This window comes from Amblyomma americanum, chromosome 5 (assembly GCF_052857255.1).
Source record: "Amblyomma americanum isolate KBUSLIRL-KWMA chromosome 5, ASM5285725v1, whole genome shotgun sequence".
Classification (NCBI taxonomy): domain Eukaryota; kingdom Metazoa; phylum Arthropoda; class Arachnida; order Ixodida; family Ixodidae; genus Amblyomma; species Amblyomma americanum.
In genome coordinates, this window is record NC_135501.1 from 91,546,394 (window position 1) to 91,618,482 (window position 72,089).

The following is a 72,089-nucleotide window of genomic DNA, read 5'->3' on the forward strand; positions in this document are numbered from 1 at the left end:
ACACACGGTATGGGCGCTTGCAGAATGGTCCCTTAGTCTTATTAGTGATGATACGGTGCTTGGCGAGTGGAGTTCGGGCAACCTTCGGGCACGTAGCGAAACAGGCCGCAAAGTCTGCCCAGATGCCGACAGAAGATCCTTCTGAACCGATGGCAGGGCCGGATTTATTTTGACTGACAGACGAAAGCTGTGTGGACCAGCTTTACCTGGAGTGGGTCCTCCCAAGGTGCACAAACCTGGCTCCTCAGCAACGTTGTGGAGGAATCCAATAGCCGTGTCCTTGAAGAGGTGCTGATATTCGTTGGTAAAGTTGGTCAGGAGGACGTGGGTACTGCCGTCTCATAGCTGAACGAGACGTCCTGCTAAGACAAGTCCTCGCTCAAGCAGAAATGAAGTATGGGCGTGCACCAAATCCTCTTAGTCGTGATATACGTCGTTCTTCACGAGCACCAGGACACTGCATCACGGCGTCATCGTGACGTCATTCTCGACAATGCCCAGAGCATTGCTGCAGAGATCTCGGGAGTTACAGCGGGCCACAGCCTGTTTGGTCGAGAACGCGGCACGCGCGTCCTGGAAGTCAATCAGAGCGCCGTTCGCCTGCAGGAAGTCAATCCTCAAAATAAAGTCCTTGGAACGCACGGGGAACACGAGAAATTCACCAACGTACGTAAAACCACGAACACCTACTCTAGCCGTGCGCTTGCCCACAGGGGAAATTAAATGGCCACCAGAGGTGTGAATGTGGGTCCTCGTCCGCGGTACCAGAAGCTTTTTAAGTTCTCCAGCAAAGGCACGGCTCTTAACGGAATAATCAGCACTGGTATCGACAAGCGCGATAATCTCAGTGCCATAAATTTTCACACGCGAATCAGGTACAGAGTATCGTATACAGTCGCTGCCTCTCTGTCCAGGTATCGTCGACTCGAGGGTTTTGCGATGAAGGATCTTGACACGCCCCTACGTAAGCGTCATTTTCCCCAGAGGTCGCTTGTGTCTCTGCGGACTCTGCGAGCGACGGCCAGCAGAGCTACTCTGGCGGCCGAGGCTGGAAGCGCGATAGCGAGGCGAAGGCGAATAGGACTCACGCCTTCCAGAGCAGACAGGATTCTGGCGTGCCCAAATATGGTCCACAATCTCGTGCTGTCGTTCGCCATTCCGATGACAAGGTGCATTGGGATGGAAACCGCGAAGAGCCACTTTGTGCTGCGGACATGCTCGGTAGAAATGACCTAGCTGGCTTCCCACAGTGGTTGCAGAGACGCGTACTGTGCGATGTACGCCACAAATACGCCTTCCGAGGGTGTAGGCCAGCTGTAGCAGCTGTGTATGCATAATATGCGCCGAGGCTACTCACGGGAGAATTTGTGGTAATACAGTAGCCTGGTGCGGTTGCGTGACTTGTTCCGAAGTTGCTCACGGCATGCGTCGGAGTAATGGGGCCGTAGCCAGCCGTGTGACGTACAACGGCTGCGCACATGGGTCTGTCATCCAACCGGGAGGACGCTTCAGGGACAGGAGGAGCCTGCGCAACCTGCCGCACATCATCCCTGACGACTTCGGTCAGCGCTGCCAGCGGCGCAGGTGCAACCTGGGCCAGACGGATCCGCTGGAGTAACTCCCGGACAACTGAGCGAATCAGTTCACGCAACGTGTCTGCACTTCAATAGAGACACGACGAAAAGGATTCGGGCACCATGCTGTTGATGTCTTGATTGTACTGGCAGGCCTGTTGTTGAAGCGTCGTCTTCATGGTGGTCGCCTCCGCAAGAAATCCCGCTACATTACGAGGAGGGCTGTGCACGAGGCCCTCCAACCGCTCCTGCTTAACCCCTCGCATGAGATGGCGAAGCTTCTTCTCCGTCATGTTGGGGTCAGCGCGCTTGAAAAGGCGTGACATGTCTTCTATATGCATGCGCACACTTTCATTCGTGCTCTTATTTCGGGAGTGCCGCGCAGCTTTAGCCTTCTTCCTGCGGTCGGTGTTCTGGAATGTGACCAGGGGATTCCAGCTAAGCAACTCCCAGGGGGCAACGGTAGTCTCGAAGTTTTCAAGTCACGTCCAGGCAAACTCTTCTAGAGTAAAGTATACATTCTTGAGCTTCCGCTCGGCGCTCAAGTCGTTGTAGAGGGCGACCCGCTCGAAGGTCTCAAGAAATTCTCAGCGTTTCGAACACGCCGCCGTGAAAAAATGGCGGTGTCCGCCGTGGTTGGAAAGGATTGGCGCCGGGGGCCGCGTGTCAGTGACCATGGCAGCTTGAGTCGATGGGCTAGGCTCGATCGGCGCTGGAGGTTTGGTGTCAGTGGCCATGTCAGTTGGACTAGGCGGCCTAGGCTGCGTCTTTCTTGTGGCGGGTGAAGGGTCCCAATTTCAGGCGACTCTCCACTGATCCGGCGGCTGGGTCGCTGAAGAACAGGTGTGAGGTCCGTAGTGTGAATGTACGGAGTGCTCAGGTCGGAAGCGTACCCAGCATTGCTCCATCAAACTAACGTGCAACGCGAAGAACCTCCGGAGCAGAGAGTGAAAAATGTCGCGGTCCCTAAGTGGTCCAAGCATGCGAGCGAGAGAGAACCAACTTATTCTTCTACGAATGCAGGCGCTACTTCTGCCTCTACAATGGCATGCGCCAATACGTAAGCGATGCTTGCCATTCCAAATAGCTTGGAGTACCTCATGCGTTTTTTATTTTACATTCAGTTCGTGGTGAAAAGCCAGGGACCCAGTTTTAAAAGCTATATCAAATCGCCTACTGGGATTCAAGATAATATGCACATTCCTGATAATTTAGAATTATAATCCAGCAGAGTTGTCATCAAAAGCTACGAACCAACTTGGGTGGGTTATTTCTTAAGAACCTTGGCTTGACGATCCCCTACCTAGCCCCGAAGTTCAAAAAGGCAAGACGAGGAATTTTTGATCGCTTCACTGACAAATGAACTGTACAAATGAACTGTAGAACACCTAACTTTGACTGGATGGAGCTACTTGAATTTAAGAGGTGGTAGTTGCTATCTCACATTCTTTGTCGGCTTACCAGATGCGACAAACTGTCGAATTGCACCTCTGGAATGGTTAATTCTATCAGCGAAACGCACTGCGCTTTATTAACTGAGACAGCGTTGACCTTGTAAGTCTTTAACGGACGGTAGCATGGTTAAATAGGTGTTAATAGCGTTTCTCTGTATATAAGCGTATATTACAAATCTTTAAGATGCCGCAGCGGTCTCGTCGCCCTGCAGTATGTCGGTTTAGACGGCCTTCGAACCACGTAAATGCCGCGAATGCTTAGGGGCCGTAATTCTTAGTAAAGGCTACATTTTGCACATATAATGTCTCTTTTTGTGGTAACCACGGTTTCGCTTTGAGCTTGTTGCTTAGCTTGTGGGCCGTGATGGTGGCAGAATAAACCGGACCAGCCGTGCATCATGCTGGAATTTTTTTATAGAGTCTTCTCAAGACTCTATGTCTTGCCAAGTGTTGTCAAGAGCAAGACGTTAAAATTCGACCACTTCAAATTACAGGAAAATGATATATCGTTTAGTGTCAGCCGTGCGACAAATGACACCAAATGATGTCAAGCCCTGCGCACTATGATCTATTTACCAGCTACATTGATGTTCTCACAATTGCTGTACAGCTAAGCGGCGATTTTTCAGCTGCATGAGGTTGCTGTAACATCAGGGGTGCATCAGGTATCCGTCCTGGGCCGCTTACGGTTCATAATTTACAAGAATGACATCTTTTCAGGCATATCTTTACAAGGGGATCTTTTTGAGGACGATTGTGTATTGTATAGAATTACTGACGATCAGAACGACTGCGATGAATTGCAAGATGACTTGCGTAGAGTAGCCCAGTGATGTCAAAAATTATGGAATACTTGTTTTTTGCAAAAATCTGCGCATACATGTTTCACTAACAGTAAGGTTCCTCGCAATTTCATTTATAATAATAATAACAGTAGACTGCTTTCAGTAATGGTATTTAAATAACGGTGTATATTTAACCTGTGCAGTGTCTTAGCGCCATCAGGTAGATTTTGTTACTGCCGAAGCCTGCCATATTTCGGGCCAGCTGCGATGTAAAGCAACACTCTACTCTTTAATGAAAAAAGAACTGCTGTATAATACAAATTTTAAAAGCATACTTGAGTATGCGTGCACAGTCTAGGACCCAAAAACCTTTTGTTTACATTGAAAAGCTAGAACAAGTTCAGAATTTGGCAGTTCGTTTTGTTTTTATAAATGTGGTCGCAATTTTATTGCAGTGATCGAGAAAAAGTTCTCGGTTGGGACACACTTCAAAAACATAGAAAAGTTCCTCGTTTAAAATTATTCATCATATATTTCATTCAAGAACTGCAATATACAGAACCAAATATACTAGCAACGCTGATTATGTCTTTACTGACAGATCATTCACTTCAAGTTAAAGAATACAGATGCCGGACTGACGTTTTTAAAACGTCTTTTTTCCGCAAAACAATTTCGGAATGGAACAAGGTGCCCGAGGAATTAGTGTCCATATTATCATTGATTCATTTTTCTCAATGCTGTGACATTTATTTTATGTGTAATAAATCTGTGTTTATGTACCTTAATGTTAGCTTTTTTGGTAACCACCTGCAGGCGGTGGTATCTGTGCGATTTATTTATTCAACCCCCCCCCCCCCCCCCCCCTCTCTCGGCATGCTACACTTTGGCTCTGTGGGTATGATGTCAAAAAAATAAATAAAATTATCGCATAAAGGAGTGTCGAAAAGTTTAAAGACGCAATATTATTCAAAATTAATCAGTGACTGCTCCATAGGTGTGTGTTAAAAGTGTGCGTTTAAATTGTAGTAGTATTTTTCTCATGCATATGATCCATGAGGCAATTTGAGTTCCAGTGCTGACTAAAGGCAGAATAAATTTTCGTGAGCAAACTCAATGTGTCCTTTCATATCGAGCTATCTGTAAGAAAGTAGACGCAGAACAAAACTACCTCAGAATATTTTCCATCGCTGGAAATCCTGTTTAGTACATTGATTATTTTGTGACCATTTTTAAAATTCTTATCTTGACCTGTACCGATTGACTAGCGTCTGGAATAACAGGAGTGCAACGACACTTAAATATTAACGATAATCTCGAAGAGGCTGATTTAATTTTTTATGCCTTCGACATAATGAAGGGAACCTCTAATCGTGGACCCGAATGTCTTTTGTACTCTTAGAAGGCTTGCAGATAGAGGGGAAAAGGCAGCGTCTGAAACATCGAACATTTAGTGTATTTTGCAGGGCAGACTTGTAATGGTTTGAAATGTCTTCTAAAAGCACAAGCAGTGACATCTTGCTACAAGCGCTGCAAACTTCAACACTATTTTCAGGACCTCAGTTGGGCGACATGCCTGGTAAGTACCAGGAGCCTTTGGGATGAGAGTTTCTGCAATTATAGTTGCCGCCTTCATGAAAAGGAAGCGTTATTGATTCCTTTTGAGAAAACAATTAGTGGAGCGCGGGTAACTACCACCATTTCAAAAAAAAATATTCCAGTGTGCGAATTTCAAATGGTGCCCGTGCTTGCAAAAAAAATGCCAGTGATAAAGAATCGACGACTTTTGTTCTCAAAAGTTCTTAAAAGAGGCCATTACAAAGCAGAGTTTGAATGTTAAAGTACTTTCGTCATACCTTTACGCCTAAAGTGTCTGTACAGAACGTTAGGAAACAAGGGATTCCATACGACATACATATAATGAAAGCCAACAGTTACCGAAAACTAGAGACACCTTGGGGAATTCGGTCTTTTTTTTTTCGTAACCCTGAATATTTAGAAATTAATGCTGTGATCATTTCTCCTTGAATAATAACGGATTGGAAACTCCAAACAGCCTCATATCTTTCCATTGGAATACAAGCCCCCGACTTACATTGCATATATTGGTCTATCAATTCAGCTATGGCAATGGCTGTCCTAATTTATTTTTAATTTGAAAGCAATATTGGGCTCAGTTGTGTCCGCAAAACTTGTCTGCAAAATGTGTCCACACGACGAGGTCACTCCAAATGAATGAATGTGTAAAATATCAGTGATAATTAGTAGTAAATTAATGATGTTATACACCGTGAAATGAATGATGTCGTCACAGTGTGTAAAAGCAATTAAGAAATAATTGAGTGCATTAAAAATAGATAATTTTTATGTTGAACATAAATAGAAAAACGATCATGTCATCAATGATGATGGAAAGAGACGCGCGGGGCAACACGGAAGAGGTGACACAGGTTTAAGCGACAGATATCGCAGATACAGACGAAATCCCAGCGACGTTATCACTGGTTGACCTCAATATTGTGGTAGTATTCAAGAGTACAAAGGTTTTGTTGCACGCAGTGCGAATACGCTGGAAAGTAGAAGGGAAGGCAGTCGCCGGGATAGTCAGTAAATAGAGCTCGGTATGTGGTGTACGAACAGCATGTTGTGCTGGGTCCGAGTGGTACCAACAGTTGCAAGACACCAGGCTTCTTTTATATCCACTTTTTTTCGGAAGCCTTTTTTCAGCTCCACCACTCCTCACTGTTTCCTGCTGTTTTCACATAGTGCTTGTTATGAGAGTCTTCATTTTGTTATTCCAGAAGGCCAGGACCGGTAAGTGAAACTGTGATACGCAGGAAACTTGGTAAGCTTGATATTGTGAATTTTGATGAGCACTGTGATAAGTATTGAAAAGCTTTGGCAGATATCGTAATTTTACTGCGCCCCCTGCTATTTAAGCCATGATCTCATTGCGAAGTTATATTTATCTAGACCTGTAGCTCTGCCACGAAAATGGCTGCTTTATTGGTTACGCCGCTTTACTGCACCTCAACAAAGCAGAGAAGGCCGCATCTGCCTTCAAACTAAAGAAGTAGCGAAACACATGAAAAATTCCGATAGACGGGCAGTCTGGGTACCCAAAGTTCTGAGCACGAAACTGGTATCAATCAGAGATACAAGGAGAGAGTTATGTAAAGTAGGCCAAGTGCATTTTCACTGCGTTGGTTCGACACCTGCTAGCCAACTCTTGTCGCTTCCTTTCCATGTGTTCTACAAAGCCCGCTCGAGCTTATAAGAGGCGCTCATGATCGGCTAGCTATTTCTTTTGAGGTAGATACGAGACAGAACGCCGCTCATATGTGCGCACGACTGGGGCGTGTCATTTGAGGTATGCTTCATATTAGTCCATACAAGAAGCATTTGCGTTGCGTATAATCTCTTGTGGAGCACGAGTGTGATTTTGTATGCGGCTGATTAGAATTCACACGAGACACATTTTTGAGGCGTATGAAGTTGTATGAACCATATGAGTTCATACCAAGCACATCAATTCTTTATCTTTTTTCTTTTTTCCCTTCTTTATTCGAGCCAATTTGCTGCAATTCTCTCAGGAGGCATAACAAAAGGTCCGAAAAGAGTTTGACCTCGCTATGCCACCCTGACAGCACACGAAGCAAACGCAGTTTCTATAATACCCTTTGTGATTGTTCCACCAAAACGCAATACATAAAGACAAAGACAGCAAAAACAAAGTGTGCTTACCTACAATGTCCAGTTTTTAGAAGGGCAGGCAATAGAACAACGGTGGAATAAAATAGTAAAAAAATAGCTAATACACAAGTATCTCAATTTTTGAGTCAAACATACATTCGCTGCATGACCATAATCATATACAAGCACACTGCACAAGACTGACTTCAGGACGCAGGCTCAAGCAGTAATTTCTAAACTTAAAACACACTTAGCTCATGGGCTGCACATATCAGTTAATAGAAGACACTTGTGACGCATTTGAACTCGCTTGAAGCGTATATCTGCTCATACGAAGCACATTCCTTGACACATATGTCTGATATGCTGCCAATTAGAGCTCGCGCAAGACATATTTGTGATACTTATAGCTCGTATCTTACACATATGAATTCATACGAAATACAATGATTTCAGGTGAGCTTTTCGGTAGGGAAGTTATGTATCGCTGCTTTGAGGATAATGTCGCTAAGCAAGTTTCTTCGCAGATGTATGAATGTCCCTGGCGTTCAGCGTTCAGGTGATGTATACTCAATGCAGTTTTTTCTCAATACACATTTATTCAATCCCATTAGGGGCCCCATTCTTGAGAAAACCGGCATCAGTTCATTCTTAGCACGTGAAAAGTGACCGACAATTTAGCGTGGCTAGGCCAAATGCCAGTTAATAAGGCTAGCAGACCTATTTCCACTTCGGTGTCGGTTGGAGCTTGGGGAGGTCGAGTAGACTTCAGGCAATGTTAGCGAGACCGGTAAAAGGGGCTTTAGTGCTAGCCCACTAAAATTGGAAGGGTGATTTAATCTACGCCTTAAAGGTATGACGCAGTGGCATTAATGCGTTATTCAGATGTATGCGGAAATGGTTACTCTATACTTTATATTTTGGATCGCTAGCATTTCTCAAACCATTTCTAGCGTGTGGTGCAGACGTTAAGTGATCAGGTAGTGCCGAGAATGACTGGTGCTGCCACAGGCGGGCGTATGAGTACCAGGCTGCTCTTTCCAGTATCCTCTCAAGACCAATATTTCCTCTCAAGACCAATATTTAACTGAACTGCCACATAACAAAGAGGCCACCTTGCTCATAATTCGTTGGGTAGTTTTTATGACGTGGCAAGGTCGCGTGACCTACGTTGCACAGCTGCCACCCAGTAAGAAGCACCTAGAGAGACAGAGTGTGGCCAAAATAGTACCCGTGTCGTCAAACAGACAGCGGAAAAATCGGTGCATGGGATTTAGCGCTAGCCCACTAGGATACAGCCCATCGCTCCACAGAAATGCAGCCTCCCGAAGAACTATCTGTTTATAAATGAGCCTTAAGGGAGCTTAAAGAAGGCATCCTCGGTCTCAGAAGCTCTAGAGTTGAGCCGCCTACTCTGGACAGACATGCGGACGGACGGACGGACGAACGGATGGATGGATGGATGGATGGATGGATGGATGGATGGATGGATGGATGGATGGATGGATGGATGGATGGATGGATGGATGGATGGATGGATGGACGGACGGACGGACGGACGGACGGACGGATGGACGGATGGACGGATGGATGGATGGATGGATGGATGGATGGATGGATGGATGGATGGATGGATGGATGGATGGATGGATGGATGGATGGATGGATGGATGGATGGATGGATGGATGGATGGACGGACGGACGGACGGACGGTCGGTCGGACTGAGCGTCTCCTTTGTAATGAGATTGTGGCAGTTGCACTATGCTCGGCTTTTTCCCCTTTATATTTCTTTAACAGCGTTGTAAGTTGTTATTAGCCCTTTTTAAGACATCTTCCTACACTTGTAGCCTTATGTCACTTCTTCGCTTTTGAACCAAAAATCTTGCAATCGTTTTTTGCTATTTCCGCCGGTAATTTATTTCCCTGACTGTGGTTCTCTCTAATTCATGGAACCTTAGGAAGAGTGACTGTGCCTGCATCAACATTGGAATGAATATCATCAAATTTGAGTATGAGGTCTTCTGTTGTTTCTGCAAATTTCCTACACACAGCACACGTGTGCTCTATAAATTTCTTGTTATAGCTGCGCGTTCTTGGACACCCTGACCTAGCTCCAAGCAGTAAAGCACTGCATCTTGAGTTATCATAAAACGCTGCCTTCCTGATCAGCCTTTTCCAGTATCGGTATTGTTCTACACTGTGCTTCTTTTCTATTGAATTTATTTAATTTGTACCTTGCGCGTTTTTAACCTGTCGTTCAATGATGTCTCTTTCTCCATCGTCGTGTCTGGCATAATTACTGGTTAGCTTCCAAGTTCTTTTCCGCCAGTGTAAGTCAACGCTCTTTCTGTATAGGTATTCAAATACCTTACCTTCCCATCTGTTATCGTCCAACTTCCTCAGGCGTTCCTCGTATAGTGTTTTACTCGGAGTTTCCTGTACTTCTAACGCTACGCAGCCCATATCCCCCAGCACTGCCTAGTTTGTGGTTTTCCAGTGGGAACCTACTGCTAATCTTCCAACAGCTCTCTGATTTACTTGTAATCTCGACTGAAATTCTGCCTTTCAGCACAGAAGCGCATTCCCGAATATAAGCTCCTGCTTTATTATTTATTTCCAAATATCTGTCAGTACATCATATTTGATGTACCCCGATAGTGCGGTATGTTTCTTTATCCCGGCATCACTTCGTTTCTGTGAGAGACTGTCCGTCCTTTTCCGTGTACATCTGCCCTTGGTTTGCACATGCTCTGAGATGTTTGTATTCGGCCACTAGGAGTAGTAATCCATGGCCTTGAATTATAAGCACTTGATCAATTGTGTCGTTCAAAATCTTCACTCCTGAGTTAGGTGCGTTAAAGTGAAACCTAGAGTGTCTCCTTTGTCTGCACAGCAATTAACCCGGGTTTGCAAATCAGCCTTGCTATCTGCTAGCAGTACCATATCGTCCGCATAGAATAAACCTGGTAGTCGTTGCTCCATAACTTTTCCGCCTAATCTGTACTACAGATTATAACCTATATTGTTCTCTCCTAGCCTTCTTCCCATATTTTTCATATAAAACATGAACAACAGCAACGACAGAGGACAATCTCGCCTTACTCCTTTGTGTACCTCAACGTTTGTCATACTCTTAATCCTATCCCATTTTATTTCAACTTTTATCTATAGTTTGTATTGAATATCAATTACCTCGTGACCGATACTTTCATCTTTTAATATGTTCCACAGGAGTTCCCTCTTCACGTTGTCGTATGTACCGCTTATGTCCAGGAATGCTAAATACAGATTTCTGTTTTCCGCCTGAGCAGTTTCTATGCACTGGGTAAGAAAGAACAGGATATCACCTAAGTGCCTACTCCTTCTGAACACGTTCTGATGTTCTCCGAGTGTTCTATTACTTACTACCCAACACTGCATTTTTATTTTACCGCCTGCTTCACCAGGCTGTATATAATTGATGTCTTCGTAATCGTTCGGCAGAATTTTATGTTTACCTTATCGCCTTTTCCTTTATAAATCAAATTCAAGTCACTCTGTTTCCAGTTGTGCGGAACTTGCTTATTTGAAAGGACTGGATCTATGCTTTTTATCAGCGTTTCCCTGCCTCTTGGGCCAAGTTCATTAACCAGCTTGATTATTATTCTTGTCTATCGCTGCGGATGTGCATTCTGGAATATTTTCTCTCGCCTTTTTCTAGTTAAGACTGGTCAGTTCTAAACTGTTTTCTATTCTGCTGTCCTGTGTTGCTCCCTCGAGTTGGGAGGTTATCCTATCGCCGTTCCTAAATGACTCAGCTATGACTGATGCAATGTACTTCACAGCGTCGTCGTCTTCTGAAAATTTTCTCTCGGCATCTTTAATCTCTTGCTGTTTCTTTGATTCGTTTTACCAGGCTACCTTGTATGGTTCCAGAAATTTCTTCGCCCTCCTTTAGTTGCATCGTGAACTTCTGCGAGGCAGCGATCAGAGGACTGCTTTATTTTGGCATGGAGGAGGACCTGCACTTGCTGTTTTTTTGTCGATAGGATTTCAATTATTGGCCTATTTCCTGTTAAGATAACTGCACCCTCTCTGCTTCTCTGTGTTGTCTTGAAGCCAACCGTCTTTTTCGATGGCCTAATTTCCGTATTCCATAAACTTCGTAGCTTCCTCTATCCTCTCTAGCGGTTTAGTTTGTTTACTTGTTTCTTTTTACTAATCAATTTCTCTAACTGATTATAATTCCACATTTCCAAGGGATGTTTCTCTACTGATTCCTCCATGCTGGCCGCTTTTAGCGCTATTTGTTCGTCATTTAATTTTACGTCCTGTTTCTGACTTCTCTGCGTTTCTCTTTTGATTGGGGCTCCCATCTGTAGACTAATACGCTTATGATCACTTCCCGGGCTGTACTTCTCTCCTTGTCTGTTTCCATTCTTAAGAGCTTCCTGTACATTTCCTGCGACGGTCAGCAATAGTCAATGGTCTCGGCCTGTTACTGGATTCTAAGGTGATTTGTCCCTCACACTTACTTTCTCTATTCACAATAACTAGGTTTTGTCGCTCACCAAAGTATAGCATTAACTTCCCGTTACAATCTGTGTATCCATCGAGATCCTCAATGCGGCCATTCTTGTCACCCAGCAGAATAATATGGGCACCGTCTCCAAATCTGCTTTATATTGTCATTGAGACACTGAAATAGGTTATTGTTTTCATGCGTGCATTTGTCCCCTGCCCCTAAATAAACTACGCCTAGCCATGCCCTTTTACCGGCAATTGTACCTTATACCCAGCCATGTCCTTGGCTGGTTTACTTTATTCGTTGACAATTTGTTCCTTGATGTGTCAGCATACCTACCCCTCCTACCTTCTCCGATGTTGTTCTGTTGCTCTCTTCGCATACGAAGCCATCAATAAACGGTTGATCTTCTAGATCCCTGAGATGTGCTTTGCATAGCGCGCACATACCTACTTCTTCGTTATTTAACTTCTGTTCCATTCCTAATCATTTCGCTGTCCTTATACCGCCTTGGATGTTTATGTATCTGATCGTGATGTTAAATTTATTTTTAGTATTTTTCTTCCTGGACCTGATAGTGGTCATTTTGTTGGGCTCAGCCGTCATTGTTACACTTTCTACTTCGATTCAAGTTGTCCCTGCGCTTTAACTCCCTGTGGACCCCTAAATATCTACTGCCCGGCATGCCAGGCGCCAGCCGATCTCTGCTCCTAGCCTTCCACTAACATGAATGCTTCTCGTGTAAAGCATCTGTCAAAGCCTGCTCTATGCACTTCCCAGTTTATGCCTGCCGCTTCAAAGTCTTTCTCTTGGCCTCCCTTCCTAATCTCTAAATTAACAGCCACAACGTCCTTGGCAACCTCTCCGTCCCATCCTTGCACCTCCGGCACTGTGCGCACTATGATCTGCACTTGCTGTGCTATCGCCCTTATATCGACAACTCCATTCGCAAATATGTCCATTAATTGTGCAGGTTCCCCATGCAGGGCATCATTTAGCCCTGCTGCTGCCACCACCAAATTGTGCTCTGCAACACTCAGAAACTTCGCTTTTAAGAATGCTAGCTCTTACTCTTGACGTTTCGAGGATTCGTGGGGCCCGCAACCACCGTTAAATTCACTGGAATAGGAAAAGTACCGCAACCATCGCCGGAGGCGCCGACCCGCCGCCAAATTTGGTCCAGCGCCGTCGAAGCGACGGCCGCGCGCTGTGCATTTTACACAGAATGAATTAGGCTTTGCGAATTGTGCGTGCTTTTACAGCAGTGAATGAAGAATACCGTTGTTCACGTGGTAATTAGGCGAAAAAAGGCTGTCATTATTAAGGCGGATGCTTTTGCAGCCTCGTGGAATGAAAATATGTGTCACGTGTACATTAGAAGGCATGTAAGGAGAGAAATTTGACCTTGGCCGATATAGGCCAAAACCGATGTCCAACCTGATTTCACAACAAACACAATGGCGACATCCAAATTTGGCTTGGGCCACTCCCAAATTTGGCCCTCATCTCTCAAAATATGGCTTCAGCTGACGTGGGCCACAATTGATGTCCAAAATAATACAACAGCGAATCCAAATATGGCCTGGGCCGCTTAGAAAAATCTCAAACAACGCATAAGAAGGCACAAATGCTGCACTGAAAAGCGCAGCACCCAGGCACTCTTCGATGCCTTTATGCAGGCATCTAATGCACAAGCGTCAATACGCGACTGGAAATGCTGCGCACGCGTGTCACCGCCAAGTGACACATAAATCAAGTGCTACATAAAGCTCCGAAGGATCTGTGCGTCGGCGGCCGCGAGAAAAATGCGAGCGGACCATTTATGGGGGGAATGATCACGTGACCGCGGAGAACGAATCGGGAGTGCGCGCGGCCTGGCGCGCCGGCCCGGCGGCGAGAGAAATTGATTGTGGTACTTATCCCGTTCCAGTGACTTTAACCACCTTGAGATCACAGCACCATCTGTGACAGAAAGTAGAAAACCGCGCATCTCGCATCGAGACTTATAACGCCGTCTACAATAGCATTGTAGAAACAGCCACCTGCCGTGTGCCAAAGTCGACGTTACGGTCCAATATTGGGGGTATAGGCGGAAATATGTGGGTATGACATCAGGGGATGAAATTGCGGCATAGTTTCGGTTCCTCGAACGAAGATGTCAGCCATTAAAATCTGTTTGTGCCCTCCCATCCATTTCGCCCCTCCCCCCAAAAATGTTCCATAACGGGATGAAAACTCCTGTTACGTGACCGCCTTAGGTGTGTAGATTCGTTCCGCTATATATACTCCGACAACAAGGGGCACAAATCCGGGGACAGTTGTGTACCAAATTTGGTAGGCAAATAGAGCCCTAGAGGTTATCGTATAAGAATAACAACACGAATAAGTAATAGGTAAGCATTGTACACATGCAGTTACTAATTGAAGCGTTACCATATCGCACCACAAGCCGAATTCTAGGACCACCTTGAACCCCAAACGAAGCAAATTTCTTCGGAGACGTACCATGAGGGGGGGGGGGTGAAACTCGACTACGTTCGCGTTCTTCGCTTTGTTAGTCTAGTAAACCAAACAGCTAACGCTCGTTACTTCAACGTCTCTCAGACGGTGGCGGCCTTTTTTCTCTCTCTCAGTAGTGCTTCAATTTTCCTGCCTGGGAATGCCTGAATGGTACCCGCTTTTCACCCATTACGTGCTCCATTATAGTCCTTTTGCACCTGCTCATGTGTGAGTCACCAGCGATAAGCATTAGGGTATTCTCTCTCTCCCTCCTAACTTCTGCATTTTTCGGCCTCTTCTCAGTGGCTATGACCTCCTTCCTTGTAGATAGCTTGTTCCCTTTTTCTCCATTGCCTTCAGACGTCCTTGCAGCCACGTCTGCGTAGCTGTTCGTGTCTCCTGCCTGACTTGCTCCCCTTTTGCAGTCCTTGCCAGAGCAGTCCCCATCCATGTGGCTGGCGCTGGTATGTCTGTAAATGCAGCTTCGCATGACAGTGTCAGCCATTTTTGCGTCCAACAATTGACTAAGCTGTTCTTGAAGCTTGCTCTTCTCTGCCCTCTCTACCTGTAGCTCTCTTTCTAGAGCATCCCTACGTAACGTTAGGTTGTCGTTCGCTCGCTCAGCCTTGACCAGGAGTGCACTTCATACGCAGCATCTGCTCATAAAATCCGCGCTTTCGGCCTCCTGTACAAATTCGAATCGAGTTTCCTGCAATTTCACCGATGGCTCATTCTCTTTGCACTTAACCTTTAGTGGCTTGATCATTTTAATTGCACTCCATTATTGCTGCCACAAAATGCTAGAAAATATACAGGCTAAAAAAAGCCACTTGCCAGCACGTGCTGAAATAAAACTCTGCCTACCGAAAAAGCCGATCACCTAGAAAAGGAATAACTACTGTCTAAACTAGTTACATCATAAATGAGCGCTCTAAATCAATAGCTGCCGCCCTGAAAAGACACGGCCGTTAGGTCACTGACCTGCTCTTTCGCGAGCACTTCACTTGACTATCCTAAATCTAATCGTTCAAAGTATTAAAGGGAAGAACTCATCAATCTGACGTTGACACGGCACTCTTGGTGTCATCAGTCCGTCCAGCCCTGGTCATGACACGCAATCTTAAGAGCACCGAAACACGCGTCCGCACCGCACGGCTGTCAAAAGCAAAAGCAGGTGTCCCCAAGAGCAGCCTGCCAGAGCAGTGGCGCATCGCCTATCTACAGGAGCACTGCGCCAGTATTGCTATGAGGACTGCCCCTGATCCATTCCTCATGAAAGGGAATGAGCACTTGCACGGAGGCAACCCTATAGTCGGTTTCATACGTAGCAGACAACGCCGTCAAAGCCATTGCGCCTGTTCACACAGCCGAAATCAGCGCCAAAAAGTACTTCGCCATAAAACCAGAGTGATCACAAGCATATTTCGTTGAGACAAAACTTATAAGGAGCCGTGAATGGCCCCTCCTTGACTTAGCTTTTCTTACCGACACATTTTAACAGCATGGCTCATCGAGACTTCGAGAAGCAAGAATTACATGTTGCAGTATGATACGCGCTTGGTAGGGCAAAGCGCTTCTACTCAATCCGCGCCAGAAAGTACCTCACATAAAGTGAAATATACAGCCTGACATAAAATGAAATTTACTTGAAAACTGTGCGCCTCACAGCTTCGACCATGATTTTCATTGCTAATATAGCGTTTTCAAATTCGTCTTTGTTTCCGTGCATACAGTTACCAGAGTTTCCAAAAGGATAAATGATATGCGGAAAAATATTATACTTCGCGGAAGAATTACTTGCGCAGCCTCCGTAGCGTTGCCTGCTATATTTGAAACAGAGTATATAGCTGTGGCTATGTACTCTTAAGGAGAGATTAAGCTATTTCCCAGCTATTTCTTTTATTGACGCCAGTTGTATGCAACTTAAAAATATATAAGAAGCCCATTTTAAGAAATCCCCTTAAAATGCTGTAAATTGGTGGCGAACTAAATAAGTAAATTTGAGCGGTAAATTATTCTGCATGCAACACATATGAGCGATATTGGCCTATGGCTGCAGGATTAGAGATAGCTTCACGATATGCTTACTCTCGTGGTATTGTTTTATTTACGCTAGCCTAGAAAAAAATGAATTTATCTCCGACAATGTACTCTACACAAGTTTTTGAATGAACTTCATTCATGCCATTTCGCAAGCAGATTGCATATCAATAGCTATGTGGTGCATTTTATCGCTTCGAAGTACGGTAATGCAGGTTACATTCACTGTCTTTAGTAGGTTGAGGACTTGAGAGCTAACTTAAATGCCTTATGCTGAACACAAAAAAATTGCGAATATAATCTTAGGTGTACAAGCACAAAGATCTTCTTGTACTGCGTCTCCATTTCAACTTAAAGGAACTCACAGCGATGCTCCATACCTCTCGCGATCGACGCCGTGGGCGTCGGTGTAGTGAGCGAAAATTCCCCGGAGAAGCGACCTAGTTAAGCCTGCGAAGTCACACACGACCTTGTGGCGCCATCGCAACATGCCAACATGATTACGAAAATGCTGATCACAGTGGAAGTTGTCACTCTAATTAATTATTGGTCGCGAGAAGTTGTTTGGAAAGAAGAACCTGGGTCGCACAATTCTCATCGGTGGAAACACTTGACATAGACGGGATAGCGGGGCATTGCTTTACGGCTGTACCACTGCAACAGGAGTTCTCTTAGCACTCCCATGGATGTATGAATGTGAGGAATAAGCAGTTTTCGATATATCGGCATTAGCCCGTTAACGTTTTCGTGTCATACCGTTAAGGCGGAGTTAAAATGTCTACTCCAATCTTTTAGTTAGTGGAGTGTTCCGTTATTTCATGACTTATCTGTCCGTCAGCGTTTGGCTTTTTTATCACAAAGCGAGTCCAATGCGCAGAATAGTTCGTATTGTTAAAATGTACTTTCGCTTTCTGTGCGGCCTCATTTTTTGGTAGCAGGTCCTCAGGTACCGAGTATTCTAGACAGAGTGAAAGTCTAAAAGCTGCGAGTCAGCCTCGACTTTTCTGCGTTGGTGCTGGGAGGGACCTTTTTTACTCGTTGGTTTCTTGGACTGCCACTACGATGAATGGTTCGTTGTTATTTCTGTGCAAAATGCTCTGAGACAAATCAGCGGGCTGACAAAGTCCATTCAAAACATCCAGGTCGTCTGACATGACGAAGGTCATGGTCGTGGTCCTGTCTGCAGTGCTATTCTTCGCATTTGTTGCGGTGCTCGCCGTTCTCTTTATCGGATCACATGGTGAGTAACAGCATGCCTCTATCACCATTGACAACGTGGTAGACAGCATTAGTCAAAGAAATACGCTTATAATCACCGCAAGCGTTTTATGGTGTCGAGGTGATAGAAATTTATTTTAAGGAGCAAAGGGAAATCATGTGAGTAATGAGAGGCACTCCTTATGATAATTAGAGGGAGATAATGCTTCAGCGTTACGTTAATTTTTGTGGTAGCAGCTACATGATATTTATCATCTTTCATCTGATATCACCGGGTGTTCTGGCATTTATTTTTTGCTGCTGATCATTCTGAAGATTGTTTGACCGGCACTGTGCCTTTGTCTTGTGCGTCTCTCTCAATGCATATCATTGGTTACATAAACGAGTGCACTCTTGTCAGCCATTCTCCGGGCCATTACGGTGATCAGTCTTCAGCGTTTGTTCTTCGTAGGACTGTATTTCATTGCCCCAAAGAATGGGAAACAGGCAAGTCAAGCAACATATGCTACGATTAAGTTTTATTAAGGTTATTTTAGAGATAGTATAGCGTAGGCTGCTGTCATACTTATTTTTCAACTCCTCTCGAAAGACGATGAAAACTTCTCCGTCAAGGCGAAATCTCGATCGTTCCGTACAACTTTTGCATCAGCTGCGTTTTACTGCAGCCTCGGATTCGGACGACAACGTGAAAGGCAACGGTGGTGATATTGCCGGTGATGCTGCTAAGGGAGGCATGCCGGCAACCCCTGTCAGCGTGCAAGTCCCGCCGGGACCGCGAAGGGAGACACCGGTGGAGACAGTTACACCAGATCACGGTTCGTTTTGACTCTTCCAACCACTGATACCATAAAACAAGATGTAAACTCACTGTCGTCAGCCCATCATTTCGTGTATATTCTCCTACATGCAGTTTGGTTGGTCCAAGCCTTAGAGTGTGTGAGCATTATAAGGTTCGCTGAGGACGACTTCAGCAATTTTTGTTATTAGTAAAAACTTATTTCTATACCTCTTTCTCCCATGTCAATATCTTTTCGACAGAATGAGACGCATTGGGTCTGGAAAAAGAGTAATTTCAAAATGAAAATTTTTATCACTGCCGCTAAATTCAAGCTTGTGACACGAGGTGCAAAATTAATCCGTGCTCAGCCAATGAAAGTTAATGACACTGTGCCATGGCAGAAAGAGACCGCTAGAAAATCTGTCTGTGCATCAGTGTGTTTGTGTTTTCTAGCTTATATTATATCAGTTTTTATGTTTATTTCTATTGCTATATTTATTTCGTTCGACTATCCAAGTTTATTAATATAGTCGAAGTTACTGTTTTTCCTTACTGTCCTTTTATTGCGCTGAAGAGCTTTGTAACGCCCGAATTGAGAAACCATAGGGAAGATCGCGGAATATGCTCTAAAAACGGGCCAATGAAAGCAGAAAGGGATCAGAGTATGTTGAAAAAATATGGTCATAGAAAGATTGCAGAGGGCTGGGGGGGGGGGGGGGGACTACTTGCCGAAAAATTACGATGGTTAAAATTAGTGCGCTGCTTTCAAATTTACAGGACACGTGTAATGATAAGGACGGAGTGCACACAACGAAGCGGAACTAGCAACTGTCTGCTCACCTACTGCGCCACTGGCAGCAAAAGGGCACACGTGGCAATCTAGGAAAATACGCGCAAACGTGCGATAACTGCATACGAAGTATTATCAGTCAATTACCTTTAGTTCGGATCGTGCTTGTTTTTCAGACCGAGTGTAGTTTCTAAGCTGGTTTTGTCTTTTGAATTTTACAGCAGCGCACGATCTTCTTTACCGAAGAAGTAAAACGCCGGAGAGGTTCCACGCAATTTCACATGAATGCGATTTCTTCAACCGTTGCAATTTTTGTAAAGTTTGATTTTCTCTAAACTGAGCACGCCTTAGGGCTGTGGCGATCCGGATTTTTGGCGACCGCGGAACAGGCCCGCTAGTATAGCCGCTGAGTTGTTCAATCTTTTTAGCACAGAAGGTCACCCAAGAACTGCTATCGACATCGACGCGTCTTCCTTCTTTCTTTGCTTCCTTGCATCAAAGCTGCAAGAAGGCAACGCACAAAGCACTAACCTGGCAACTTTCAATTTAGATCACCTATTCACGCCAGTCAGAGCAGAAAAAACCCAACAGATGCCACACGCGCTCCAAACTTTTCAAAATAACCATAAAGATGTCATTCCTTGTAGTGACGCAGAAAAAGAAATTTGCATTTTATTGGGGAAACAGAAGAGTTCACGACAAAAGAAAATAAAGAAAATTCGTACTGTGCTTTGTATACCCTACTTATTGAATAAATGCATACAGTGCAGCGCGTTTTCTTTTCGTTTTAACCTCGTGATTCCTTTCTTGCTTTCGCTGCCCGTCTGTTGTCCAAGCTGTCGCCAGTCGCGTATGGTGCGATTGCGCTCGCGGCGATCGGCCGATGTCGAAGACAATTACTCCTCCGTGCCGGACTACTAGACGGTCTGCGAATGGCTCTTACCATTGACCCTTACGGCATGAGCAACCGCCCGACCGAAAACAAGCATGGTAGGCCGCACGATGTTTTAATGCCTCTGAGCGTGCCTAGTACGTAAAAGAGGGGGATGGCGGTGCATAATGCAGATGCTGAAGCGCGACCAACTCAACAGTATCCTGTATAATAATAATAATAATAATTGGTTTTTCGGGAAAGGAAATGGCGCAGTATCTGTCTCATATATCTTTGGACACCTGAACCGCGCCGTAAGGGAAGGGATAAAGGAGGGAGTAAAAGAAGAAAGGAAGAATAGGTGCCGTAGTGGAGGGCTCCGGAATAATTTCGACCACCTGGGGATCTTTAACGTGCACTGACATCGCACAGCACACGGGCGCCTTAGCGTTTTTCCTCCATAAAAACGCAGCCACCGCGGTCGGGTTCGAATATCCTACATTGTCGATTTCAAAATGCGCGTATGTTGAAATACTCTCACAGAGGACCCGGCATCTTACTGACTTTTTTTTTCATTGACTACCTAAATGATATAATTAATTATAGGTGTTCTGCATTTCTCATAGCGCAGCTGAGATTCGTTCGACGTGCTGTAGACGTTGATGACTAAAAAGAGAACGAGCAAAAGCTGAGACGGCCGACAGTTTAAATGCCACACTAATGTGTGTTTTTGTTTTTGCATACAAAAACAGCTGGTTGATTGCAACTAAACGACAGAATTTCATCTTTGGTGTTTTTCTCTGTACAATTAAATTTATTTATGTCCTTCTTCGCACTCCACGTTGGTCTCAGTATTCTTAACCGCGTCTCTCTCACAGTGCCACAAACTCGAACGCCGCGGCCTCTGTCACCTACACACCCTCCGGGAGTCCAGAGCTGTAAGTTGGCGCTCTTGTATTCAGGTCGCGCGCGCCGGCAAACATGCCACTTCTGTCGCTTTTCTAGGCTTTCAGCCCCGTGCGCAGAACAAATTACCTCACTACACGTGCAGCTTTCTGCTACGTTCCCATACAAAAATGTCCTATGGCCGGCTATAGAATTTTGGCCCATATAGCTATAGACCTTTCCTATTTCTGTCTATAGCTGTCTATACAGGCTGATATATTTTTCTATAGCGATCTTAAGACAATTGTATGGTTCCAAAGCTATAGCTTTAGTGGCATAGATTTTTCAATAGCTGGCAATAAGCACCTCTATGGGTGCTTATAGACGTTCATAAAAGGCCATAGACGGACATAGCTTTTTCCATAGACGCCCATTAGACTTTTTTGCATGGGTTGGTAGCGTATATTTTTTAAGCAGTGTAATGGTTTTTTTGTTTGGTATCGGTTTTTCTTTGGCAATATTTATAATTGCTCTAGCGCCTCTTTGTACATGGTTTCGCTTGCTGTTTACATAAATAATAATTATTACCACAGTAAAGTCAATACTTTCTTGATGGGCCGTCGTAACCAAGTTCGAGGAAACTGCGAGCGGAGTAAGCAAACCGACCTAACGGACACCAGGATGAAAACGCGCGATTTACAAGTAGGCACCATTGCCCAAATACCTTGGCTTTTCTTGCCTACTCGAGATCAATGTTTTTGTATAGTGGTGAGACACTTTAATTGTTTTCTTGCCGAGAGTCCTTTATACGGCTTCTATATTTTAGAAAATTTCATTTAAAAGCAACCCTGCATAATATACTTCCTTTTCGTGCTTAATGAAGGTTTTTTTTTTTTTTTGTCGCCACTACTATTGGACTCGTCGATACGTGCACTTTGTGTAAGCCGAACGCACAGTTTTCGATACTTACTCTCCTGCGCGAATAAAAATAGCAGCGTCATTATTACCGCTCATATGAAAGTTTGCCAGTGGTTCTGAGATTTGATTTCCTAGATAGAACATGGTGTTTAGAAATTATAAATCTAACAGTAACTCATTTTGTTAGCTGCAGTCAGGGGATCCAAGAGCCTTGCTGTATGGGGGATCATAGATTGAAGATTGGAGAAGTTATTCCGTCAAAATACTAAAGTAATGTAATCAGTTGTGAATGGCGCATACAAGAAGTCTGACATTCTAGAATACTACCCATGGGATGTTAGAAATGGGGATTGGCAGCCCGATGGCATGATCAGTGCCGCTTAAACAAAGAATGAAAGACTTTTTCTGCAATTCACAAAGAGGGTCCAATTCGCGGTATGTTTAAATATAATGATGCCTCGATTTATGTTTCATGTATTCTCTGAATGTTTTATATGGTGGTGCACATTTAAATGCCTCAATTGAGGTGATTAAATAAGTAGCAGCTCTGATATAACTCATGTAGCACATCAGTATTCGTCTTGATTAGGTTCAGAACTTATCAAATCTTAATGGCACGTGGATAAATAATTTTAGCATTATTTAAACTTCTACGGAGACCGCTTTGATTGAAGAAATTTTACATGTTGGTAAAAAGTACGTATTACTCATATCAGTATTCACGAAACACACTCGTTTTAGCATCATATGGAACCTTCTGGCGCCCAAGTCTGGAGCTTCGCTTTCAAATTCCGCAGGTAGCTCCCACGTTGTCTTTGTGGCCAAAATTTTCTGAATATATTCGGTAAGGAATGCAGAAAAAACACTGCTCGGGCGAACGTCTTGCTTTCTAACGCTGCCGTTCTCGCTTGTGAACAGGCCCCGTTGACGGATACCACGGGAAACGCATCGGGCAGATGTACGGCTACAGCAATGACCTCAGTGGATTCTTGTACGCCGCCAGCGACAACATCGTTATCATCACAGGACTGAACTACGATGGAAAAGAACCTGGTGCGGTCACATTTGTTTCTTTTTAAGGTGATGCATCCTGTTTTGTTAGACCCCCCCGCATTACCATGCTTTTAAATAAGTTTCGTGCCCGATCTAAATTCGCTGATTGACGTAAACCCCATCCACAGTTAGCCACCACTAAGTTTATCGGTGTCGGCTATGTTTTTTTTTATGCGTAGCCGGTAACCGCGACTACGCTTCCAGCTATATCACACTACCGAACCAACATTTTTTGGTATGCCATTGGTTCCCTGTTTTAGTTTTGTAACCATTACGTCCTAAAATGAACTACAATGTTCAAACGCGTATGCACGTCTCTGAATGTCGCGGAACGACTCAAGTTGTCATCCGGTGTCGAAAACACTTTCCTCTGTGTGTCTGATTTGGTCCTAAACTAACGACATCACCTGGGCTTAAGTTCCCTTGCCGCATTTAGCGTCTGTATGTTCCAAGCAGACGTTCTTCTGCACGGGATTGAGTGTGCTGATTTTTCTTTTTTGATTGCATAAACCCGACGTTATCTCACCAATCGATGTCAGGGCGGTGAACTACCCTCAACATACCAGGAGCATGAAAATCATTTGGTTCTCATATCAAAATGTCTTCAGGACACTTTTTCATTCGTTTTCAGTCATGCTATAACTGCTACTCTATCTTTAGAAACAACGTCTGCGTCTCGTTTTGCAGGATGCAAGCTGACCTGTTCAACGCTTTGGGTTGATTTTATTGGTTTCAATGAACTATTACGCCGAACAGAGTATAGAGGTGACAAGTATGTGGTTGCAATTACCTGCAGGATAAGTCTCAGAGAATATTTCGTGAAGCCCGCAGTAAGTCGGCTAATCATGATTTAGTGCAGAGGAGTGCGGCGCCAGCTGTAGCCTTTAGGAGTAAGCTCAGGTAAGTTCGGAGAAGAGTCGCGCCAGCTGTAGCCAATAGGAGGAGGGCGTCTCGCCAGCTGCCGCCGAGTGGAGCGACGATGTGACGATGAAAAGAAATGCGGTTGTGTGCACCTGCAGATGCCACAAAAAAAAAAGAATAAAAATGCTCGGTTTAATTATGTTAAAATCCTACCGCTGTTTTTTGAACGCACGTATCCAGTGCTTCATCCAGTAGAAGCCAAGAAAGGTTAACAACATGCAGAGAACGTTTCGCCTGACTCGGTGTCTTGTAGAAGGGAGCGCCAATAACTGCGTGTTTTACGAAACCGTTTCAGCCAATGAAGAAGAACGCGATTCGCTTTTGCCGAGCGAAATGTTTTCGATGTTTATGGCTTCTTCCATTGTTGTTGGCATCCTTCGGACTCAAGCAACTTCTTTCATTTCGGCTCAATTTTGGTGCTTGGTGGTTAACCTGGGTATGGCGTTAACTCTTCTGTATATGTGCACGTTGACTCTCCCTTTATACTGATGCCGCGCTGCTTGTCCAGGTCTTTTGTGCTCTACAGCGGCTGCTCAACCAGTTTTTCAACGTGTCGCGCTTGCTACTTTTGCTTTCCCGAAGAGAAATTATGTCGCATTGTCTGGGCTCACCTAAAATCAAACCAAGAGGACTGCTGCTTAGGAACCCATCTTCTTTGTTGCACACATACCACAGAAAGTTCCTCAATTCTCAAGCGCTGATGATGGTACTGGAGAGGCTTTTGGGACGCTGGCTAGAAAGGGGACATAAACAGAAGAAACTTAGAAACTCTTCCCCTTCAAGGCCAGAACCTATTTATGCATGAGAAGTTATTACGGCGAAAGCCTTCAATGGCTCATGCTTGCGTTCGTCCGGCCTCCCTTCCGTTGCGATCTTCAAGTCGATATACAAAAAAAAACCTTGCACACGATGGGACTCAAACTACAATCTTTCCGTTCCACAGCCGAGCGTGCTCACGACTAGGCTAATTCCTGCCAACGTATACATAGTTATTCTTCTCTAGGACGCTGGAGAGTTTGCAGAAAGGCGTCGATTCAGACGGATGCAACCAAAACGCCCTCCAGTGTCTCTAGCGTTTAAGATTCACAAACAGTTGCGTACTTATTTACCATCTTAACCACACATCAGTGATACGCAAAATCGCGCTAAATTAAGCTTTCGCCTCACCGCACTTTAGGTCAACAAAGTGTCCTCCCCCTCACTCTGAATTTTTAAAGCGGCATTATGTGGTAGTTGCTATAGCATTTTTGCAATCGAAGTGCTAACTCTGACAAATTGACACAGAGAAGACGAACAGTTAGTCGTTCTGTTCATCCTATCTGTGCTTATTTGTCGGAGCTAGTGCTTCTTTAGCAAAAAAAGTTATTCAGTTTGAAAAGTTTTTTTTTTTCAAGTTTACTTTGGCATGTGAAATGATAGCCAAACTAATTTCTACTGGAGAGCAATAAGGCCGCTTGTTCATGTCTGCCTTCCCGAGCCTGTGTGAAACTTAACAGCTCCAGGAATATAACATTCATCATATTGAACGTCCAAACTTTTGCGCGATACATCGCAGTGAGCCACGAATTGAACCAAATGACATGTTTTTTTTTTGGCAATAAAATATTTCGACATTGCTTATTCCTCGTTTATCTATTAGATCCATTTTCTTTGCGCAAGGAAACACTGATTGTTTTTAACTCAATTTTGATTTTTTATTCTGAATTTCCACCTTTCCAATAATCGGCCTAAGCGGTCAGGGAATAGGCTACGTTTATGCCTCAAGGGCGATTTGGGGAGGTGGCACATACAAGATTGCATGGCGAGTACAAGCCTGCAGTTACTGTGTCAAAGCCACAGCGTCCCAGTAAGAATGTTTGGAACCCAATGAAAAAGTCCATGCATCGATTTCGGGTGTTAAAACGCAGTATATCACAGCATATTTTCTGACTTCTCGTGTGTGTCTCAGTTATGTTAGGATTGATCAATTTGTTATTGATGGTGTCTTAATATTCTTCGAAGTTCTAGTGTTTTGTTATGTTCCAGTTCTTGCTTTCCTGAGGTTTATCTTCGCTTTCTCTTTTATTCTCAGAAACATGTTCTCCTGGCGCCCCACATGTAATCTCTGACAGCTTAAGTATAAAAATGGATTACATGAAATAAGCGTTGTGCTGTTCGTGTTTGCTTAGTGGTGTTTTATAGTTCGGTAAAGTCAGACTTAAAGGGCGAAACGTGGACATGATACGTTATGACTGCGGCACTGCATTATTTCTTCGCCCACAGCTGCACACTTCTGGGCCCAATACAGTCAGGTGCCGGTCAACGAGATGGTGGGTGACGAGCTGCCGGACGAGAATGGCAGGTTTGTAACGGCGTCTTGCAAGGCCCTTTCCTGGAGGCCGCCTTGGGTTCAATCATATTTTTACGCCTACTCAAGTAAAAAAAGCATGCAGTTTCAAACAGGGTGCAGTATTCTATGAAATACTATAAAGCTTTTGAGAAGTTCTTTTCGCATTACTGACAAACTGCACGGTCTGCATATTATTCTCTTCAGCAAGGCAAAACATCGGCCTTCGTATAAACGTTCTGATAGCGCGAAGCTCCTCTGCTGTTGTCGGCTGCTAATCTACTAGGACAGATAATTCCCTGTTAAGGTATGCGAACAAAAAAACCTTTTCACTGCTGCATATTTAAGCACGTAGAACATATAATGTTCGGAAGAATCCCTTCTGCAGGTGCCGTAAGACAGCGGAAAAAGGTGGTAATTTACAGGGAGTTCTATGCACTTGCAGGCTATGCATTTAAGACCAATACGTTGAAGACAAATAAGGAAGCCTTGAGACTTTCAGCAGTTACTAGCACGAAAACGCAGCAGCTAGTATAATTAATTATCATCTTAATGTTAGTGTTCTTCCTAAGTTAAATGTGCGCATGCTAAAACTTTCTATAAATTGGACAGAAACTACAGTGCTAGGTAGGGACTGCTATAATCTTAATTATGACTCTGCACAATCGGCTGAGGAGGGAAAGAAATTTCAGTCTCGGCGATATTGTCTGAAGCTAATTTGGTTCCCTGCTAGTGCTGCACATCATTTGTCGAAAAGGTGCGACGAGAGTTAAGCGAGGCTACATAGGCTGGCACCGGCACTTTGTAGCACGACTGTCATTCTAGGCCAGAGTACCAGCCAGTCGGAAGAGTCAACCCTGTGCCCACTGGCACCCTTTTTACCTCGCAGCAACGGCGTCCTGCCGGCGTACAAGAATGCCACGGTCCAGCTGAAGTTGCCAAAAGTGATCACAGCCTATCAATCTCTGGGAATCTTCAGCACGCAGCAAAACGTAAGGCGCACATTTTCCAGGCTAGCGAATTTTTTTATAAATATTCCTGGCATAAATTTCACCCAAAAGCAAAATCATACAAATTTCGCTTAGCCATCTCTTTTCGGTTAAGTATTCTAAACAACTCAAGAACACAGAAATAGGATGATATCCACTGAAGAAGTTTTTCACCAAGGCAGATTTAGAAAAACTATTATTTTCAAATTAAAACCCTAATGTATTTCTACCAGTATCCAGCCGTTATCAATCAAATGTGAAATGAAACATACAAATCTGTACGCACACCCCATACTTTGGTCACGTGTTTTCGTTTAGATGCTTTGTTAGACATTATTGTATCGTGATAACCAGGAAGAATTCGCTGACTCATGCTAAATTATGGACTTGGGTAATATGGACTTGAATTATTTCAATGATACTGTTTCTATTGCAATTTTTACGACCGAAAGGTGTTTGAAACTGGCTGTGAGATCATGTATGGCTTCAGGTCACCTCATAACAAATTTTGATACAGTAGCTCATTCAGAACTTTGATTCGCTGCGAGTCTAATACCAGCCTGTCGATGAAAAGTCAGCAGACAGCCCACGAAGGAAGAGAAATTCGATTCCACTTTTTATGGCTCACGTTTCATGAAGTTCATGTCGAGATTACAGCCGTCATGCGGCTTTTAAAACAAACTGACAGCATTAGGGAAAAGGTTGTTTCAAAGATACTTTTATCCGGAGTGCACGATTTCCACAGGGCCGAATCCACGCCCCGTAAAGTAGTGCTAATGCACCGCCGCGTGGCTTGGTGGTTATGGTGGTCGCCTGCTCGCACATAAGGTGCGGAATCTATCCCGGCCGTGGCGGTCGCACGTCGAGGGAGCTGAAGTGAAAGATGCCCGTGTACTGTGCGATGTCAGTGCTTGTTAAAAGACTCTAGACAAAATAAATTATCAGGGGCCCTCCACTGCGGCGTCCCTCAATGTCTGAGTCGTTTTCGGACGTTAAACATCAAAGAATGAATAAACAGTAGTGCTATGCATGTCTTATATGTTTTTGAGCTGAAGTTCTCACTTTTCAATGAAAAAGATGATTCAATGTATCCTGCATTGACTAGATTTGCAAGCCCCTTTTGATATACTCGCGTACTCCTTTACGACACGCGTTTCTCAATTCCAAGTTCTGAACAACGAGAGCATACCCACGAAGTTCGGTTTGGATGCCAGAAAATATACTTGCTATAGAAATAAAAGTTGCAGGACACATAAGCTTAGCAGCTTTGGGTGAAAAACTGTCCTCACTTACCGGGCATAAGTCTACGAACTGTTGTGCAGGACAGACAGGGCAGAGGAGGTAATGTGAGCAAAGTGCACTTCATACCGTCACATACGGCAGATGGCTCAACCGCGCCTTCAGAAAGAGAATGAAGGGTATGGCACAAGTGGTGGGCTGTGTGCTCAAATAGGTTCAACGCGTGATGTAAAGAGTGTTGGCTATGTACAAATAAATTTCACAGCAACAAGAACAAACTATTGCATAACGAGAGCCAAAATTGCTCTCCTGCCGCCGTTATTCAACTCAATTCAGCTCTTAACATTTAAGAAGATTTGTCTATAATTAGCATAGATTAGCCCAGTGACTAACGAGTAGGTTAAATACTACTTGCCGTACTTTGCCCAGCAGTACAGACCTGCTCCACAGCCAAGCTATGGCAAGCGTCCTGAAAGGCAACAAATTTTAATCAAGCCTTCGACACCAGTCTGTATCTTAGCTTCTCAGTGCTGGGCATGCGTAGATCAAATCTCGGATTAGCTGTATAAAGTTTGGGTTACGGTTCACGTCTGAAACCGACTCGGGCTATGAGGAACGCCGTATTGAAGGGCTCCTGAAATTTTGACCTCCTGGGGTTCTTTACTGTGCACTAACATCGCACAGTACATGAGCCTCTAGAATTTCGCCTCCGTCGAAATTCGGCCACCGTGGCCGAGATCGAATTTCCTTCCTTCGGGTGAGCAGCCGAGCGCCATAATAACTGAGCCACCGTGGCGACAGCTGTATGAAGTGAACAAGTCCTTAAAATGTCGTGGTCAGTGAGCATTTAAGCGGCAAACTATAACAGAGTGGGTCTCTCTCAAGTAAAATTCTCTTATCTTGTTTTAAGGCCCGGTTATCTCGTTCTTCCTCGCTCTCACAATGAATGGCGCCAAGATGTTCCCAGCTATTTGCACAAACGTGAGAAAAAGACTAGAGCTAAGATTTACGGAATTGCAAAGGATTGTCAATTCTTGTGGATACATTAAAATAAGAGTTTACCGGAGAATTATTTTTTTTTTGTAAACCTAAATGTTACATGGAGTCTTTTGGTTGCATATAGACAGGTAATATCATGTAAGCTGGTATTGGAAAGTAAGTGGTCGGTTTTATCCTGGTATGTTTACGGAGGCCAGCATGACTTATTTTTTAAAACATCATTGGACTAATTGGTGCTTTCTGAATCTAAGAAAAAAAGCAGCGCTAAAGCATGCAACCACCGAAGAAAAAATGACAACAGACAAGCGCTGACTCCAGACTTCCCATCTTCCAAAGAGAAATTTACTATTCTGGCTGTGTTATGTTCAAATAGGAAGCTTTTGCCGCTGCAGATGTGAAATCATGCCGCGCAGCGACAACAGCCAAATTAATTTTTGTTCTGAAATTTTGGTTACAATATTGGAACTAGAAGCACCCGAAACTGAATTTGAGTACGCAGCGTGCCTATTTATTTCAGATTAGAAGAGGTTTTGCTGTTTTCTCAAATTGAAATTGATCGCCGTGTTTAGGCAATTCCAATACAATGTTCGTGAACAGTAGCCTCAAGCTGTCGGGCTAACGGCAAGGTTTGTTCAATATGTGCAGTACTACTAATTTAGACTTTTCTGTCTTGACTGTGTGTTTTCCTCAGAAATACTTCGGCTACGCGTGGATTCCCCGCAACTACGAGCTTCCGAAACAGCAGGCCTTGGAGAATCCGATCTCTAGATTTGGAAACGTAAATGCAAGTGAAATAGTTCTCACCGACAGCACGACAATGAGGATAAAGAATTTCGTGAACCATGGCCATTGCCCACGTGAGTAAAGCACTACGAAGCGGGGAATTTCAAAAGAATGTGGAAAGCCTATTTTATGGGTTGAATACTACAAACAGTTTTTGTGTGGTAGCGCTTAGTGATGCTGAAATGCGAGTCTCTTTTCTTCCGTTTCGCTTCAAATATACGCTCTTGCTTCAGTACTTGAGAGAAGCCAGATGGCTTGCCTGTTGCAGCATATGTCACCGTATTCAGCTATTTATTTGCCAAGTAAATGCCAAAACCTGTCGTGATGATAGCGAAAGGTTTAAAGAAAGGTTTCTAATTTATGAAGCCATCTTCTTCAAATATAAAAAGCCGCCCTAAACCATAAGCTGTACCTACAAATAATCATTATGAACTTGCACATTCCAGGTCGGAACAAGATCGCGGAGGTTACACGCAGCGCTTTATTTTCATTTTCGTGAACTTGAAGAAAGCGTGTCTGCATATACTCCACGTTACCGAAAGCAAAATTAACAGCCATTTTGCACTTTCGTAAGCGAACTTCATTCATGACTTTTTTTTTTGTAAAACGTGCACACTGTGGCAAATCTCTCTCTGTAGTCGCATAAAACTCAAGGACGAAGCGGCTTTTGCACCTCAAAGGATTACTCCGGGCCAACAGGGTCGCCGCAAAGTGATGACATTGAAACGAATGCTCGCGGGACAACCAAAAATTCAAACAAATAAAAAATATATTATAGGGCCACTTCGAGTGCTTTCGTGTTTTGAATGCGAAAGCATTGTCTCAGCGTGTTCTCTGTGGCGAGGTTCATTAAATTTTTCTTCCTTTCTAATGACGCACTAATTCATTCGTAGAGAAGCGTAAAGAAACGTATACCTTACGTTCAGCTTTAGACGAGAAGACGAAACGCGGTTATGTAGACGATTGTTCAATAAAGGAAAAAAAAAGTTATTTAAAGCGGAAAGTTGGGATAGTCGCTGATCTTTAATTTCAAGGCACATGATAACTAGCGCTAGTTAACATGTGCCTTGAAAAAAGGGTATTTACCACGTGCTGAGCAAGAAGGTTATGTGGACGATTGACTGCGTGCTCGCCTAGCATTGTGAAGGTCCCTGGTTCAATTCTCAGCACCTTGCAATGGGAATACGTTTTTTTTAGAAATTGAAGACTTTTTTCATCCTTTCTGCAAACGTCACTATGTTCCAATTCTGACGCCGTGCACGAGCATAGTGACGTCAGTGTGAAAATTCGTGTCATGGACGCCGACAGATGCTTGTTATCGTTGTAATGGGGCATATAATGCTTTCGTATTATAAGGCGTTCCTCCGCTCTAACGGCGTTCACTGACTTTTACCGAAACTTCGTCTCCTCCGGTGTCACAAAAATGCGCAATTTTAGAGGGCCACCGCTGAGCGGATGGAATCTCGCCCATGCGTACCGTTGACGGTTCAAGGATCGCTGAGAAAATTTCACCCATTTACGACCGAAATCACGCAATCTTGAGCTTGCGCGGTGATGTGCCCTCCACTTTGCACACGCGTGGTGGCGCCGGGTCTAAGGGAGGTATTAGAACCATCTAGAAAACTCTTTCCTTTCCTGAACAATAGCGATGCGTGCCTCGACGGGAGGGCGAGAAAGAGTTGTGCAGTTAATACTGTTTGTATATACGTGCATGTCTTGGCGCAAAGTTACTTGTGGGAATGACGTGACATTTAGTGCTGTCAGTAAGGCCGTGCCGCCGTTGGAACATATAAGGACACGCCCTGCTGAAAGGTCAGGGATAAAATACAAGAAAAAAATCAAGGTGAATACAGCCTAGTCAACCAGGAATAAACTAAACGAGCACGGCATCAAGGTGAACAAAACGAAAGAAAGAAAGGAGACTGAGCATTGATATGATGTATGGAACCATAAAACTTGTACTGCAGGCTAATTGGGGTCCTAAAATTCTGGAAGTAATCCAAAAGCGTTGGTCATGTATTATGCACCAAAACCAGTGTATGGAAGCGAAAAGTGCTTTGTTGCTTTGCTACTTTTGGTGCTGTCGGCCTTTTCTCTTTCATTCGCCATAATTAGTGACTCCTTGAATTGTGAACCAGCAGACATTGCTGGCATGTGCACCATTTCCAGAATACAGCTTATGAGCCAAAATTTGGCATTTAAGGCCGGGCGCTCATGATGTTCGACACTTTCACCTATCCTCATAACTGTGTCAGAAATCATGCTTTCAAGCTGAATACTGTACTGAAAACCAAAAATAAGCACCGCAGAATTTTTTGGTCCTCACTGTTTCGCAAGAAGTTATTGTTCGCATGGCCAGCTGCTAAAACATACGCATTGAAAGCAGATTGTCCTATTTATTACCGAGATCCTCACTGAACGTCATGTGGAATACTAAATGCGTGTATGTGAACAGTGCATAACAGCATTCTTCACAACTCAGTCAGAAGCAGACACGTGCACACACATTCAGCGTAAAACTGGGAGCAATGTGCTACCCGTCGAGAGCGTGGCTAAGCTTCTATAACTTCACTACATCTAGAACTGCTACACCATTCTGTCAAAAGCCTTGTCAATCAAAGAGATCTCATCAATGAAGTTATGAATTCAATCTAAGAAAGAAGTATTTTATGAAGCTTCATGAGCACATTTGACACCTTACCTGTAAAATTACAAAGTGTAGTATATGCTAGTTAAACATAAAGCCCAGTGCTGGTATCTTTGCGCGAAAAGCTTCCAGTGTAGCCTTGCATGACTTTTCAGGAGATTAACACACTTTATATTACAATGCACTAGAGCAGAACAGTCGGTTGAGAAGCATCATGAAATATAAAGCATGATCTAAGATATCCACCTAAGGGCTGCGAAATTATGCAAAGCTCAGTCTAAGCAGTAAAATTGCTGCGGCGGAACGATGTGCACCAGATAACAGCTTATGTCAGAACATAAAGAGAGAACCTAAGACAACGCGCTCTTCAATGCATATGATAGATTTCGTCTTTTTTTTGTATGCAACGAATTGTCAGCAGCTGTCTTTCTATACACAAGGTCAAGGAACTTAGTTTTGAGTGTTCTGTGTCCGCTCGGCGTCGCTTGTTTCGACAGTGTGCGCCTGTTATATTCTGTTTAATTTACGAAGCACTCTGAACTTGCATTTTCTATGAAAGCTCATTCACATTCTTCTGTCCGTTCTTCTAAATTGCCAATTGAGCTGCACACATCAAGTGATTCAAATCTCTCTTCGGAAGTAAACGTGGCTACCATAGATAATTTGCATGTGTAACTTAGACATTAGAGATTGCTGTCTGCATTGTTTAGATAAGGACTCTGGATTCTGTGCTACAGAAATCAATAACGCTGTGGCGTTTTCCTGCCCTCGCATGGCATCAGTGGCATTACTCGTCACGTCCATGGAATATTAAGCAGAGCCCAATATTCTCCTCTTCCCATTACCTGTAGAGGTTTATCATCCTGAAGTAGAAAACTATGGCGGTGAGAGGTGGTGTATGATTGACATCACCGTCCCCAGATCTTTGCTATGCACAAATGTAACATGGTACTAGGAATATTTTGCATTCTATTGCGAGTGAAATATGGTTGCAATGACTGGGATCAGATATGCAACTCATATTAAGTTGCCGAATGTCCTGGGCACTGGGTCTGCACGGGCAGAGACTAAACAATAATAAAAATTAAACGAGACAGAGTGAACATATACCTTTGCAAAGATAGCACATCTCTAACCTTTTGCATTCTATTTCTCAGGTACTCCTTTGTTTCCCTCAAGGTCACACATAAACTTCCTAGATCATGGGGTTTATTCTTACCTTGAGCTGCATTAACACATTCTTAATTTTTACAGAAGTATTAAGTTTTCTGCTGTCAACAGAGTGCAGGTCGGCCCCATTGATGTACAGTCGTGGTCAAAAAATCTTCGGCCACAATGTCTGCTTTTGAATCTGATGCTGAGCGCTCACTGGCAAAAAGCTCGTCTTACTCAAGACCAAAAGGGCGTCGAAAGTCTGGGAGGCTGGAACAACTGTTCTTCTTGTCCTACAGAAGTTTACAGCTACACAGATGCCTTCAGTGTTGGACGGCATGGTTTAAAGAAAACCCTCTGCACTAAAGGTTCGATTAGGCGAGCACATATTTCAGGCTAGATTGTGCATGGACATCAAGCGATGAGCATTCACAATTGCCACTATGCTATCGTGGACATTTGTGCTGGACACAGCTTGGTATGCATGCTGCCAATAATTATTCACAAACTGTCACCATCACCGTTACTGTCTCTATGGACCGCAGCGGTGGCCGAGTGGATGAGCATCCGCCGCGCATGTTGGAGGTGCGGGGTTCGATTTTAAGTGCCGCCGGGTATTCACCGGTGATACAATAGGTACAAGCTTTCCCCTGGCCTGGTGTTTGGCTAGTAAAGGGTGAAATGTTTGGAAATTGGGTCTTTGACCTCACCTTGAGTAATCAAAAAATACCTTGTGTCATGGCGCCCTTTGGCCATAGTCGCTCTTGCGCCATAAAATCTATAATTATCATCACTTTCTCTATGGGTTCAGTTGCTGTGTATTGGTTGGTCGAGAGAGCCTAAAAATTACAGAATTTACCAGTACATTGCCGCTGCACCACTGTGACCGTTATAGAAGTCGAACGATCAACGTGATTTATAAAAGAGGACTGTTTCTCGTACAATTTTAAGTGAGAATATGGAGGTCAGTGAAAAGAACTTCAAGGGTTTTAACCAAAAAAAAGTATGCTCAAAATACGTCCACCTGTGACAGGCCTCCACGAATACCATCTTCCATCTTATGCTCAGCAGGAGTATCCTGAGCCGTTCCTTCCAGCACAAGGCTGCGAAACAGCTTCAAAACTTGCGCTTGCGAATTGTACTGTTAGGTTTAAACTGAAACTTAGATTAAGCGCCATCGACGTCGTTCCCGGGTATGCTTTCGTTAGACACTCTCGGTGCAATTCAGTGATGTGCTGCACAAAAAAAATACCATGTTAGAAAACTTGGCCCAAGAACTTTAGGAGTAACCCCCGGGAGAAAAGCTGAGATGGGTGCAAGCACATTTCGTGAAGTAACATGTTACGAGCGCGGACCCAGGAGGTCTTAATTTATAATTAAACAAATTTGCGGCATTTTTTCTGAAAATATTCGTCGTTCTTATGACACAAATCAAGCTCTCGCTATTAAGTTAACGTCGCTATAGAAACAATGTGCCGAATTTCCTTGTCCCTTAATGCAAAGTATAGCACAAGCCCAGCGGAATTGCAAGCGGCAGCATATAATTTATTGTAATATACAGCCTAATTATAAACATGAGTAGCTTATGGTATCGAAACTTGAGCACGAAAATCGATATCTACTTGAATCAAAACCGGTTGAGCATCGGTATATTATGCAGCTTACATCGCCGACACATTGACGTGCAAAAAACTGATACATTACTGGTCATTAACAGCGGCCGAAGTGAGTGGCAGAGAACTGCAGTGAAGATACTATTTGAAGAACTCCGTTCGGCGCATATCTTTCCCGAAACTGGCACGCAGTGGGGTAGCTTCATGACGCAGAGGAAAACGATATTCCAAAGGCGCACTCCTTGAAGCAGTTTCTTAATCTTTTCGGTTTTTGTGTGTGCTGTTGGATGCCAATAACTCCACGCTATAAATGAACGAAACTTGACAACTTTACCAGAAATATAATGTGTCGTTTTTACTGTGCCATGGCTTGCAGCTGCTCACTTTTGGTGAAGAGCCCTCAACATCACGTATTCGTTCACAGTTGTATTGCTTTTTCTTTCTTAATTTTGTTAAAATTAGGTTAGCCAGTTTTGTCTTGCTCTCTACGTCACATAAAGTGGACACAGGCATGTTATTTGTGCTATAAGTTGCAGTGTGTTTACAATTAGGAACTATTGTCGCGAGCGCCTTGACTTGGAACCGACACTTTCGAAATGTTTCACGTAAATTCAATGAGGCCGATCGCGACATCATGGCAGGAAGCCAACGAAATTGGTTGAAAGGGCGTCCTTTGAGGGGAATTCGCCGCTTCATGCCTGACTTGTATCCGATATAGCACCTTATATCTGCACATCAAACAACTGGTTGCAGACAATTACTCTAAAGATACTTGACTCCATTTTCCGATGTGACGTACCGTAGCGTTGACCCACTAGTGTGTGCACCCCCCTGCGATTGCGTGGCTGCCTCTCATTGGGTTGTTCTCACAGTCTCCATATTGCTCCTCGTTATTGCGTACCTGTGGTGGACGGGACGATGTCGGCGCAGGGCACCACCAACACCACCCTCCCAGTGCTTGCTGGTGTTCACATAGAGCCATAGTGATAGGCGCAGTGCACTTGCATACGCGCAAAGTCTGGAACGCGCTATCTACAGTTGAAGTAGACACCCTTTCCCATTCGAGAAGAGCAGCGCTACTGCCCAAGCTATGCTGAGGAAGGGGGAGCAAATGCGCAGCCCTCTCTCCTGTTTCTGTTATTACCGGGTCCATGAAAAGCCGGCGCTTGTCTCATGGCACGGCTAATAGCAGGCGCAGACGCTCACATGCCAACGACTTTCTCTCAGGGGCCGGCCGGAAACATTAGATTCCCAAATATTGAAGCCTCAATCAGGTTTCACGCTTGTCGTTTTTAGTCGCGCGTTTTCTGCCACACTTACTCCTGCCTTCTCCTCTGTGGAGAACAACGTCGACCTCGGCGACCACGTTCCCTGTAGTGTATGCACTGAGTGCTGCCTCTGCAAATTCGATAATGCATACAATAAATCATTGGTACAGAAGACTGTTGCCCATTCATAACCCTGCTCTTTAACACATGACCGCGAAGGGAAGGGCAAGAACCACGCCTTTTTGCTGACGATATTAAAGCGGACAGAGTTGTATTTATTTAAACGTCTCTTGATGAAATCCGAACAGCATCCATTTGCGACTGCAGCGACACCAGCGTGGCTGGCGACGTTACGTACCCGTTCAACTTGCGCTGAAAAACTGTTCAGCCGTCGCAGTCAACTGGCATGAAAAAAATAATTCGTTAACTGCGCTGTGCTCGGCCCATTTTGTTAGGCATTTTGAGATTTCAACCAAATCTTTAGCGTGTATGCACACTGTCGTTTGCCGTGCCACGAGATTCACTTTCTATTCTGAGCGCATTCTAATGAATGCATAGCTGAGGATATTACACTGCTGAAAGCTTTTGGTGCCCAAGTCAATTAGATTCCTCCAATTTAATAAAAATGACTGTCAAAATACCATCTTCTTAAAACCGTCGTCTTTTAAGCAACCTGCTTTGCCAAAAGCGCGGCAATGATTTTATTACATGTCTTATTACAAAAACATTTGGATACACTGAAGTTCCGGATTTTAGGGTGTGACGCGATAGCATTAGTGGGTAACGGCAGTTGCTCCGTTTCCCTGGCAGGCAAAGACGTTGTTTACTGATTATGTGAAAGACCACTCGACCCCTATATGAAGCTCCACTTTAACCAAGCGGAATGAAGCTGCATGTGTGGTCAACGGTTAGGCAGTCTGACACGCAAATTTAGCATGAGGGGTTGGTGTCCCGACTAATTACTTCAATTTTAGCGTACTTTATTTACTATGTATACCTACATGCAATAATAACTTTAGAGTGATATTGTGGCCTTCTAATCAGAACATGCACATTTCAAATCAGCGTGACATAGCCGTGTTTTCGGCCTATCCGGAGTTCTCGCTCCGACTACAACGCCAATGGATATTCTGCAGAACAGAGTCCTCCATGCTATTGCTCTAAAACAACTCCTGTTTTCTGTGCCAAGAATGTAAAAGAGCTTCAATGTTCAATGCAGATACCTACTTCGTGGCGGCGCCGACAAACGTGCCCAATCCGGAGGAGCTCACTTACCTTATCTACGATGGAAATAAGTAAGTAACGCCGTGAATTCCGCGAATATTTTTCTCGCTGTATCTTACTCCCCCTGCAATTGGTGTGGGTTCCGTTCCCGTAGTTTCGAAGAGGAATTATCAGTGATAGAAGAAAAAAAAAGAGGTAAAGAGTGCAATTACTTTCAACTCAGGTAAATTTATTTATTTCATCATTTCTGATTATTGCCACCAACAACGTACTGCTGTTTTGTCAAGATTTTGGTTTACCATTTCAAGTTTATGCAGCATGGTAAGAAATTTGTTTAAGCGTGTGACCTGGCTGTCTCTAAGAAAACATTTAGTGTTATATACGAGGCTAAGTTTGGTGTAAAACATAGGCTGTGCTTAACCATTGTTTAAAAATGCCTTACCTGTGCCATCAGCGGTGATCATATTCACGAAAACTTTCCAAACTGCCATTCCCATCTCACTCTACTCTGCCCAAACCAACTCCCCAATATTGCTCTCTTCTGCGACATTGCTAACAAAGAATAAAATTCACTATGGTATCATTCTGTGGCACCAACGTTGCACCTCTCTTATTAGTAATATAACTCGCAGCGCTAATAATACTACTGTACTACATTTGCAGCCTGACCTTTGAACCCTCATGTTACTTTAAGGAGCGATATTGTTGTTATGCAGCCAGCGCTTATGATATTCGTGTAATCACGAAATCGGATCATAAGATTGGCGCCAGAATGCACTATTCGTCGGGTTTTGTTCTGCTCACGTGCGCATGTCCAGGGAAAATTATTGTGGTGGAACCCGAATGAGCACTTACGTGACAATTGAGAAGCATGTCGCTCTTATTTGGAGTTTAAAACGACGCTTTGTGGTGTTTCCGCTCTTGTACGTTTTCGCCTCTGCGCCGTGTGAATGAAAGCATGAAATATCAACTCGCCCGGCACTTATCTTTAAAAACATTAGACTAATTTCAAGTATTCTAACCAGACAATAAGAGAGAATATTGGACTCAGTCAAATGAAAGGTTTGAAGCAAAACTTTTAAGTGCTTGTTGTAGTACGCTTCAATGACAGCGTAATTTTTTTTGTGCAAGCTGGCGACCATGAAAAGCAAAGGAAACAAAATGACAGCCGTTTTTGTAATGGTAACAAGAACAACGGCTGTGAGTACTGCTTGTGAAAACGTGATCTCCGCGACACATGAACGGGAATCAAGATAACTGTGAGATAACGCCAACACTACTAATAATAACGCTATTATTACGTGAATCAAGATAACGCTTATAGTGTCTATCGCTGATCAAGAGCCTATCCTAGTGCTATTTAAGTCGTAGTGTGCTGCATTGATGGGTGACTTAATGACCAGATTGGCAACAAGTAGTCTTGATACCAGCTAGAGGGTGACTGAGGGATTGCCTCTAGGAAATGAATCATTGTTGTTTGCAGCGCTTAAAAACACGGAAAGAAGAGAGGGACATGAAAGACGACGTCACAGGGTGCTGAACTCCACGCTTATTCTGGAAGGATATGCTCCATGAATGTCGATAGCTTCGCGAACGCATTTCAGGAGGTCATTTTGAGGGATAGAATAAAATAAATCCTTAACATCTATAGAAAGTCCGCGGAAGACTTAACCTGTATTTCCATTCAAAAACCCAATGACTTTTTCAGTGTTCTTCAACAGCTATGGATCATCAATAGAAAGCAAATTTAGTTTATCCTGCAAAGACTTTCCAAGGTAAACTGAATTTGCATTCTATTAATGATCCCTATCTGGTGAAGCACACGGAACAAATTATTGGGTTTGCGAATGAGAGTAGAGGCAAAGTCTTGCGAAAGTTTTCTATTGATGTTAGGGATTTATTTTATTCCGTCCCCAAAAATAACCTCATCATTTCTCTGTCTTTGGTCCTTGTTTTTAAACGCTGTCAACACTAATGGATCAGCACCAACTAGCCGGACAACTTGTCTTACTTAAGAAAATCATCGTGAGTTACTTGCAGAGTTTACAGAAATTATGAATATAAAAAAATTTGAAAAATGTACGCATCATAATTTGCTTATTCAGCCAACGGGAGAACAAGACTTGTACGTCGAAGAGCCAGCCCTATTGGCGAGAGCAAGCTGAAATAGACTTTATGCTGAGCGCTCTCTCTCACTAATGTCAATATGTAGAAGTCGTCGGAGAGTTGCGATGTAACAGCCATAGAATAGTAACACCCCGAATTAGCTGAAACGTGAAGTGGGAACGAAAGAAACCAGTAAGGCCCATAAACGAGTTAACGCTGAGCAGCAAAATAGGAAAATGCAGCATCTTTTGTTTTGGAACAGGTATTTGGCCTCTATCCAGGATGACGACCAAAATATTAAAACAATCAACGTTGTTACCACAAGTATCAGGAAAGGGTCCCCATAGAAGTAGGCTGCAGGATTGTTTGACAGGATACCGGTAAGCTCTTCCAGGATACGAAAGATTTGAATTAGAAACGTCCAAGAATAAAACGCTCTAACCACACATACCGAATAGAACTGTCAGAGCAACCGATGCTAATCAGTAAGCGCTACCTAATCCAAATAAGGAGTGTGTTATTGAGAGATTCACGCACAACCTTAATAATAGAGGTAGCCTGGAAGGGGAGAAGAAAAAACTTGACGTAGGCAAAATTATATGTGGTAAGAAAGAAAAAAGCAATGGCACTATGCTTGGTACAAATGACAAAAGCCCACACCAACGAAACCAAGGAGCATAGAAGATGTCTTTTTTGTAGTTTTTATCAATAGCTGATCAGTAAAAACAGAAGAAAACCAACTATATGCCGTCGTTGGCATCCCCACTCACGACCTACGCCTTTCGCGGCCGGTTCTCTGCGAACTGAGCTACGGCGACGGCTGTCCAATGTTCAGCTTTCGGTAGTACTTATGTGTAATCTAATCGACTCTCGATAGTGTTACCAGCGCCACCCTCGCCCATAGTTCGGAGGCGGTACGTCCTCTATTACCTCCAATGCTGCGTATTCCCGCGAAATTCGGAGGTCGTACGTTCGGATCCCACCTGTGGCATGTAGTTATTTTTTCTTCTGGTTTTAATAATACCTCATTGATAAAAGCTACAAAAACCGAGATCCGCTATACACCTTGGTTTCGTTGATTGCTGGCTTCCACATTTCTGTCATAACGAGCACCTCTTTCCATTCCCTTGCATTCTTGGTGCAGCTACATAATGATCCCACGCGAGCGCACGCTAAGCCTCTCGTTCGTCCTTCAGATAGCCGACACTGCTGCCAGAACTTTCTCGGAGAAGCAGGCGAATACAAGTTTTTCATCCCTCACCTCATTTTCTGGCTCCGCACTCCTCCTAAGATGGAAGCCGTTTTCCCATCAAAGACACAAGGCGCAGACACCTACGTGCACGCTGTGCGAACATTGCAGCCGCCGTAAACCATGATTCGCGTAAACCTATCTGGTTTTCACCGTCCCTCACCCATTCCGTCCTGTTATATTTTATGCGTATGGGAATGGCGGCCTATACAACCCTGCATGATCTCAGGAGTGCGGGTGAAAGGGGCTGCAGCGTTAAAATCTTGTTTGGAGGCCACCTGCGCTAAATGTATAATTGTTTCTTATCGTGTTCCGCAGTAATGCAATATGCATTTAGTGTATTTTCTCCTTCACGTCCAGTTGTATAAAAAACACGCTTCAAGGCCTCAAAGCACTTCAAAGCGAAAGACCGCTGACCATTTTAACCATGAATTTTCTGTAGATCCCGTTGTCGGCGTGCCGTGGGCACCCTGGCACCAGATTCGAGGGAGAACACAGAGGGGAACCTAAATGAACTTTTTATAAACTTTCAGTACACCAGGTCTCTGGTGCTACGTGCTGCGCTTCCGCCGGAGCAGCGCACGTGTAAACAACACCGTCCTCGTTGTCTCGTTGTGGGAAAAGCTAACGCGAGACGGGAAGGAGCAAAATTTCTGCCCTGCAGGCCGAGAGGCGCTCGCGCAGTCCTAGTGGCAATTGATAAGCAAGGCTGCAGCGCTGCCTGAGTTGCCGCGATCTGCACCAACTCTAGAACGCAGGTACTGCGGCGCCATGCGTCAGAGCAGCCTGTAACTAAGTCTAAATTTTCTTCGGTGTGTCGGTGGGCGAGCGTGATGACAGCAGCGTCTGACCGCGGCGAATGTCCGAGCGTTCGGTGTAGCACGTGTTGGCACCATCCGCTTTACTTCGGCACGTGGCGAGTGGCATACATATGTAGTGACAATGAAAGCCGGGAGAGAAAAGCTGCGAAGAAAAGGTTAGGAAAGATAAGTGGCTGAGCGACAGTCCCTAAGACTCATGTGCATCTACCAGTATCTATGAGCCGCCCTAGAATAAGATTCACTTTTCCTGCAGTGTATTTTATGCTTACGTAAACTGTCAACGACATGATAGTCTGATTTTTGTTTATTGAACCAGCGGCTTCTTACAGTTTTTTCAAATTTTTCGTTGATCGCTGGCTCTAAATTGCTTATTTTCGTCACATTTTTCTTTGCATCCCATCCTAAGAATGAATCAAACGAATTTGATTGGACTGAGAACATGTCGACGGCGAACATTGTATCGAACCTCCTTGTAGTTGTGAATACACCTTGTGCGAACAGTACAGTCGGAATTGCCGACGCTTTGCGGTAAATGTTCCCTTTAGTGTGCTGGGTTCAACAAGCCAGTGGCATATGGGCTCTCACGGACGCCATAGCAGAGAGCTCTGAATCAATTTCAGCCACCTGGTGTTCATTAACGTGCTTTGGAATCGCACAGTTGAAGGAAATCTTGCATTTCGCCTGCATTGAAACGCGGTGGTCGCGCCCTGGATTGTATTCGCGTCCATGGGCTGAGCAGCCTATAGGTCCCAACTCAACTAGCCTCCGCGAAGGGTGCCGGTCGCCAGCACGTTTTTGTTTGTTTGGCTGGTATGGAGCAACGCAAAAGAATTAATATAACAAGTGTGATGGCTATAGCAACAGAACGCAAGTCGGTGGTACCCTCGGCCGGAGAAAAAAGGTGCGCTACTGACTGAGCCAACAACGCCAAGAGAGCAATCTTTGATGAAGTATAGAAGCATTGCTGCATTTGGCTTCCGAATCCAGATTCACTTCATGCGCCGGAGTTTCATGTTACCAATCAGCTACGCGCCTGTTATGAACAGACGTCTGTAGCTCGGTGTAATTCGGCAACTCTGGTTTGAAGACACCACATCTTGGGCACCTAGTGGATCACAAAATAACTACCACAGCTTCAAGTGCTGCGCAGAGAGAGTTTGCAGGATAGAAACACAAATGGTAAACGGAGTGAGAGATTCGGGAATGGCGACACGGAGAGGTCATGTCGGTTTAGAAACGAGCCTATGAGCAAAGAGGGGTGACCATTCCGGGCGTCGAAAAAATTGCAGAAACATACCAAGCTTTTGGCATCTGCGGCATCTCGGTAGCGGTTACACGGGCCTCATCTCGGTGGATATTTAAGTTGCCCGTTCTTAACAATTATAAAAAAAACCTTTCAGAAAATTGGCCCCATCTTTTGAAAAAGATTCCTCTCGCAGCTCTCCCCGTTTATACAGCACACATTGCACTATCATGCACTGTCTTAGAAGCATTTATTTCTTTCTACCTTTTGACTGGGTTAGCCCAATTCTGTAGAAACAAGGCCGTTGACTGTCTTTTCGTGATATGTAGTAGCTCGTCATGGGGCTACCCACGCCTAACGTATTTAAGTTCGGCCAGTGAATGTGAATGAGGAAAATTCGTAATGAACAATTACGGAAGCCTGAGGAGAAAACGTATTTACTTCATGATATTTCGGCATAGTTAGCATAACGCTGAATTCTTTTCAGTTTCTATAGAAAACCGGATGCACTGGTCATAAAGAAATGTTTTGCCTACGGCATTTTGCAACAACCAAATATCGAGAACAGAAGCCAAATAAAGCTTAAATTCGTTTCTTGCCCAGCTAGCGCTAGAGGTAACGATAATTTTACAGAGTTTAAGTGGAGACATTGGCGTTGGTGCAGTGTTTTCTATTCCTCAAAAATTTTACAGGAATCGGAAGCGTACCTATATTCGAAAAAAAAACGATTGAAGGAGCACTACGTGAGGCTATATTAATAAGCTAAGGATGAAGTATGCAAAGAAATGGCAGCGTTTATGCGCCGAAGTAGCAACAGCAGTAATTTTCCTCTCTCCATGGTGTAAAGCTGGGGATTAGCAACCCAAAGTGATACGAGGGTTATGAGGGGCACCGTAGCAGAGTGCTGCGGGGACATTGGTATAGACCACCCATGGGGTTGAGTCGTTCACTGCTATCGTACATCCAGTGTGCGTTATTGCTTTCTCCTCCAATTATTGCCCCCGCTGCGAGAATCGAGCATGTGACCTTGAGAACTGCAGCTGAACGCGAATACCACTGAGCCACCTCGGCGGGCCTTTCATGGTTTGATATTGATCGCAGATACCAGTATAAAAAAGAAGTAACATTAGAGGGGTCCCTGAGAGGAATGAACAAAAAGCGCAAAAGACATTCCGTGCTGGAAAGGAGTGATTGTTAGTGGCCAAACACTCACGGGCACGGGAAGGGCAACCCACGATCGTCTATACACAAAACGTAGCTGCCGCAGTAGCTGCCCATGCATATCTCGTGGTGTGCGTTTCCGACGTGGCCTACGGAGTACCCTAAAGATAAAATGCCAAATGCGTCAGGCCGCTGAAAATGTTGGTTGCAAGGAAGAGGACGAAACTCTTTACCTCAGTTCTTTGGCATTCATTATGCTCAGCCTTGTAGCTATGCGCAGCCTTTTTTTTTTGAAACAGCGCCCATAGAAGGTTGGAATTCAGCGCCGTGTTTGTCTTCCTCACACTCCGTCCTCGTCTACGTCCGCTGTTTCAACCTAAACCTTGTAGCTAAGCTAGACACACTATGTACGAGCCCCGCCTTTATTAGTTGTCAAGGTTCACAAAAGTTTTGCTAAATATTGAAGAGAGATAACAGGCTAATTGGTTGGTTCAAAACGGTAGTACACGTCGGGGCATAGTTTGCATCTCAGGCAAGATGATTGTTCTAGACAGATATATAGGCGTGTTACGTACGTACGTAAGTTTTGCGAAATCGTTATTGATGTCTCGCACAAATATAATAAACATGTTAGAGAAAGCACACTTAACGCCCACAGCTGCGTAAGTTTTAAACTGGCGCTTCGTCCACACAGGATGGGCGAACTGGAGAGCTACAACGGCACGGACTTGACCATCCAGCTTCCGGAAGGCTGTCACTGGAGCCAATTCAAATGGTTCTCTGCCTTTTGCGTGATGGCACGCGCGCCCCTTTTGGACGTTGATATCGAGAGATCGGCGTCTCATCGAGTGCCCCTGCACAGTTCAAAACCCGTTTTTCGTTCATGATCTGGAAGAGCTTTCAACACATACAAAGAAAAGCTTCCAACGAACTCAGGAAGTCTTAGCAGGACTGTTCTCATATGTTAACTTTCGCCAAGCACTGCAGTTCTGAATAAATTCTTTTTGTGAATATGTTTCTGTGTTTCCTTTGTTACAATATTAGCTGAAAGGCTTGCTGTACGATGTGTACCAATCACAACAGCAGAACTGGGAGTGTAGCTGGCTTAAATTTTCGAGCCAGATTACGATCACTGCTGCAAAATTGAAGGCTGACTTATTCGCTCTTGGAAACTAATAAGTTGGATGAAAAATAATTAAAATTATTATGGTTAACTCTAGAAAATCATGTAAAAGATTCATCCAGATTTCTATAGCAATTATTTACTAAGAAATTCAAGCTTTCCTAAGAGGAGTTGAACTTTTGCTGTTTCCTTCATATCATTTGGAAAGACGTTAGCGCAAAAAAAACCTACAATCTGCGTTGAACAAGAATCTTAAATTAAATGTATAGAATCGACTCTTGAAGCCTAGCTCTCGTGAAGTGGACGCAAACTCTGACAACAACGTCATCAGGCTTTCCTTAGCGCGTTTCTCTAGTTTTTAAGAGCTACTACTAATCCTGCGATTTAGGGCTTCTTTGGGCTAATACGTCTACTCAGGGCACGCAAGTGCAGAAGATTCGGACGACGAGAGTGAAATAGCCAAAGGAGTTTGGCTGGCATAGAGTGCATTTGACAAGTATTCTCAGATCACGGAAAGTAGCTTAGCAGTGTCTTTCAAGTAAAATATTCCCGCTAATCTTAGTAGTGTTTGTTCATTTTTCAAAGCTGCTGCATGCCAATTAAGCGCTTTGCTTGTGATGCAAGACGCGACCAGATTTATCTCGATTGTTCGCACCCAGTCGGAGCCGATATTAGGTTGCTCCAGAATGTTCTGGTAACTTTGCGCGGCGTATCTCGAAAGTTCGCTGCCAGCGTTAAATTGAGCACGACCGAGAGCAGCGGACTTCTGTTCGACGACCGCCGAGCACGCTTGTTGTTTCGGCGCCGCCCACTGATTCAGTCCATTCTGGGCGCGAGTCATACCAAAGAAAGAGTTTTGTTTAGACGCCTTTTTCGCTGTCGTTCTGTTCCGCGGATTGCAGTCAACACTTCGTGACAATATATCAAATTCTGTATCAGACCAGTACTGAAGTATGGGGCAGAAAGATGGAGGCTAACGAAGATCGTAGGGAAAACTCAGAACAGCGCAGCTAGCTATGGAATAGGTGCAACGTTGAGAGGAGCAGAGCACAATGGGTCACCGAAGAAGCGCAGGTTACTGATATCCTTGCCTTAGTCGAGATGAAAAAATAGCTATAGCCAGGACAATAAATGCGAATTCAAAATAACCGATGTTCCCTTAAGGCAACAAAGTAGATTTCTAGAGAGGGCGAGCGTATGAGGTGGGTGCTGCGAGCAGGGGGGGGGGATATGATGAGTAAGTTCGCGGGTGATAAGATAGCGGATGGTGGACAGGACGATTAAATGGGGGTGAGATGTTACGTCCTCGTCCTGCAGTTGGTGTAGTTAGGCCGGTGATGAAAATAAATGTTCAGTGTTTTCGTTGGGGCGTATAATAATGTCCCTACACGGACGAAAGTCCCATGTGTATCTGTGTATGTAAAATAAATCTCACCGGACAGAGCAATTGCACTAAACCAGCTATAGAATACTGCGAGGATTCAAAACAACACACGTCGTAAACACAGATATTTATGTCTGTGTCGTCTTGTTGAGCATTTTTTCTTCTGATCTGCCATGATCAAGAAGCAACAAGCACAAATGTCTACACTTAGGTAGTTCATTTCAAGAGAACCCTCCCAGTCTCGCAATCTGGCATTCAAGCACCTGCCAGACCGGTCAGTGTAACACTTTCTGCATGAGAATTGAATATAACAAACGGCACCAGATCTGAAACAAATGTTTGCTAATTTTTTAGTGCTCATTTCCCACTTTTCCCTTTTTCCCTCAGATTTCATCTTTTCGCATTGTCTGACCAACTAAATGCTGTAGACTGAGCAAACATGGCAATAACCTTGATAAAATATGCAGCATTAATATCTTGCCTCGAATAGTGCAGTGCGCAAGTTCGCCCTTTCATTTGAAGGGACCAGAATAATTTCTCGCACGCAATACAAAAAAGTGCGTGACCTATTAGACACTTATGAGATTCTTGAGGCTGGCGAGCAGCAGTGCGTATTTTGCTTTCAGTCACTATGACAGTGCAGGAGGCAAACTAATGAGGAACTGTAGTTAAGGTACAGGGGCGAAGGGAAAAAAGCGACCAACGCTGCGCCTACAGGCTCCGCTGCTCGCATTTCTTTCCATTACGCTTTTACCTAGGAGGTAGCAAAAAGACGCTAGAGTCGTCCGTGATACATTCTGGGACGACTATAAGGTCTTTTTGTTACTACTCAGGTAAAAGCACGATCGAAAGAAATTCGAAGAGTGGAGCGCGTAGGCGCCGAGTTGTTCGCGTTTCGTGCCATCACGATAGTACATATGTAACACAGCTCTTTTTTAAAGGATTGATTGCCTACATAGTCGTGGGCATGCACATGTAAATTGTTTATATATACAAAATTTAGATGATGATGATGATGATGATGATGATGAATTCTTCTGTTGCAAGGGCATCTATGGCCAAGGATGCGCCATGGCGCAAGGTATATTCCACTTCTCAAGGTGGGGTCAAACACCCATTTCCCGAGCATTTCCCCCTCATTAAGCCGAGCACCAGATCAGGGGAAAGCTTGTACCTATTTTATCATCGGTTGGTACCCGGCGGCACTGGGGATCGAGCCCCGCACCTCCCGCATGCGAGGCGCATGCTCAAACCATTAGGCCACCGCTGCGGTATTAACGGAATTGTACGGAATTGTAAAAATACATGCATACAGGTTATTTACTATCAGATACTGCAGCACTGTCGTCAAGTGCCCCTATGGCGCCTTGGTATCCGAGGAGTGTTCAGAGTCTGCCTATTTGCTAACACGTGAATGTGTGTTAGCGAATAGGCAGACTCTGTATGAATGTGTGTTTGCGTAGCTCGAGGCGTCCGTTCTTGTACTACGCGTAGACAATAAAAGTGTAATAATGCTTGTCTCTAACGTGGGAAACCTTCATACCTTGAAAACGTAACGCGATGGGACAAGTGCAAAAAAAAACGCACGCAGATGCAATGCTTCCTATGTGCGCGTTGTTTCTCGGCTTGTCCTTTCGCCTGCAGAACTACATATTTCCTGTTACCTCGAATATATTGTGCAATTTCAAAAGCAAGTACTCTGACAAATACTCACCGCTACGCTCTAACTCAGCCCTCTCAGCAATTTTCAGGAAGTCTCGTTGCGAAATGGAGCAATCTCTCGCACAGAAAACTTTTAATTTGACCCACTGGTTATCGTTCTCGGTTTTTCAGCACTCGTCACAATCAACGTATTTTCACACTGTCGAGTGCCACATAGACTTAATGATCATGTGTTCTTGATATTCTACTAAATATAGAAGCAAGCTCATGTCTACATTTATGCGACTCTCGCATACGAGATTCTAGTGCTGATAAAGAACTTAAAAAACCTAAGGGACTACGGCGAGTTTTTCGCAGATTTCTATAAATATCTAGACCAGTTTCAAGCCTTGTCCATGGCGGGCGCTAAGTGATGCTATGTAAACATTTGTTCATCACTGTACCTCGCACCCAAAACAACCATCGATAATCGTGTCAACTCTATTGTCTTACAGATGTCGACAACATTTTAATTTTCTTTGTTTTTGTGATAGGCGTCCTATGTTTTCAAGGAGAAAGACGAAGCCATCTAGCGCCCCTTCCGTACCACTCCTTTTCTAGTCAAAGCTTTCCTGTATCCAGCAATTAACCGCCTGTTTCTTGGCCACTCCCCCGTAGTGGGTATGTGCCAGCAACGTCTGAGGCCTTCCTTCCGTAAGGGACTGGTCGCCTCGTTCGTGTTTCTGGAAGGCGTTCTCAAGCCCGGAGCTCATTCTCGCTTCCAATCACACTAGCCACGCGACGTCTGTTTGCAGCATTCAGAGCAAGCGCCTCCGTCTGATGGCCTTCTTGCTCAACACCAGTCCACTGACAGCGCCAGCGTTGGAGGCATCGAGTTGAATCGCCGTTCACCTGGAAGAGGCAGTGGAGGTGACCACATCCCGCCTACAGTCTTGAACGCTATTGGCTATCCTAATTCTAGTCATCTTGGGGGTTGTAGCGGCCTTCCTTTCTTGAATACCCAAGTGTTAACTTCGCCAACAGCTAAGAGAGCTGGCCAAAAAGAGGTATCTTATTTCATGCTGTTTTTGTTTGTCTGCAACTATAACTTCCAAAATACCTGTTCCCAGAGGGATGGATACCGCGGTGCGTGACATGTCTTCAAGATTTTATAGCGTACGCCGATCTATACCGCCCATTTAACAGGGGGGGGGGGGGGGGGGGAGGATGGAGGGTAGTTTTTTCTGTTCTTCGGATTACGTGGTTTGTTGGATAAAAGTGCTCAAGAGAATGCGCTCATTTAGTACCACCTAAGAAGAGTTCACTACTGCAGGCATATTGTTACGGTGAATCGCCGCCATCATTTGATTCGCTAGATGATCAAGTCATGTGACCGCTACTGCTGGTCTCTGCGCTAGAGTGAATGAGGATTCGCCTTCTAGAGCTCCGCAATGAATAGTCAGTGACGCATGGTGGGACAATAAGCTCAACACACGTCTCAGATTTAGACTCTCCTCCACAAATACAGGTAGACACATTCTCGCCTCTCTAAAGATTCAACCAACAGGTACACCTCCCAACAACATCCATGCCATCCCAACACACATCAGGGATAGACTCATAGTTCACCCTCTGCCCCAAAACGTACACCCAGTTCAGAACCAGGCCAGACGCGAAGCTCGTGCCAAGGCTTTACACAAAGCCCATGCAAACGACAAAGACGCGGTAGACGTGGACGCGGTAGAGTACACCCACAATTCTGCCTACGTCATCACTGTAGCATCGCATGACCTCAATCACATAGCCTCGTGCTCGATTAAGGCCACAGCCTCACTTGAAGCCGAAGAGGCAGCCATAGCGTTTGCCATTTCCTCCTCCGCTGCCACACTCATTCTGAGTGACTAAACATCAATCACGAATTTTGCACGAAAACAGATTCATTCTACTACCTGAAAAATTCTCAATTCTTGCTCCACAAAACCCCGGCCAGTTCAAAATGTTTGGGTGCCAGCCCACGCATGCAACGCCAGACAGAAGTGGCCCACTATCTTGCTCTAACTTACGTCAACCGAGCAGGGCACACCGTAGACCGAGGTAGCGCGAGGGACCGGCTCGTTATTTATTAAGTAATAACCCTCCATTACAGGAAGCAAAGAGTCGTCTATCCCCCAATACACATCTCTCTCTCGATAGAGAGAGAACAACGAACTACCTGGAGACCGCTCTAGGCTCGCACACCGTCGTTGTTAGCCCTTATCCACCCAGGTCAATACAGACCCGAATGCTCTCTTTGTGGGGAATCGAGAGCCAATTTTTACCACACTTTATATCTCTGCCGAGAATTGCAACCACCATCTCGCTGGAACCTCACGGACAAAGAGGGTTGGGGATCGTGGTCTCCAGCTCCGAACCAGCCTCAAAAAGGCGGCTGGTAGAGTAGGCTTGAGAGGTCGCCGCGCGTCATGGACTGTTGGCCATCACCCGGATCAAAATCCAGACCAACCCTAGGCAGTAAATCTTCCATAAGGCTACCTACCTCACGTCGTGGTAGGCCACATGGAAGCCGAAGCTTCAGATATGGGTCCAAGGCTTTAAAACGTCAATTGGAAAATTTGCTGGAATTTCACGCGGCAAGCGTTATGTCCCGCGCAAGAACGCGAAGCGTGCCCACTGCATCTTATCTTGAAAAGAGGATCGACACAAAATCGCCGTCATGGCGAGCAGTTCGCGCGACCTCATCCACGGTGATTGCCTGCTATGCTGCTGTGCCACTGTGGCCATTGGTAGATAACGTTGCGCCCTTTATTTATAACAAAGTGATGTAATTATCGAATTTTCGCGACCAGTTTTTCATGGACTTCCCGGCGAAGGGATGCTTGTAAGGCTGAGGGGGCAGCTTTTGAATCCGTGAAAATAGACCACTGCTGAGAACACTGCTGATTGATGTGTTCAATGACGACACGAAGAGCAGCGGGTTTTGCACCTGTCGAAAAAGTCTGGTGAGCTATCGTAGCTCTAATTTCTGTAGTCCTTGCGGGATGACCACGGAGCCCGAATAACTGATAGGGTTCACTGAGCTGTCGGTGTAGACGTGAACCCGGTTTGCGTGGTGCTCATGGAAATATTCAAGATTGACTTGCAAAGGTCTATCGACAATAAATCGATCTTCTTCATGATGCCAGGTATTGAGAGAAGTACACGGGGATTGTGCAGGCTCCAAAGTGGCGAGGACGGTCTAGAGGCGGGTGCAAACTGGGACGGCATAATGGCGCGATGTGCATCAATGGCGTTTGATGATAATGATATTAGACTTTTATGGCGCAAGGGCATCTATGGCCAAAGAGTGCCCTAGCACGAAGTGTTTTTCATTTCTCAAGGTGGAATCAAAGACCCATTTCCAAGCATTTCACCCTATAGAAGCCGAGAAGTAGACCAGTGGAAAGCTTGTGCCTAATGTATCACCGGTGGGCACCTGGTGGCAATGGGGATCGAGGTCCGCACCTCCCACATGTAGGGCGGATGCTCAACCACTTGGCCACCGCTGCGGTGCATCAATGGCGCTTGTAAACGATGTGCGCGGCCTGCTAATAAGTAGACTGGCAAGTTGATGAGAGGGAACCCGGGATATGTGCCGAAAATATGCCCTCATTGCGTCATCTGTTAGGTAGGTAGAGATTGAATGCTCCTAATCCATGAGTACAGATGCGGCCGTAGAGGCACATTTCGTCAATCCTAGGCAAGTCGAGAAAGCTTGAGCTTGAACGCTTTGCAGACTTTTTATGTTTGTTTTTAGAATCTTTACAAGTGCAAAGAGACTGTAGCGAATAAATCCCATAAATTAGCCGTTCCGGAGCTGCATCATCGACCGCACTGACGCGCCCCTTCATTTTTCCCTAAAAAGGCGAGAACGTGAGAAATCGCTGTCAGTCTCTTTTTATGTATGAAATATAGGGGGGTCCATGATAGATTTTGGTCGTTGATTACTCCCAGGAACCGATGGCTCTTTTCGTTGGGAATTGTAGTGCAGTTTATGCAAACGGCATAATGAGACATGCTCTTGCGTGTAAAGTCCACAAGCGAGCACTTTCCGGTTGAAATCTGTAAGCCTTTCAGATGGAAGCAGGCCGCAAGAATACTTGACGCCTTTTGAAGTCTTTCTGGAACTTGTGGGCGGGTAACTCCAGCTGCCCAGATACAGATGCCATCCGCATGAGATTGAGAGTTTCGCCGACTATGGTAGTATGTCGACCAGGCCGATAAGTGTAAGGATTAAGACCGTTGGCCTAAGCACTCCACACTGCGGTACTCCATGGGAACTGAGAATAGAAGATGTTGGGCGATCTTCGGCCTGTACGAAGAAAAATCTATTGCATAAATAACTACCCATCCAGCAGAATACGCAACCACCAAGCATGGAAGCCTCCAGAGCATCGAAATAGCCTGGTGAGTTGCATTGTTGTATGTGCCCTTTATATCCAACAAAATGCCGCGATGAAGCGCTTCAAATGTTTTGGCGCTGGACGGATGGCACCAGGTCGGCAAATTGTTAATTGAAGAGCGTCCACGTCAAACACCGGACATTATAGCCTGATATATTCGGTAGCGCTCAAGGTACAACTCAATACGTGTGAGTACCAACCTTTCCAGTACTCCATGACCATCCAGTATTCCACGACCAGTAATTCACGACCATATCCGGAAGCAGCACCCCGACCCAAGCATAGCAGGAGGTGAGCTCATCGACAGTATCACCGGCTGCCGAGCACTTACACGGTCACAACGTTGAATGATCCGCCGCGCGCGCAATGGCTGCGTGTGGCTAGGGGAACGACAGGTGCGCCACGGAATCGCGACGAGTGATGTTCGTGAGGGATGCGGAGCAGTGGAAACACTAGAACACCTGCTCCTTCACTTTGCCGCATTCGCCGATGCTCGTCGCGATACGCTCGCGGAATATAGGGCGCAGGGCATACTTCCAGACTCCATCATGACGCTATTGTGGCCGCAGGGCAGTGCGCGCACTCGTGAGTGAATTTTGGTGAGCCTCTGTGCATTCCTCGAACACACGGGGTTGACGTCCCGTCTGTTCTTCGTCAGGTATTTACACGCAGTGACCGAACGCTCCGCGAGTTCTACCTTGAACGATTAATAACTGGATGCCCCACTTAAGTTGTAGCCAACACAGTGCCGTGAGCGTGTGTTTTAATTCCTCTAAAATGAACGAATCATGCACACAATGTGGAGACATTTTTTATTTTGTAAATAGTTTGTACATATTACTTCTACACCTATGCTCACTTCCTGTCCCCTCACCTCTTTCATTTCATTTCTCCATTCTGCCTGCTATTCTTTATTTTCGCGAACTCATCTCAGATGCTTCTGTATCTTTGGCAGATGCCGGGGCTAGCAAAAATCTTTTCCTTCCTTTTTACTACTCTTTTAATAAAAAAACCACTATCACCACCACCGATGCTGCTAACCAGCGCAATAGCACGATATGATGTCAGGCCAAGTTTCAATTTTCCTGGTTTCAGGAGCGGAACTAGACGACTGGAATTCCACTTGTCTGGAACTGTGCCTTCATTGCACGATTTGTTGTAATACTCCAAAAAACATGCCTAACGTATTGTCCAAGGTTTGCAAGTGCAGAGTATTTCACACCGCCGGGTTCCGGCGATGATGACCTACTGCAACATGCCAGCGCGGCATCAAGTTCCTCCACGGAGAAGGGAAGGTCCGTCCAAGAATCCCGAGAAGAGGGAACATCGCTGAAGTATATCGTTGCAAATGTAGGGCGGAATGGTGCTGCTACCCTAGCACAGAAATCCTCAGTTACCTTGACCTCGCCACGTCGTTGGTAGGGTGCGAGACTTGAAAGGGTGGAAGTGGTGTGATGTTCGGAGGCCACGAACGACATTCAATATGCGTGAGAATGGTTGGCGTGGATCACGCGTTTCACAGATTGACCTCCAACGTTGTGCCTGGAGACCTTGAATTCTGAATTCTGCGCTGAATTTTATTTTTCATGCGCCTCGCATCTCTGAGGTCAAGGCTCGACTTTGCGTCGGTATCTATGCTCTGCCCTTCATCGCAATGATCGAAGGCGCTGCAGTTTCATGCCAAATTCCGTGTACTTTGTAACTGTACCTGTAGTGCACGGCTCCGAAGGGCAGCTAAGTCTGTTTAACTGGGTGGGTGGATAAGTGGGTGGGTGGGTGGGTGGGTGGGTGGATGGATGGATGGATGGATGGATGGATGGATGGATGGATGGATGGATGGATGAATGAATGAATGGATGGATGGATGGATGGATGGATGGATGGATGGATGGATGGATGGATGGATGGATGGATGGATGGATGGATGGATGGATGGATGGATGGATGGATGGATGGATGGATGGATGGATGGATGGATGGATGGATGGATGGATGGATGGATGGATGGACGGACGGACGGACGGACGGACTGACGGAGGGACGGACGGATGGACGGGCGGACGGACGAACGAACGAACGGACGGACGGACGGACGGACGGACGGACGGATAGACGGATGGATGGATAAGGCTGAACCTTTTAAGTCGGGCAGTGATTCAAGCCACCTTGCCATGACTTGTGAAATTTTACTCTTGTCATTATATTAGCCACCAATCGGATAACCTTCGCTTGGTTACTCCTACCCACTTAAAATTTCCTTTTCCTACACTGTTCTTAAACCCCAATACTTTGGAAAATCGGCCGTGCTGCTTGAAGGGAGCGGCACCGCCATCTTTTGGCATTGGCGCAAACGCTTCAGCGCGCAGTAGGGCACTCTGGTGCGCAGCCTTCTCCCGACCCACTACCCCTATTATAGTACACTATATAGATTACACGGCCACATCACCACCACCACTGCCCATTATATATACTTATGAAGGAAAGAAAAAAAGAGAGGCGATTACGTCACATATTCTAAGGCCGGCTCCCCCTGCGTCCCCCCTACTTGGCCACCGTTTCAGCAAGCTTGCGCAACCACCACACGCATTGCAGCACACGACGCCGCTGCACCCAGTGTTGCTATTGGCTGCGCCGGAGGCCAAACACTTCCAGTAGACCTTCCGAAAGCGCGTGACTTCCGGCAGACTTCATTGCACGCAGCCCGAATGGCGAGGGCCTCTTCTGAGTTTTCCTTCCTCCATGTATATACTACACCACGACCCCTCCTCATCTAGCCGCGCATGCGCAGTAGAGCCAGAGGGTGTTGGTAGAGCGCTCACCACTGCGTGCCAGCTGTGTGCTCTGATGTCACTCGATTCCTCGCGCATGCGCAGAACTGGCGAGTGAGATCCACAACGAAACAGCTATACTGCGGGTAATGTAGCTCTCGCTAGAAAAAGATGGTATTTTCAGCACCATTACACGGAGCAGACGTTCGAAAGCATGTGCTTAGTCCGGCTGGCTCATGATTACGCATCGATGGGTCGTTAGCACTCCTGGGGACGATATTAGCACGATAGTAGTATTGGTTGAGGAAGACGACGCCTTTAAATACAGAGCGCGAGAGTGTGTTGCGATTGAACCCGAGGCGTGATTGGCTGCGGTGACTCTCATAAACAGCTAGCACTGCTGCAGATTGACCTGGAAAAGGCGTTCGATCGAGTGTCTCATTCATTTTTTAATCTTAAATCGCGTCAATATTGGGTCTATTCTATCTTCTGGGATACGCCTTTGTTGCAGGAGCTGTTCCACGCGCTTGGTTTTAAATGCACGTCTCTCACAACCAGTATGTGTTCAGTCCTCTGTGAAACAAGGTGCGCACTGTCCTCACTCCTGTTTGCACTATACTTGAAGCCTCTGCATATGTGTTATAAACTGTAGAGCCATCAGTTGTTTCCTTAGTATGGTAACGAACGGAAAGTATTAGCTTATGCAGGTCACCCGGTTTGTTTCTGCGCTTATCATCCAAGCATCGATGAGTTTATTCTTTTCACGGAGGACTTTGGTTCAGTGTCGGGAGCTCAGATTAATGGCTATGAAAGCTGTGGTCTCTGGTTTGGACTCTTGTGATTGACACCTTCTGTATACGCTGGTAGGCAATAGACAAGTAGGCCACCAAAGTACATTGGCGCCCCATTCAGTGCCCATAAGCATACTGTACTCTCCAGGAAAGATCTTGTGCCAACTCTTTTGCGCTGAGCTCAGACTTTTGTCCTCAATGGTCTCTCAATTTGTGATATTGTGACCACTTGTAGTCTGTTCCTCTCCACTAAAATTTATTGTGTACTCCAAGTTATTCAATCCAGAAAACTCAATATCTAGAGTTTTCACAGGGCTCTCGCCACTTTTGTGTGGGATACGTCTTTTGAGTATATGGGGTGTGACCACATTTTCCGGCCTGTAAGCGCCGGTGGCCTTTGTTTAGTCCACCCGTATAGATGTCTGGCAGATAGTTTCACGTCTCATATTTGTCTGTGACACTGCAAGCCCAAACTTGTTTGTTTTTGCAAGTCAATTGAGTTCATGTTTTACCGAACCTCATTGTGTCTTATGTTTCTGGCCACCCGTCTTTGTGGGGCGTCTTGTATGAGCTGGTATTTGGCTTTTCGTGTCCTGCTTGTTCGTTTCTCCCTTGAACTCCTGTCTTCAGTATCGAGGAAACGGCTGTACAAGCCTTTAGTTTGTATTCTCATCCCTCCGCCATGTCCTACGCTGTGTATTTTTGTCTATTGGGGCATGAAGTACTCAAAAGAGAGCGTAAAATGTACCTCTAGCCATGTACCAAGACACTTATCTATTAGCAACATAGTGAGACATTGCCTGTTAAACATGGTTAGAAAAAATTGTCACTTTTGTGTCCACGGTAAATTGCCGTCATTGTGTTGCTCCTGAAACGATGAAGCACTGTATGATAGACTGAAAAGATGCAATAGACTTTTGGGATATTCTGCAATAGACACTGAAAAAGACTTAATTTGACACCGCTGCCTTTCCAGCATCTCACTGCACTGCAATTTGTGGTGGTCCTCAAGACATCTTATTTCTGATAGGACTACACAGTCTCCAAAAAAGCGCATGATGGACCGAAATTGTAAATCTGTAGTGTCAGAAGAATGATTGTTTATCTAAAACAACTGTATGTCAAGACTAAATTTGAGCCAGAGTGGCAACCACTGCGAGTTCTGTGCTCTTTATTGCCCTATTTCTAGTGCATTGTAGCTTAGGCGTGTCGTATTATGATGTAATACTGATGTGCCATATGTCGCGTCTTTTGTCGTGCTTTTACGTTTAGGTGTGCCATATCATGAATCTTTGTAATTTGAGATTGTTTTCTTCATGGTTCGTACATAGTTCATGCACATAAAACATTGCTTCAATGCAATCAATATAATGTTTTAAAAATAGCGGCGTTAGCATAGTGCTCTCGTGAGGCCAGCAAATCTGACCTGTCCACGCCGCCGCAGGTTCTAAACCCAGCCTCTGCAATAATTATGTATTTATTTTCTTTATTTAGGCGCACAAGGTCAATTAAAGGTCAGGCTTCAGCGGTGAAATGGTTTTCTAAGCTAGGTCGTGAACTATATCTTTCGTTGTAAATCATCAATTTCATTTCTCTATAGAAAACTAAATCTTAAGAAGCCTTCTGCATACGACTTTATTTTTTTAGACCAGCTGTTTGTGTTTTGCTCACAATTCGGTGTACAGGTTACGGTGACGTCACAAGATGGCGTGACCTAGCTGCCCATACTCCGACTCCAAGGCTTCAAACAACGCGCCCTAACACTGACGCCGCCAATGAAGGGCTGTTTTTTTCTCGAAATTAAGGCACCAACGCTCTAATGTTAAAAAATATGAAAAAGAGACGGGATTACGGATCCTCCGTTGACTGCGTACTGCCCCCAGGAAGGGGCTCTTAACTAGGAAGACTTATACCGTCCAGAGTCGCATTTGGCTAATAATCAGTACTCAATTACAGAACGTCACGAAGTTGAGCAATTTAAGCGCCAAACAACATTGAACCCCGCCAGTATCCCTTGGTTACCTGGAAAAATAAATATTAGGCGAAAGCAAAGGAAGATGCAAACTTCAGTGCTGAGTGTACTGAATACTGGCCTTTATTACAACCAGCTTCTGTATGACGCGGGCAGTGGGCACACGACTGCGGTCGAGTGACGAGACACGCCAGAACTTCTGAGTAGAAGCAATAGCCGGTGCTTTTGCCACGCTACAGCGTCTTCGCGCTAAGAGTGCACGACCTTTTATATTGAGTTTAATGGCATGCGCATCGTAGGTGCTTTTTACTGGCATGAAACTTCTTTTTGAAAAGCATGCACTTGATAACTGCGTATGTTATTTGTACCTGAAGAGTTGTCGTTTGATTATTTGCCCATGCGTTTGCTGCATAGGCGCTGCGTTTTTCAACATCGACACAACTTGTTTCATGATAACTGCGGGCACAATTTACCAGAATATTTTCATATGTCTCGGTCGACGGCGGGCGTAACCTTAATCAGCCGGAAAATGTTTTCGAGCACAGGAGCGGTCCAACAACTGATCTTGATTTTTTTTTCTGTCACTTGCTTCGAGATAAAGTAGCGTTACCTGACGAACTGATCTCGTCGCAAATGAAGTGATATGTGCGCCGGTGATATGCGACAATGCATTGCCGTTGGTTGCGTCACCACCTGGAGGCAGGTAAAAACCCTAGTATGCCCAAGTTCTTTCTTCACTGTGAAGTTCTAGTTGCGCAGCCACGCTTCTGTCTCTTTCGTGCGAAGGAGCACTGTGTCAGGTAATTATGTCTAACGGTAAATCCGGGGCACTCAAGCAGGATGTGCCGCAGGACGCGTCTATGCCTTCGCTGAACTCCCCGCCGAATAACCACAACTCGCATCTAACTGAGATCTACGAGCAGCAGGCAACACCAAGTTGTTCGCTGCGACGAAGGAGCGGAGCCAATCCCAACACCCAGACTGCAGCGGTCACCCAGGAGCAGAGCTGGAAATGTTTTCCGTCGTCCCCCGCTTGCCCTTGTACAGAGCACCAGGGAACTCCCTATCGTTTGTTGTCGGACGTTGAACCTTCACCTTCAAGCTCGCCTGACGACAGCCTCCTTTCGATTACCTCGAGAACCAACCATGCGAACGAGAACACCCAGGAGACAGACGTCGCGCAACGCACTGACGCATTGCACCCACCTTCCAACCCAGAAGATTTTGCCGAAGAAGCCAATCCTACCTGGACCAACACGGCACCACAAACTCGCAGTGGCCTGCCCATGGTAATGTTGAGTGCCGTACCCATCTGCCGAATCTGCAACGAGGGTGACGAGCAAGAAGAACCGCTCCTGTCGATGTGCAGGTGCTCCGGCAGCGTTGGCCTTGTGCACGTGTCCTGTCTGGAACTTCAGCTGAACCTCCGCAACGATTACGACTGCGAGTTCTGCCACCACCGCTTCCCGACCACGGCCGCTCACAAAGGCTTAGTACTCAGCTTATACCACTGGTTCCTGCAGTGCGAGAGGCAGATGAAGTGGGATATGTTTCAAGACCTGCTGCTCTTCCCGCTGTTGGCCGTGCTGCTGTGTTACCTGGTCGTGGGGGCCGCTTCTGAGCAAGTGTTCGAGAGCCGCACCTTAATCATCGGCTTCATCGCGACATTTCTCATAGCACACGTCGTGACCTTCACTACGGTCTTTTTTAGAATAGTCCGCAACTATTACTCGTTATTCAGGTCCTGGCAGATCGAAAATCCGACGCTTAGGCTCCTGGCGATGCCACCCACCAGCGCGGTTGGGGCTAGCCACAGTAGCGTGGCCAAGCAAGCGAGGAGCTTGCTAGAAGAGACGCCCTCTCAAGAAGTGCGAAAATCAAGTAACGCGAATCGCTGCAGCATGAAGACGTAACTCGGAGCGAAAGCCGGACACCGTAAAGAAATAACTTTTTGGTCCACTGGGTATCTTTTCATCCCCTAGAGAATGCAGGCCATTGCACGAAGCCTCTCGGCGAATAAAATGTACAGCCATATCTGCGTGTTCTATTGTGGCGGCAGCTGAAAAGCTCAAACAGATACAAATATGATTCATTCCTCGTCTTAGATTAGGTTTGCACCTACTACTTCTTCAGAGCAGGCGCAGGTAGCCAGTAACAACTTTGTTTTTTCTGCATACTTTGCAGCGTGTAATAGCAGTGTTTCAACGTAGTGGAAAGTATTAGATGTCGCAAAGCATGTGTTCAGCCTGGATGGCTCATGTTTTTGGTCGGCTGGGTCGTGGGCACGTCTTGCAACGATATTTGTTGGACTGTAGCATTTGTTGTTCACGACGAAGACGTGCAATGCGCAGCGGGAGAGTGTGTTTCAGTTCCACACGAGGCGTGAACGGCTGCGGCGACACACAAAAACAAATAGCACTGCCGCAGATTGACCTGACAAAGGCGTTCGATCGTGTGTGCCATTCATCTTTTTTCCTTTAAAAGCGCGTCAATATTGGTTCAATTTCTTGTTCTGAGATACGCCTTTGTGACAGAAACTGTTCAACGCGCTTGAATGTAAATGGCTCTTTCATAACCAGTCAGCTTTCAGTCCCCTCTGAAACAATTTTGCCCACTGTCCTCGCTTCTGTGAGCACTATACTTGGAGCCTCTTTCCATAAAAGTTATATTCAAGAAGAGCTGTCAGTGGTTTTCGTATCATGGGAAACGAATTCAAGGTATTCGCTTATGCAGATAACCAGCAGTTTTTTCTGCGCTGATAAGCCAAGCATTGATGCGCTTCTTAGTTTAACGAAGGGCTTTAGTTCTGAGTCGGGAGCTCAGAATAATTGATATGAGATGTGGTCTCCGGTTTGCTTAGTGCATACAACAGTAAAGACCATGTACTAATTCTTCAGCGCTGTGCTCACGCTATTGTCCCCTATGGTATCACGATTTCTGGCAGAGCTACCTCATGTAGTCTGTTTGTCGCCTCTAAAATTTATTATGTACTCCTAATTACTCATTACACAAGAGTCAATATCCATCGTTTTCACAAGAGTTTCGGAAAGTTTCTGTCTGATTCATCTTTTTATTCAATCTATGAGACGTGATATATTTTTCCGGCTTGTAATCGCTGGCGGTTTTGGTTTAGTCTACATTTACGTCCGGAAGATAGTCTCAGGTTATGTTTTTCTCTGACACTACACACCCAACAGTGCGTGCATATTTTCAGGTCAATTTAGCTCAAGGTTTACGAAACCTCATAGTGTCTTCTATTGTTTCTGGCCGCCCATGTTTGGGGAGGGGGGAGGGAGGAGGCTTCATGCATAAAATGCACTTGTTCGTTTCCTTTCTTGTTCTTTTCTCCCTGAAATTCTAGTTTTCAATGTCAAGGAAACAGTTTTAAAATAGTTTAATTTGTATGCTCTTCCATCCGCCCGTGTACCACTCTCTATTTTTGTTTACCGGCGCTTGACGTACTAAAAAAAATGTGTAAAACACCACTCTAGCCATGCACTAACCCACTTTTCTATAAGCAACATAGGCATACATTGCCCGTTATAACATGGTTAGAAAAAAATGGCATTTTTCAGTCCACTCTAAATGGCTGCTTTTGTGTTGCACCGGAAATGACTGAGCATTGTGTCATCTATTGTACTGCTACGGAAATTGCAAAAAATTCTGATTTTGACACAGCATTCTACGCGTGATCTCAATGCACTTCCATTTGTTGGTGAACCTTTAGACATGTTATTTCTGGTTTATTGTTTATGAGGGTTTAACGTCCCAAAGAGATTCAGGTTATGAGGGACGCCGTAGTGAAGGGCTCCGGAAATTTCGACCACCCAGGGTTTTTTTACGGGCACTGATATCACACAGCACACGGGCCTCTAGAATTTTGCCTCCATAGAAATTCGAACGCCGCGGCCGGGATCGAACCGCGTCTTTCGGGCCGGCAGCCGAGCGCCATAACCACACAGCCACCGCGGCGGTTTAATGTTCTTTCTCATTGGACTACACAAAGTCTGGTAATCGCCCATGATGGACAGACATTTTGAATCTGCTTTTCTACAAAAGGCCACTACAGCAGAATGATTGTTCGTCTGAAGGAATTTAACGTCCATACTGAATTTAAACCAGAGTGGCAACCACTCCTAGTGCTTTTATATTCATTGCACATTTTTAGGGCATCGTTGCTTAGGTGTGTCGTATTATGATGTGGTACTAATGTCCCTGTGTTACGGCTTTGCTCGTGTTCGTTATTTAGGTGCGTCATGTCATGCATTGCGTTAATTTGAGATTATTTTCTCATGATTTGCACACAGTTCGTGTACATAAATTATTGCCTCAATGTAATAAATGCCGCGTTAAAAAAAGTGGTAATAGAACTGTGCTCTTGTACACAGGCCAGCGATTTTGATCTGTTCGCTCCGCGGCGTGTTCAAAACACATCCGCGGCAAGACTTACTTATTTTATTCGCAATGTCACAGGTCAGTTCAAGGTCAGATTCGAGCGGTGAAACGGCTTTTTGAGCTTTGGTGGTGAAGTATAGCTTTCGATCTATAATTTAAATTTACTTTTGTTATATAAAAACAAAACATTAAGAAAACTGCCGCATATCACTATTTTTTTAGACCTGCTGTTTATCTTTTGCTCATAGTTCGGTGGACAGGTTGTGGTGACGCCACAATGAGACGTGATCAAGCTGGCCCAGCTCCGACCTGAGCTTTCAAACTGTCCCCAACGTTGACGCCACCGATGAGGGACAATTTTTTTCTGGTGTGAAGGCGCTAACGCTCTGGCGTTAAAAAAATATAAAATACGGGGGAGGGGAGGCTATGCGGGTTTCAATTACTTTACGTACTGGCTCCAGGAAGAGGCTTTAATGAGGTACATTTTCGTAGTACGCAGTGGCGTTTTGCCTATAATATATAGTCAAATACAGAATGAGACGAGGTAAGGCAATTTGAGAGCCAGAACACTATTCTGAACCCCGTCCGTATCCCTTGGCTACCTGGAAAAAAAAAGTTAGGCGACCATCAAGAAATGTGCAAGCGTCATTGCGGAGTATACTGAACGTTCCCCTTTAATACGAGCACCTTCTGAATGACGCGGGAAAATGACTTCGGTCGTCTGACAAGGCGCGCCGAACTAGAAGTAGAAGCAGTTGCAGGTGCTTTTGCCACGCTGCAGCGTGTTCGAACTAAGCGAGGACGACCCTTTGCATTAAGTTTAATAGTAAGCGAGTACCTAGTGCTATTTACTAACACGGATGTGCTTTTTGAAAAGCACGCGGTCGATAACCGTCCGTGCAGTTAATAATAATAATAATAATTGGTTTTTGGGGGGAAAGGAAATGGCGCAGTATCTGTCTCATATATCGTAGGACACCTGAACCGCGCCGTAAGGGAAGGGATAAAGGAGGGACTGAAAGAAGAAAGGAGAGAAGAGGTGCCGTAGTGAAGGGCTCCGGAGTAATTTCGACCACCTGGGGATCTTTAACGTGCACTGACATCGAACAGCACACGGGCGCCTTAGCGTTTTTCCTCCATAAAAACGCAGCCGTCGCGGTCGGGTTCGAACCCGGGAACTCTGGATCAGTAGTCGAGCGCCCTAACCACTGAGCCACCGCGGCGGGATTGAGCTTCAAAAAAAATTATTATTGCATCGGTGCGAATGCCTTTGCTGCTTATACGGTGCGATATTAACACTCGAGCGAACCTTTCATGAAAGGAGTGCAGCTGTGGTTTAGTACCTGTCCTTGATACTTTCCGTCGCTTGCTGGGCGATAAAGTAACGACACATGAGAAACAGATTTCGTCGCAAATAAAGTGACATAGGTGCCGATGATATGTGACGAAGCATTGCCATTGGTTGCGTCACCATCTGGAGGCAAGTAAAAACCGGAGTGTGCCCATGTTTTCTCTTCACTGCGAAGTTCTCGTCGCGCAGCCACACACCTGTCTCATTCGTGCGAAGAAGCACTGCGTCACGCAGTTATGTCTAACGGTCACTCCGAGACACTCAAGCAGGATGCGCCGCAGGGCGCGTCTATGCCTTCGTTGAACTCCCAGTCAGATGGCTACATCTCGAGTCTTAACGGGACGCAAGCGAAGGCAACAACAAGTTGTTCACTACAACGAAAGAACGCCGCCAATGCCAACGCCCAGATTACAGTGGTCACCCAGGAGCAGAGCTGCAAATGTTTTCCGTCGTCACACGCTTGCCCTTATGCAGAGCACCAGGGAACTTCCCATCGCTTGTTTTCAGACGTTGAAACTTCACCTTCATGCACACCTGAGGACACCCTCCTTTCGATAACCTCTAGAACCTACCATGCGAACGAGAACACCCAGGAGGCAGACGTCGTCTAACGCACGGACGCCCCGCTCCCACCTTCCAAACCAGAAGATCCTGCCGAAGAACCCTATCCTACCTGGACTAGCAGGGCACCACAAACTCGCGACATCCTCCCCGAGGTGATGTTGAGCGCCGTGCCCATCTGCCGAATCTGCAAAGAGGGTGACGAGCTAGAAGCACTAGTGTCAATGTGCAGGTGCTCGGGAAGCCTAGCCCTTCTGCACGTGTCCTGTCTGAAACTTCAACTCAACCTCCGAAACGCTGACGACTGCGAGCTCTGCCACCACCGCTTCCCGACCACGGCCGCTCACAACGGCTTAGTACTCAGCCTATACCACTGGTTGTTGCAGTACGAGAGGCAGATGAAATGGGCTATGTTTCAAAACCTGCTGCTCTTCCCGCTGTTGACCGGGCTACTGTGCTATGTGTCTACGCGCGGCGTATCAATGCAGGGGCTTCGGAACCACGCCGCCCTAATTGTCGTCGCTGTAAGAAATTTATCTAACACTTGCGCGGCATTGTTTCTTACGCTAACTTGCAGCTACTACTCGTTGTTTATGTCCTGGCGGTCCGCAAACCCAATGCGGAGGCTCGTCGTGACGTCTCCCACCAGTGGAGCTGGAGAGAGCCGCAACAGGGCACCCGAGCAAGCGACGAGCGTGGCGTAACCGGCAAACGCCGACGCTGCAACCACCAAGAGCGAGACGCAGCGTGAATCGCTGCAGCATAAAGACGTGTGAAGCAACCCAGAAGCGTTATCAACTACCGCCCACTCGAAAGCGCTCTCACCTTCTTCGCCGTAGGATCTGCCCTTTCGGCTACGGTTTGTTGGGCATATTTAGTTTTTTGACAAAGCGTCCAAGCTGTATATTTTTGCCTGCATTTATTCTTTCGTGATATGGTGTTTTATACGCTCCACAAGTATTACGTTTACTTGTAGTAGTTGCTGAAATTCACGAATGTTGTTCAACAGTGCGAGTCATATGTTAACTTGGTTTGCGGACTGGGCTACTTCACCTCCGGAAACAACCCAGAGCGACCGCCGGAAAGCGTAAAGAAATAATGGCTAGGACCACTGGTCATCTGTTCAACTCCTGGTGAATACAGGCGATAACACGAAACCTAGGGGTGAATAAAATGTACAGCCGTATATCTGCGTGCTCTTATATTTGGGATACAGCTGTAAATATCAGCAGCTCAATGGCAAACATGATTCTTTTCTTATCTTAGATTAGGTTTTCTACTCTTCCTTCAAAGCAGATGTTGGTAACATTGTTCATTCTGGGATATTCTCTAGGGTGTGATCGGTTATAGTGGTGTCAAGCACAATGGCAGACATTTTTTTTTTCATTGACATGGACACATGAACATAACAGGTGATGTGGTGTCTATGTCACCGGCTGCTCTTTTGCACATAATTGAAGAAAAACATGAATAAAATGTACAGCCGTATATCTGCGTGCTCTTATATTTGGGATACAGCTGTAAATATTAGCAGCTCAATGGCAAACATGATTCTTTTCTTATCTTAGATTAGGTTTTCTACTCTTCCTTCAAAGCAGATGTTGGTAACATTGTTCATTCTGGGATATTCTCTAGGGTGTGAACGGTTATAGTGGTGTCAAGCACAAAGGCAGACATTTTTTTTTCATTGACATGGACACATGAACATAACAGGTGATGTGGTGTCTATGTCACCGGCTGCTCTTTTGCACATAATTGAAGAAAAACATGAGCTGGCGTTCATTGCGCTGAACAAAGCATAGCTACAACACTCTCAAAGCTTTAATTTTCCTTTGCTCTTCAAAGCCTTAAGAGACCGGCCGTGTACGTTTTGTCCGACGCGAACAAGGCAGCATTTCACGCAGGCTCAATATATTCTACCGGTTGCACAAACGTTTATTTTGACTGAAGCACGAAAGCTACACTCATTCCCACATGTGTACGTCCGCCCTCATTTGTTGCAGTAATGAATGTTTTAGCAATCCAGAGTTTGACGGAACGCCGTCGGGTCATGTAGTAGCATTGTTGAACAATTCTTAGGTCACTGACCAATTGTCAATAAATAGGCATCTCTTACGGGTTCTCTGTTCACAAGGAAAAAAACCCGTAGGGGATGCGAAACGTCCACTAACTGTTTTTCGACAATTTGTCAGTGACGCAACACTTGTTCAACGAATGTTTTAAGCACGAAAAAAAATGATAATGACGATCACGACTCTTATGCACCATACGCAGCTTGCTTATAGGAACACCGAGAGATGGTGCGCGCGCCCCGATGCATCTGACGTTTCGATTCTGGATGCCTCTAATGCCTCCTTAATCTCCCGCATAACAAGCTAAAGAGAGAGAGAGAGGATGAGGGGAGAGGAGTGGCGCCGGAAGTCAATAACGTCTCCGAGAATGTTGCTGCGTTCCGAATCAGTGCCGCCTAATCAAACGGGAATGCTCTGGTTAAGGCGATCGCACAATGAGATGGCATCTTTTTCAACAATCCGAATTCGTTTATTTATTTACTTATTATTTGTTCCCAAGTGCATTACAGAGAGGAGTATAAGACATAACACAGGGAAAAGATAACACAAAACTAAATGTTCAATATACAATAAATATTCACGAGTGCACATCAAGATCATCCAAGTAGGCGATCAGCAGCAACCAAACAAAGCAGTAACGTGCTAAAAAAAGAAAAACGGCAGCAAAAAATGCATTTTTAAAGATTGGAGCAATCAAGATTATTGACAGCTGCACAAACGGCAACAACATTCACAATTTCAGCAACAGCACGAGGAAGACGATTGTAACTGTAAGAAGTGCTGGTAATCAAAGAGGCGCGACAACATTTAGCGCAACATGATGGGAATCGGACCATGTGGCGATGATCAGTGTGCGGTGAAGTATAGGACAGTCATGATAGAAGTTTCATTCTAAGATGTCGATTGTAGTGAATAAATCTTTTGAAATAAAGATACTTAGCCGAAATACTTTTTTGCGATCCGCTAGGAGAGGCAAAGACAGGGAGGCCTTCATGGCAGTCACGCTCGAAAATACTTGATATTTAGAAAATATAAAGAGAAAAGCGAGATTCAGCGCACTTCCTAGTTCAATGATGACGGAAACAGCGCCTGGGTCCCAGACAGACACTCTATATTACCGTTTTGGTCGAACCAAGGTATCGTAAAGAAGTTTTAGAGCTCTAGGACAACGTTCAAAGTTTGTTCAAAGGTATGAAGCGTACGCTGGAGCCGAATACGCATTTGTCCCGCTTCTCAACACGTCTTCCACATTCACCACTTGGGCTGGAATCGTAGCCAAGTCCGCGAGCTTGAAACGCGAGACGAGAGCTGTGCAAGCCCGCCAGTAACGCTTCGGAGGCCGCCTATCGGCTCGGAGTGCGTCTGGCTCTATGCATACTCCACGGCTTTAAGTGTACTGTCCTTACGCAGGCGTGGTGTATTATGCACGCTCAATAATCGCTTTACTCCAAGCACGTATGAAATCTAATAAACTGCAAATCTCCAACCAAAAATGTTTAATTTTAGCCCACCGTTTGAAGCCGACCCGTCTCCTTTCTCAGGGGTGACTGAGGGCAGTACCTAGAGTCTTTTAAGCTTGGAGGAAAGGAGGGGGTCAAAAGGACGACAGCTGTGGTGCGAAAAGTGTAGGGGAGGCGGAGGAAGGGTGTGTTAAGGCTGCTAGTCACGTTGTCGCACTGTGGGGAGGCGGTCAATGACCACTTTTTTTCGTTGAGTTGAAGAGCGAAGTCCCTGTGCACATACTGGGGGCAGGTTTCCTTTTGTGCGTTTGATGTTGTTCAGATTTTTTCGGATATGCCAGGATTCCCGAAGGAGCCTTTCGTGGTAATTTGCTTCGGTTCCGAGGATGCAGCTTTCCGCGAAGTTGATTCTATATTTGGAGTCCTCAGAATGTTCGGCTACTGAATTACGCTCTCTTTCTAAGTGGCGGACGTCGTTTTTATTTTGCCGAATTCTTATTCTTACGAATGTAGCTTACGTCGCAGTCGGCGCAAAAAATTTTCTAAACAATGCCTTAGGTTTTTTTTTTTCTCCACGGCCTGTCCTTGGGAACAGCTATAGGCAAAGCACAACAGTGTTTGTAGGCTTGTGCGCAACCTGGAGACCGCCTTTTTTTTTAGGATTCGGGGAAAGGTTTCGCTGGCACTTCCGACATGAGGTAAAGTAACGTATTTTGGTTGTGGCGTTTGTCTTTTTACGTTGATTTCTTGGCGAATGTTGTGACTTTGACGTCGAATGGTTTTTTGAATAAAGTCTTTTGGCTAGCCTTTCTTGATGCGTTCTTCGAATATAGTGCACTGTTCTTTCTTTTTTTATCTACTTCTGTCCTGCAGTGTGTCTCAACTCTCCTGAACAACGTATTCACCACTGATGCTTTATGGACTATGGGGCGGTTCGTAGAGAAGTCGAGATAACGGCCAGGGTGAGTTGGTTTGCGGTATACGGAGAATTGAAGGGTACTGTGGTTTGGCGACACGAGGACGTCAAAAAACGCAAGGAGTTTTCTTGTTCCACCTATAACGTGAACAGAATGTCAGGTTATACGGACTTTAAATGAGAAAATACATTTTGAATCTCAGATCTTTGTATGTCGGCGAAGCAGCCGTCGACATACCTGAGCAAAATCTTTGGTTTCGGTTGGAATGAGTTGAGGGCTCCCATTGGCGTTCCCTTCACTTGTCGGTAAATTTCCCCTTTTAAATAGAAGTATGTGCTTGATAGACACAGCTCCAGGAGGCGGCACACATCATTTTTACTCAGCGGGGTTCGTGCGCTGAGTGTGTCGTCGCGTTGTACGGCGTCGCGGGTAGCGATCACCGCAAGCTTCACGGGGATTTTTGTGAAAAGGGACACCACGTTGAAGGAGACAAGGCATTCGTCGACCTCAAGGGTGGGTTGGGGCACCAGTTTGATGAAGCGATTGGAATGGCGTATAAGGGCCGCTATTTTTCCTGCGATTGGGGATATGAGTTTGTGAAGGTATTTGGACAACGAGCGAAGAAGAAATCACTGGAAGTCCACGATCGTGCGCAAAGAGATCCCCGGTTTGTGGAATTTGGGCAGGCAGTAGAATGCTTGAGCCAATCCGTTGGTGCTCAATAACTGGATGTAGATGTTTCGGAAGTTGGGGTGCTTTTGGAATACTTCCAATTTTTTGTTTAGCCTTGCTTGTTAGTTGTTGTGGTGTTCGTTTTCAAATTTTCATACTCTTGACTGCTGAGCAAGGTCGATAATTTCACTTCGTAGTCCCGTCTGTCCAGAAGGACTTTTGTGTTGCCCTCGTCCGCTGGGAGGATCACTACATTATTGTCTGTCTTGAGTTCCTGCAGGGCTTCCCTTTCATCCGGTGGCAGGTTTGATTCTTTTCGGTGTGCTAACATTGAATTAAGTACTCCTATTATTTTGAGCCTGACCTCTTCTCGTATACGAGGTTCCATTTGCCGGAGGCCGACTTCAAGCGCTGATACGATTAGTGGAAGCGGGGGTCTATACACCTGGCGGTTGAATTTATATCCCAGGGCTAGGATTGAATTTTCGGCGGTTGTGAGCTTTTTGAAGGAGTAGTTGGCGACCAGGCGAAAATGGTCCGGTGAGGATTTTTGGGCCGGCGTTGAAGTTTCGACAACTTCTCTGTCTGCTTGGTGCGGTTTTCGTCGTCTTCTGATGATGTGGTTTCTACGGCAAAGGCCTCGATTGACGTCACTAGCTTGGACATCTTGTGCTCGAATTGACGTGGGGAGAAGAAGCCGTCGATTTCTTTCTTCCTAATCTCATCATGGCACTCATGCAACCGTGCCGTCACTAGGTGCTGTTCTGCAGTGTTGACGATGCTTCATCCCTCCAACCCAACCAGACAGGCAAATCCGATCAAATGTTTATTTTTCGAAATCCTATTATGCCTAAACATTTTATTTTTTGCGTGTTGGCTATAAAATTAGTGCATTCTATTCATTGCCGTATATTTCCTTATCGTTTCATTTCGCTGCGAGTACGATTAACCTTTCATCATTTCATACTAAGGCAGTTTCACTTTCCAACTGATACACGCGAGCCTTTTTTTTATTTACGACTCAGATCCTCCTCGAAAGAAGCATTTCAAGGAAAGCAAGGAGCTCCCGCCTACTCGATCTCCCTTCCCCAATTTTCCGCCCTTTCGTTCCGCGCAACGCCTTTTCGCAAACAAAATATTCCTGAATTAATCGCGATGTGACGAAAGCGAACCGTGACCTACTGCGTCAAGAAAGTCATAATAGGGCTTTCAGATACATGTGGTTGAAAGAGTAAAAACATTTCCTGCTAGCATTTTCAATAACCACTTCAGGTCACTCTGAGTGTGTTTGAGTTTTCTACAAAATAACAATTGTCGAACCATTTGTGCATAAAAAGCTACTGACATTAAACCTGTGTCGAAAACACTGTGAGATCGTAAAAGAGATCAAATAATACCGTCATGGCCTGCCTGTTTAACGTGCGTTAGCTTTCATTTTGACCCTGAGACTTCCAAAATAAGACAACGCAGCTAAGTCGTTTCTAAATGTTTAGCTGGATGGTTTGAGGATCAGAAAAATAACAGGGATAAAATTATCGGAGTTAACATTTTCGCTCTCAGCGCAACACGAACGGGACACAAGACGAAGGACTAGCACAAACAGGCGCTGACTATCAACTGGTTTTTTATTGAAGAACGAAATGCGTATCAATACAAACACTGAACTACTTATCAATCAACAAAAGTTATCTGGAAGGCACGTGGGAGGTTAGATAGCTCAATTCCTTCTCGGACAACG

At 45.1% G+C, this 72,089-nt stretch overlaps 1 protein-coding gene across 1 annotated transcript; it reads left to right on the plus strand.

Moving 5' to 3' along the window:
- Window positions 1-17,698: 17,698 nt before the first annotated feature.
- LOC144134878 (protein Skeletor, isoforms B/C-like) lies at window positions 17,699-45,785 on the plus strand. The gene is made up of 9 exons (XM_077667688.1): window positions 17,699-17,791; window positions 18,435-18,584; window positions 21,087-21,146; window positions 22,930-23,064; window positions 26,248-26,326; window positions 27,201-27,303; window positions 30,230-30,395; window positions 38,221-38,296; window positions 45,500-45,785. Exons 1-9 carry the CDS (start codon window positions 17,704-17,706, stop codon window positions 45,690-45,692), a joined length of 1,050 nt encoding a protein of 349 aa, XP_077523814.1. The 5' UTR covers window positions 17,699-17,703; the 3' UTR covers window positions 45,693-45,785.
- Window positions 45,786-72,089: the final 26,304 nt, after the last annotated feature.

What these genes read in the sequence shown, in the direction of transcription:
- LOC144134878 (XM_077667688.1), top strand. Translation starts at nt 17,704, where the DNA reads ATGACGAAGGTCATGGTCGTGGTCCTGTCTGCAGTGCTATTCTTCGCA. An exon ending in CCCTCCGGGAGTCCAGAGCT is followed by an intron (nt 21,147 to 22,929) that starts GTAAGTTGGCGC and finishes GCTTGTGAACAG; the next exon opens with GCCCCGTTGACGGATACCAC. An exon ending in GAACCATGGCCATTGCCCAC is followed by an intron (nt 30,396 to 38,220) that starts GTGAGTAAAGCA and finishes TGTTCAATGCAG; the next exon opens with ATACCTACTTCGTGGCGGCG.